Genomic DNA, 72,089 nt, shown 5'->3' with positions numbered 1-72,089 from the left:
AGATGTGTATAATTTTCTTTCTTCTGCAAAACACAAACAAAGATTTTTAGAAGAATATTTCAACTTTATAGGTCCACACAATGCAAGTGAATGGTAGCCAGAACTTTGAAACTCAAAAAGCATATAAAGGCAGCGTAAAAATAATATATAAGTCTCCGGTGGTTAAATCACCTTCAGAAGCAATATTATAGGTGTGGGTGAGAAACAGATCAATACTTAAGTCCTTTTTTATCATAAATCTCAACTTTCACTTTCAGTGTGAAATAATGTGAAAGTGAAAGCGGAGATTTAAGGTGGTTTTACGTGATACACAGTCACACACGCTCCCTATTCATTTTCAATGAGAATGAGGCAGCAAGTGGCAAAATAGATGTGATAGTTGAAGCCATGCCGCTTTCCAAGCTCGCTCATGAGAATCAGAGGGGATTTATTTCACAAACAATCAAATTGCATGTAGCTTTTACATAGTCAAAAACATCATGGAGGAGAGCGTAGTACTCACGGTGGCAGATTTTCTTGAACTTTATAACACAAACCTATATGTAGCACTTGATGTAATTATTGTTATTTAAGGTATTTGTAAAATGTATACGAATTTGCAAATAAAAATATTACATAACAAAGTCTATTTCTTTAACCACTTGTTAAAGTAAATGCAGAACTCACCTGAGTTCTGCATTCTTGTCAAGCAAAGCCTGCCGCCCACCGCGTCCCGTGTAAAACCGACTTTATAGTGACTTTTATATGCTTATATTATGCCTTTATGTGATTTTTGGAGCTTCAAAGGTTTGGTCGCCATTCACTTGTATTGCAAAGACCAACAGAGCTGAAATATTCTTCTAAAACTCTTTGTGTTCTGTAGAAGAAAAAAAGTCATACACATCTGGGTTGTTATGAGGGTGAGTAAATTATGAAAAAAGTGCAGGGGTGGGGTTAGGTGTTCAAAAATATCCATATTATAGTTTAATATTAATAAAATGATAGCAATTACATTTACCTGCCTGTTACATATTTTACATTGTTTATAAGTGGTTTATGGATGGGGTTGCATTAGGGGATCTAAAATATCGATATATTCTAATGTATCTTAACTGATATATCTATTCTAAACTCAGTACTTCTAGTCTTTGTGCCCACCAGAAGCTTGCGATCGGATGGTGAACAACGTCTTGTGGTGCCATCTCACAGAGGCACAAAATCGCTTTCTCTGACTTTCACTTCCACTGTTCCACTTTAGAAACTTCCACTTTAGAAACATCTAAAGAAGCTCATTCGTGCTCTCTAAACCCCAATCCTAAAACTGTTCAAAAATTCTCTTCAGTGAGGTCTTCACCATGAGACTGCCCCGCTTTATTCGATAAGGTGGACTGAAAAGTCCTTTAAATAGAAGCCATACAAAGTATTTTAATGTGAACTGCAGGCTTAGCAGATTATTGTTTCCTGTCGGTTTACGTTAATGCTGCCGTAAGAGATATTTTTAATTAAATGACATCCAGAAAATGTCTGCGGGCCACGGTCAGATCCTTTGATTCTGCTTGTCAATCATTGTGCATGTTAACAGGGCAGCCCATACATGCTGGTATAAGTGGCAGTAAGGTGTTCTGATCCCATGAGTCACTCATGGCTGGATGGCGAATCGCTCAGCGGTACCCCCGCCTTCCATCTGCTCTCAAACAATGGTCTCCAAGCATGCCTGTGTTTTGGAAAGAAGTTATGTAGCTAATCAACGGCTATCGGTGAAAGTTCCAGAATGGCTTAAATCGCTTATACAGTACCCTTAAGCAAAATAATGAGCCAAGCCTGTCGATTGTGATGTTTGTCATTTAGCCTGCCAATAGCTGGTGTTTGTGTAAGGATCTTTCCTCAGCCTTGGAGCTGCATGCCTGTTTTGTAGACTTTCACCTTGTACAAGAAGAAAAACAGAGTTTCATGGTCAACGTTCAAAGGTTTGATTTAGTCTAATAGCATATCGTGCCCTGAAGGATGGAAATTTACATGCAAAAGGAGAGCTTTTCTTCAGTGGCTTTTTTTTTTTTTTTTTGCCTCATTGGAAACACACACTTTGCTCATTCAAAAGCAAGAGTCTGAGTCACTTGTCAAATATGAAGCACACTCGTTGACAGCCATTCTCCCAAGCTCTATGTTGCTTGATTTTTCTTTTAGGGGCTGCTTTTGTAATCGCACATCAAGTTGTGAGAAGGATGCGGAGCAATTTTATAGACCTCATCAAGTCAGGGTGATTCATTCTGCCAATCTCCTGCCATCTAGCGAGGACTCCTATTACTCTCAGTACCCTTGAGAGAGTCTGAAATATCATGGCACTTCCTGTCAAAAGAAACAAATTAACTCTAGTGAAAAGTCAGATTTTTCAAGGAGCTCACATAAAAATGTTTCAAAGCACAGCTGCAGCTTCTTATAAAATTAATAGATTTTATTTGCTTCATACCTTTTCTAATGGCTATGCCACCCTTCAATAAAGGAATACTTCACATCCATCTAACAAGATATACAGTGTAGTCTTGGGGTCGTACGTCACAAAATATTAACGAGAAGTGAGGAAATTAAGAGATAGTGATTCCTCCTGTGAACACATACTCTCTGATATCCATGCTACCTCACATGCAAAGACCTTGGTGTGTCTCACAAAACATCTTTGGCAGCCTGTAGACTGGAGTATTGAGGACAGAACGTGACATGTTGGGGCACTCAGACAAGCTACATTGCATATTTCAAATGGTTACAGTCACAATGGACCGACTCTAGGTCTTCTCCTGTAGACTCGCTTCAAAGAGAATTGAGACATTCAGCATTTCAAATGGCTCATAATAAAAGTGGTAGATATAACTAAAAGGTCTGATAATCTCTATTAAAAAGGATCAAGAGGTCATTTTTAGCTTATCTTACGTCTTTGGCTTTTTTGATACACTTTAAAGTCAGAATGAAATCCAATTTGACCCTATTTCTTTTTTAATACACATTTCTTGTCTAATTGTGCATAATTTAGCAGTGGAAAATATTCCAAAGATAAAGGATGTTTGTCTTCGTAATCATCAAAATGTAATACCTTATTCTGCCTATGAAAGATCTTTTCTTTCTTTCTTTCTTTTTGGCTGACATCATCTAGGCCATGGATGCGTGGAAAATAATGATAAAGCCAGGTATTTAGGCACTGTTTATGGCAGCTATTGGTAGCAATGCAGACTTTCTAAAATCTTGCCAATAATCAATGCAGTAATTTCATGCTAGTTAATGTAATGAAGGTTACACCAATAATAGTAATTAACGATAGATTTGAAAACAAAGTGTTTCCATTGAGTAAATTGAGACGCTCTCAATAGTGAATATGACCTTGAGTCCATGACTCTATTAAAAAGTAGTCCTACACAACTGACTGTAAACTCTCATTCAGGTTGGGCTTCATTCTGGTATGGACCGCCAACTTTTCACGATCCAAGAAATGGTGGGAAAACAGTGCCAGCCCATTGTTTTTAGCCTTCTTGGTTCTGGAAGTATTTTTCCGATTGATTTCTTCTGTATGGATTTCATAAAATCCTTCATCCTTCGTTCTGAGCCATGAACCAAACACAAGAGCTCTGAGGTGAATCACAGCATTAGAATATATCACTTTGATTTGAAGCAAAAAAGTATTTTAAAAATCTGAAAATAAGACAAAAGTTGAAGTGTGTACTTCTGTCATATTTTCATTTAGGCATTTGGCAGGTGATTTTATCCAAAGTGACTTACAGTGCATTCAAAGTACACATTTCATGTCAGTTTGTGTGTTCCCTGGGAATCGAACCCATGATCTTGTCATTGCTAGCACCATGCACATATTTCTAATCTATGAAGGAAATAGTACGAGTAGTATGATAGTGTGCCATTTCGAATTCAGCCAGTGCGTCATGTGTGTGGCTGATCTCTTCAGAGCTTGTTTGAAATGCTTTGTTGTCTGCGGTTCTATGATTGGTGGATCTTTCTCTACTGAATCATGGGTAATGTAGTTGTTCACCAGGAATTCTGCTATTAAACATTTTTTAAACAGTGAAGCTGATATAACACAAACAGATGGCTTAAACAGAGGTATATCCTGTTGATTAACTTTTAAAGGTTTCTAAGTTATCATTAAAACTCAATTCAATGAAAGGGATTTTACTTCCGAAACCTGTCTGTTGCACTCTATCCCGAGGGATGAAATCAAGTCCCATCTGATTTTTTATCTTGTTGATTATTCTGTTTCACTATGCCACAGTACGGAAGTAAAAAGGGTTATGAATGCCGTTTCAAGTTGATTTGAATGACCTGCAATCCACTATCCACTAACCCTTCTTCTTCTCTGGCTGTCCCTCAGATATGTCCATGCTTTATATCTGGGCGTGCAAAGCCGCTGGCGTGGGGACCATGAACACAGACACTTTTACTGGCGTATGATGTTCGAGAATGCTGACATCAGCATGCTGAGGCTGCTGGAGACCTTCCTGAAGAGTGCCCCACAGCTTGTTCTGCAACTCAGCATAATGATCCAGACCAGTCAGGTCTTTCCTTTGCAGGGTCAGTCAATTTGCACATAAATTTATCTCAATCAGGGCATGATAGAAATTGGTTGTGCCTGTGCTGTTTGGCTATATCATATTACATCAGGCACCCAATTAGTCACATTGCTATACACCCAACCAGAGTATAAAGTATTCTGTGTTTTTTTTTGTATTACACCTAATTTGAATGTGGCACAATAGGATTTGTTTAGAAATTCACAGGTCTATCATTACTGTTTAGAGTGTAATTTCACAGCAGGAGACTACATAGCAGCTAATTTTCAACCCAACTGCAAATTAGCTGGTAAATTACCAAGGAAGAGATATGTGTGATCGAATTTGGAAGTAAATGGTTTGCATACATATTTTAGGTCAGACTAACCATTTTAATAAGATTAATATTTAAGTAGATTTATTAATGATTAACCACTACATCAGCAGTCTGTAGTTAAGGATTTGTTCCATTATCTCCAGGAAGAGGACACTCCAAATTTGCAATGAATAAATTAAAGCGATAAAACAATTAACATGAAAATTACAGTATTCAAATGATGATTTAGAAAATTACCATGTCAGTTTCATTTTATACTGTATAATGGTGAAGTTTTAAAATCATCTTTAATTGTAGTTTAATTTATGCATTCTGTCTTTGGATCTGTCAGGATTATATAGGATGTGTGATAGTTACAAACCCACCTGATAGGTGCCTTTGATTACACAGCAGCAAGAACTCACTGCTGTATTAGTACAGCTCCATTGGAACAATTGTAGCCACTGCCAGATGTTCCCTGAGGAATTTTATCCAAATGTCAAAGAGGAAACTGTGACTCTAAAGAACACCCATAGATAGTTAACTGCTGGATATGATCTTCGTTGAAGGGCTATCATTTGATCTAACATCCCTCTTTTGTCTATACCATTCTGACTTAAGCAGTATTTATACAATGGCAGCCTTACTCATATTACCTTCAGTCAGACTGCTGAGCACTTTTGTTCCACAGAGATAAAAATGAACCTGTGGAAAGCTACAAAAAAAATGATTAAACGGTGTGATTCCACAGCAAGGCATACCCAAGTCTCAGGAGATGCCCAAGGCACACATCCACCTTATAGTCACCATTGTACAACACACAGACATGAGTGCAAGAGTGTGTTCTTATGCTCTGTCCTTACCTGCACTTTTTCAGTGTAAGGTTTCTCCTTTGTTCACACTGCACACAAATCCATTAGTCGATTGACTATTCCCACTGTCATTTTGCAAGTGATGAAATATGATCTATTTGTTCAGACAATGCAGTGCAGTATTCATCTACATCGGATGCTATGGAAATGATGTAAGAATCAGCACGATACCAAGAGACGTTCTTGTCACTGTAAAAAAAATCCTGTTAAACTCGCCATAAAAATACATTGACCATGTTTGAGACATTATTGGATGTCATTTTGGTGCCTGCATATTTTACCATTACTGCATATACCATTAATCGATTTAATTTTAGTATAGAGACCCACTGGAACTACATAAATCTGCACTGTACTTTTAAATGTACTGTTAACCATCATAGTAACACTGGTGGAAATCAAAAGCCCACATGATGATTTCAATTCCATCAAGAGAAGCTCTTCCAGGAGCAATGGCCAATAAGTATGTAAAAACAGTGGACAGCGTCACTCAACCAAACACAAAATACCATCAGTATGACTCTAAAATAAAGCAAAAACATTAACTAAACAACATAAACTGATATAAAAAATAAGAAGGAACATAACTTTTTCAATAAAATATAATCAAATGTGATGGGTCGCAGAGGGAATTCTGGGAATGCCTCAATATCGTTTTTCACGTAATTTTAAAAAAAGGTTACCATAAAAGTATTTTTATTGACTTTCCAAGAATAATATATATTTTCACCTTTAACTATAAGGTAAATCATACTTTTAACTTCTAAAAACATATTTTTATTATAATAATTAATCAAACTTACAAGTGACAGCTGGAGAAATAATGATGCTTATATGATTAGGAGAGATTCTCTGTTTTTCCTGACTAAATGGGTTAGAGCTAATGAAGGGCCAGACAGGAACCTGATCTAATATTCATGAGGGCTTCTACACACTTTAGCTCCCAAAGACAATTTCATTTTCTGAGCAGGAAAGTGGAATGTACTGTCATTCTTTATATATTATTTACTCATCTGAATGAGAAATACATTGGTAGAACTTGATTTCAAATTGACCTGAAAAGTTCATAGAATCAGCCCAGAGAAACATTTTATTGTTCAGTGGTTGCTCTTTTTTAGCTCAAGAGACTTCTACTGCACTGGAGTATCAACTTTGTGTCAGATGATTCTCCTTTACTTCCTTACACAATAATTCAAGAGACGGTTGTTGATCTACATTAAGAGTATAGAATACAGTATAAAATAAATGTTAATAAATTATCTGCACTTATATAGTCCTTTTTTAACCTTAGCGATTTTGAGACCTATTCACACACACACGCACACGCACACACACCAATGACAGCAGAGCTTATATGCAAGGCGCTAGCCTGCCATTGGGAGCAACTTGGTGTTCAGTGTCTTGCCCAAGGAAACTTCAACATGTGGAGTCGTGTGGGCCGGGAATCAAACCCTGCGATTAGTGGTCGACCCGCTCTACCACCTGAGCCACAGCCGCCCTAATAATATCATACATTATATTCTTTAATTAATTCTGAAGTTTCTGATCGAAACTTTGATATCTTGACAAATCTAAGCACAGTTTGTAACATCTAGAAAGAATCTAATGAATCTCCAAAAATCTCCTGAATCGTGGGCAGCAGAACATTTTATTTACATGATTTAAATTAAATTAATTCATTGTTCTGCTTTATTTATTACATTTTAATAAAAAAAATCTAATTTAAATATATTCATATTAAAAATGTATAAAATGTACAGCACTAACAATTTCATTTTATTTAAATATATTGCATTTTATCTGAATTTAATTTAATAAAATGTTTAATTGCTGTCTAGGGGAAACGGTGAGAAAAATTTGAAAAAAAGTTATTTGATTTTTCTGAGAGACCGAAACTATTTCTAGTTCCCCTACATACTTAAAATCCTCCCTGATATCATCTAATCATCCTTAACTGAAGTTGTATATTTTTTCCAGCAATGTAATTAAATTACAGTGTAATTAAAGGCCTATGACAATAATTACGCACTGACTCATCTCTATATTTGTCTCCACTGTCTTTCCGTCACTCAAGGTCTGTCTGCATCTGCCTCTCTGGTGTCTCTGGGCTGGATGATGGCGTCTTATCAGAAGGCATTACGGGACTCTCGTGACGACAAGCTTCCCATGTCGTATAAAGCCATGGTGGTGCACATGCTGTGGCACCTGTTCACTGTAGGAGCACGTGCGATGGCCTTTGCCCTCTTTGCCTCCATCTTCCAGCTCTACTTTGGGATTTTTATCGTGGCACACTGGTGCGCCATGACTTTCTGGATCATCCAGGGTGAGACGGACTTCTGTATGTCTAAGTGGGAGGAGATAATCTACAACATGATGGTGGGTGTTGTGTACATATTTTGCTGGTTCAGTGTCCGTGAGGGCCCCACGCGCTACCGTCTGCTCCTTTACAGCCTCATAGTGCTGGTTGAAAATGTGGCCCTCACTGCCGTGTGGTATATTTACCGCAGTCCACGCACCTCAGACTTTTATGCTGTGGTGGTTGTTTGCGTGGTGGCCTGTAGCTACGCCCTGGGGACATTTTTTATGTTTGTCTACTACAGCCTATTGCACCCAGATGGCCCTGTGTCTGGGGCCTATATTGGATTTTGTGGGGTGCAGGTGGGTGCTGTTTCAGACACTTGTATCTCTTCACCCACCTCAGCACCTCCTCTGGATGCAGTGAGCAGCCCTCCTCGGACACTGCAGAGGACTAAAGGAGGAGAGTCAGTATTGGGAGGAGATGGTGGAGATGTGTTTAAAGTGCGGCCTGTTGCGGGACCACGAACCCAAGCAACTAACCTCACCCCAAGGACAGAGGGCCCGGTAATTCGCATCGACCTACCCAGGAAGCAGTACCCAGCCTGGGACGCCCACTTCATTGATCGCAGACTGCGAAAGACGATTTTGGTGCTGGAGAGTGCAGCTCCAGTCACACCAAAGATTCAGTATCGCTGTCTAGGCACACCCAAGGAAGTGATGGAGTATGAGACAACAGTCTGAACACTGGGGACTCTCAGTTCGATAAGCTGTTTACCCTCTTCAAGTATAGGATGTAAAGCACAAGCATGGAGAGTCTGTCCTCTCCAGCTTTATTTGGTGGAGTTGTAGTAGATGTATAGTAAATGAGGCGTTGGAGGGGAAAACGTTGAGCCTGTCAGATCTCCACATGACAATTTATTGAGCCTTTTCATGTGTGGAGGCATGTGGCGTGATGTGCTAGTGTCTAAAAAAGGGCCACCATACGGTGACATTAGCCATTACTACAGGTTATTGTGTCAGAAGGTTAGGAGGTTACGCAGGAGATCATTCAACAGGCAGTTTCGAGCAAATTTATGAAAGACCCCTAGACACAGAGACCATGTTAACAATGTATGATCATCAAAACAACATATCTCTGTGGTCCATTGACAGTGATGGTGCTCAAACACGTCCTAATAAGGTAAAAACCATTTCAAGCCACTTGTGGCAGCTGCCCTAAACAGCAATTACTGAATCCAGTCACTTGTAATTTATTGGGTTCTGCGGTTGTGATACTGTAAGTACAAATACAATGGTAAGATGTCTTGTTAAAGGCCTTAATCAAATTACTTACATTTGGAAATTCAGCATCTGAAAGGTGAATTCCACCAATCTTCAACAGCTATTAGCTTTACAACATTTAGTGAATAAAAAATTCATTTAAAAAATCTATCGTTAATATTCTGAAAATATTTATTGATGAGATAACACGAACAGGCATTTTTAAGCACAAATGACATTACCTTAAAGGACAAGGGCAGTCACAAGATGTTTATTCTAAAAACTCTTTGCTTTGTAAGAAAAAACGTGTTTTGAGTTTTCAAAAACAAAAATCAAGGTCACTTTTCAGTGGACATTTCTGCTCACTTTCAAGGAAACACATATCACTGTAAAATGCTTTTTCAGTTTTTCCAAATGTTCTTAAAGGACATTTGTATCAAGTACTGAGTCTGGTGCTGAAAAGTGACTGAATGCACCTTTAAAAAGGATTGAATGATGTTTTATCTCAAGGACAGAGAATCCTGATCAAACTGGTTTATTTTATGCCTGTAATATGGAAGTAAATATGGTAATACAACAGTATTTCAAACAAGCTAACAAACATGAGTTTAAATTATGAGCTGGCTTATTATGTGAAGTTTAAAGGGAAGAAAAAACATATAGCATATGTATACATATAATTCATAAAACGTTATCAGCGTTATGATTATGCTGTTTCATGTTATTTACACAATCTGGGGCAATAATAATTTCTGAATTGTGAATTAGAGATTTCATGCATATGAACAAATCCATGCAGTATCTTCTGTCTCTTTATCTATTCTGTTTTTCATTTACATTAATAACTTTTTTGTGTCTTTTTGTGGTTATTTCTCACATCAGTACAGCTTTAAGTCTACTGTTTCATGTGAGATGTGACAGTTTAATATACCAACTGATTACAGATGATGAAATTGTATAGGTATTTTAACTGGTCAAAACTATTATTATTATTATTTTATTTTTCTTTCTTTCTTTCTAGTCTTTCTTTCTTTCCTACTTTCTCTTTCTATTATTTATTTCTCTTTCTTTCTTTCAGAAAATCAGTAACACCGGTGTACAACTCAAATGACTAAGCACATTTTTTGCATTAACTGATTATTGGGCTGGTGGATGGAAAGAGAAGTTGATTACTGGTAATCGTTTGGTTTGTGCTATGCTGACTGTTATCATGTTATTGCTAAGTCCATTGTATCAGAAACCTTTTCACTTTTTGGCATAACCATTATGTATATGTCCATTTTGTAATGTGTTACCATGTTGGTGCTAGCTGGGACACTTCAGCACAGCTTGTGTATGTTCACTCTGAATAATGCTGGATTTGACTGTAGACACGCTAAAAGACGTCGCCTTACACTGTATAGTCGACTGATGCTGTCGACTATAAAAGGAAACAAGTCTAACTTTAGCCATGTTCTTTATTTGAAAAATAAAAAAAAGCTAAATTGTGTGTTTACTGACCTGACCAAGCATTAAATTAAAAAGTTTATTTTGTTGTGTTTACAATTTTAAAAAGAATTAAACCTAAATCATCCATAGATTAAAAATAAAATATATAGTATTAATATTGTGGAAATTATCTTAATAGCAGAGAAGAAGGGAAAAACATTCATGTCGCAATGATTTCAGTAAAACTAAATTTTTACTTTGTTAACTGAAGAAGGCTTAAAATAGCAATATTTCAAAAAGCAGTTTATGATACAAATAGATTTAATCAGGGGTGTAGTTTCCAAGGGGGATGGGGGATGATTCACCTTTTATTAGGCTATAGGACCACTGGCACTTGAACTTAGAGTCTAAGAGGACACATTTACATTTATTCATTTGGCAGATGATTTTCTCCAAAGCGAATTACAAAAGAGGAAAAATACATCATAAGCGAATCATCTCAAGGAGAAAGTAGTACAAAAAGTTCTGCATTACAAAGTTTAAATTGTATCAGAATAATAGTATCCAAGACAGATTAGAATGCAGCAAGAACATTTGACTGAAGCAGGAGAGAAGAAGAAACATTTGCCCAGTTGGGATGAAAGGATAAGCAGATAAGTAACCATTGTTGGAACAAGCTTATGAAATATTTAGTAAAAAGCTTCATTACATCAGATAATGCCAGAAAAGATATTTTCATACAATTGTCTCAATAGTCACATTCAAGGGCATAGCAGCCCATAGCTAAACCCATACCGAGTCCAAATGATGGATTTGTGTACAATATTCTTTGTGTTTTGTTTCTTTGGACTGATTGAGCGACCATCCAATCACAGATGAGTTTCATGAGCCGAAACAACCCTTAGGCTGTCAGTCAGACAGTCTAATCAACTCGGCTCCATTAATTTCTACAAAGTTGCTTTCAACAATTCTCTTTAGACAGAATTTTTATCTGCATTGATTTTTATCTAAATGAAAAATCTAGAGATGAGGAACACACAAACGAAAGTTATTTATCGGCATATCGTTCTTGATTGGCAGCATTACGTTAAATGCACTGCAGAAAAAAACTAAGTATAATCCTTCTTTTTTATCCCCTTTTACTCCTAATTTGGAATGCCCAATTCCTCAACTTAGTAGGTCCTTGTGATGGTGTGGTCACTCACCTCAATCCGGTGGTGGAGGACAAGTCTCAGTTGCCTCCACTTCTGAGACCGGCAATCCACGCATCTTATCACGTGGCTCACTGTGCATGACACCATGGAGACTCCGTATGTGGAGGCTCATGCTACCCTCCGCGATCAACGCACAACTCACCATGCACCCCATTGAGAGCGAGAATCAATAATCACGACGATGACAAGGTTACCCCATGTGACTCTACCCTCCCTTGCAACTGGGCCAACCTGGTTGCTTAGGAGACCTGGTTGGAGTCACTCAGGATTCTAACTCACGACTCCAGGGGTGATAGTCAGTGTCAATACTCGCTGAGCTACCCAGGCCTGATAATCCTTCTTTTAAGCACACTGTTACAGTATAAGGATGGGCAAGAAGGAGGTGGGAACCTGCTGAACAGTCAACATAAAGGTTTAATGATAAAATGAACTTAAAACAACATAAAACATAAACGAACACAGACACACATGCAGCCTGGCCTCGTGCGTCTCTCTCTCTTGAACTGGCACCTCCGGCTCCCATTAATCTTGCTCTGCCACTGACCAACTGATTCAGCACCAGCCGTGCACCATCACGGGACAGCCACGCCCTCCTCCTCATCACACACCTCCCCTGCCGGATTCGGGCCACCGATCTTACTAACTTCCACCCAATTATCTGGAGAGGAGACACTGCCCTTCTGGCTGTTCTGTCAGCCAGTGGTCCACCCCGCCTCCTGTGAACCTGGGGGAGAGATGAGGGGAGGCATGGGAGAGAGAGAGAGAGAGAGAGAGAGAGAGAGAGAGAGAGAGAAGAACATGCTCGCCGGCTTCCGGACGTGCTGTCGTCTGGTCCTCAACCGCTCCTCCACCCTCTGGAGAATGCCAGCTCGCTCCTCCCCCGGCGGATGGCTGTGAGCCCTCCAGCCCCTTTCGGACAGAACCTCTCCTCCCCTTCTTCGGCGGATGGCAGTGGTTCCTCCAGCCCTCAGTGGCCGGCAGCTACCCCTCTGTCCAAGCAGATGGCCGCGGCTGCTCCCCTGGTGGATGGCAGTGGCGAGGAATCCGCAACAGCGCATCCCTCCTCCCTCCAGAGTTTCGGCACCACTGTAACAGTGTAAGGATGGGCAAGGAGGAGGGGGAACTGTCTGAACAGCTATTTTTAATACCCAGTTTTTTACCTCTATGTTGGTGTGCAGTCATCAAACTGTAGGAAAAAAGAACACTGATGTGAAGTGAATAGATATGTAGACATGCTTTTCTTTATAGCCTACATGAAAACGTATGGACGTTATTGAAACTCAAAATTATTATAAGACTATTATTATTATTGTTTGTCTTTTCATAAAAGTCATGCTTAACATCTCACAAACTGTAGGCAAATGACAGATTTTCTTTGTGCTTATAATGCATATAACCTCTGCTAAAATTTCTTTGTGGGTCTGTAGAAATACAGATTTTAAAGGATTCAAATTTTCTTTTGATTGTTGATGCAGTGACTAACTAATTTCAAGACACTCATTTGTCACAACCTTCTGGCATCACCAGAAATGGGCACTGAACGAATCATTAAATGGATCTGAATGAATTTTGGTGAACATAGTCAAAACACTCAAGCCACTTGGATACATTTAAATCCCACATAGCACAAGTACAGAGTAAAAAATGTAATTGTGCACATGCACAATTGTCATAATAATATATTCAGGATCAGCTTGTTCTCAGTCTTTAATTATCAAGTGTCAAACAGAAGCAAGTGCTCCACCTGATGCCCTTTATTTTTGCAGCTAATTTCGCAATTATATTGCAATACTAGAATCTTTAAAATACTACAAATATTACAAGTAAATAATATGCATATATTATGATAATACTTATATCATACTTGTATATTAATATATACTATAATTTATATATACAGCACTGTAAGTGTTTGGTCTGTGCGAGCCACCTACTGACAGCTGTGTCCCCCCACTTTTAAAATGACTGCTACGCCCCTGGTCACATTACTCCAAACGCATGCATATAAATTTGGGGATGTACACCTATTCACACAACATGATAAAGCATAGGTTTACATGTAATTCTGTAATATTAATTAATATTAATTAATATATAAAATATTTTATTCTATTGTTTTCTAATTGTCTTGAAAATATTTGGAAACTTTGACAATATCTGGACATTTTTGAGATCCAATTGTGATAGATATAAGTGAATCCTCGTATAAATTACTCCAAATTATTGAACAAATTTATGAACCAAATGCCTTTCGTCCAATCCACTGCGGCAGAGATTAATTTATATGCATCTGTCAGGAATTTGAACCAATAATGTATCAGTAGGCGTGGCCAACTCCTCCGCCGGTTTGAAAGCTTCGTCTGCTTTAAGTCTGTTCACAGTAGAATGGCGGCCGCAGCCTGCGGTTATTGCGATTGTCCAAGTACTAATTCAGCGAAACCTCACAAAGAACACCTGCGAAAAAGTCGGGACACCCGTCGGAGACAAGCGGCCCTGTTATTTCTCACTAACATATCTTTGGACGGACGACCGGTTTTCAATCTAAGCAGTGGAATCGTTGGCCCCAGGGAAGCCGAGAACCGGTGTGTAGATGTCGGAGCGACAGCGACGACGGGTCCCCCTCTGTCGACAACCAGCAGCTACGGAACCTTCACCCAGGTGTCATCCTCCGTCAGCGGAGGAGCTGCTACCCCTTTACCGGGGACTAACACCTGCCCTGCTCCTCTTCAATTTAATTTAGGGAGTAGCGACGTTTTCACGGATGATGGAAGAGCAGATCCTTTGTCAGTACATGGACCCCCGCTTTCACCGACTTCTGGACCGTTGAATCCCCTTATAGGATCCAGCAAATCGCCCAGCCAGTTCCCGGGCTCTAATCCCTTGCCTGATCCCCGACAAAGGTGGGTTGTAATTACACGCCGTAATTTCGTAACGTCACGCAGGTTGCCAAACAATGAGACTACACATTTACTCCATGGCTGGGATAACATGCATGTATTAATCTGTAACAAGTGTATAGTACATCTCTGAATGCAGGCATGATGCAGTCTTCCTTTGTACAGCTGTTATCTGCCGCAATGAATACTTATTGGACTATTCTAGCTCAAATATGTACGTTTCTTCTCAAAGATTATACCGAATCTGGCATGTGACGATTGGCTAAGGGAAGTCCTAACTGTAGATAGTAGCTATCGTTGTTACAAATGTTGGCTTTCTATCTTTACTTTGAAGCATTGAGATATGTACGGTGTATAGTACAATTTGAGGGGAAAACGTACATTTATAAGTGAAACGACCAACTTCCGCCTTTTTAAATGCAACTTTCAATTTCATCTTTGAAGGTGTTGTTTTGCAAGCATAAGCATGACAGCAAATGTTTCTGCGACATGCAACCTATTATGATTGGTACGTTTAAAGGGATAGTTTACCCCAAAATGAAAATTCTCATATCATTTACTCACCCTCATGTCATCCCAGATGTGTATGTTCTTTCTTCTGCTGAACACAAAGATTTTTAGAAGAATATTTCAGCTATGCAAGTGAATGGGGGCCAGAAATTCAAAAAAAAGCATATAAAGGCAGCATAAAAGTTATCCAGTGGTTTAGTCCATATCTCCAGAAGCGATGTGATCAGTGTGGGTGATAAGCAGATCAATATTTAAGTCTTTTTTCTTTACTATAAATATCCACTTTCACGTTCTTCTTCAGTTTTTTTGCGGGTCACATTTTTCGTGCATATTGCCACTTACTAGGCAGGGAGGAAATATTATAGTGAAAAAGGACTTGAATATTGATCTGTTTCTCACCCACACTTATTATATTGCTTCAAAAGACATTGATTAAACCACTGGAGTCTTATAGATTACTTTAATGCTGCCCATATGTGTTTTTGTACCTTCAAAGTTCTGACAACCATTCACTTGCATTGTATGGACCTAAAGAGCTGAGATATTTGTTCAGCAGAAGAGATATTCATACACATCTGGAATTGCATGAGGGTGAGTAAATGAAGACAGCATTTCCATTTTTGGATGAACTGTCCCTTTAAGATCTAGATTTTCACTTTAATACACACATTTAAAGACCTAAGCAAAGCAGTCTTGTCTGTGTTACCTCGGTGAAAATATAAATGAAGTTAGTAAATCATAAAGAGTAATATAAATTAATGTCAGCTATCTGTTGTGTGAGTGACTTGCCCATCCCGGTTGCCTCATTCATTTGCCTATAAATTAACATTCATTGCAGTTTTAACTGTAGCAACATGTGATGTGATTAGGGATGACTCATATATGACTCATACCCTATAGGGTAGCCAGAAGGTTTGCAGATAACTGACAGCAGTTTTATTAAAGACTCTGCTGAGTCAGTCTAAATAAACTTATACCGCAAAGGCTGTCAACAGGTCACTGCAAGCTTTGTTTTTCCTGTAGGTGATGTTGCTCATGTGAAGCATGCCTCACAATTTCCTGTTTGTCTTCTTTCACTCACCTTGTCTCTCATTTCATCTCTCTACTCCTCTGTTCTCTCTCATCTCTTTATGTAAGATCTGTTGATTGACTGATGTTGAACTGGGGAGAATGGCCATCGCAGATTTATTTGACTGACCTTCTTCTCCAGAACACCAATATTTTTATAAGAATATCTCCGCTCTGTTGGCCATGCAATGCAAGTGAATGGTGACCAAAACTTTGACTATCCAAAAAGCACATAAATGCAGCATAAAAGACCAAAATGTAACTTTTTTTATATTAATCTTGACATCAGCAGTCTCTTTGGTTATCATGATTTTTAGCTATCTTACACTTCCTAGCGCCATCTAGCACTGTGCACACGTGTCAAGCACTAGGAAGTGTAATCAAGCTTAAAATCATGATCTGCCTAGAGACTGCAATGGCAAGATGTCTAGTGAAAAAGGAGTTATATTTTAGTCTGTTCTCACCCAAAATAGATTTGATTGCTTGAGAAGACATGGATTAAACAACTGGAGTCTTATGGATTGAATTTATGTGCTTTTTGGAGCTTCACATTTTTTGTCACCATTCACTTGCATTGTATGGACCTACAGAGCTGAGATATTCTTCTAAAAATCTTTGTTTGTGTTCAACAGAAGAAAGTCATAAACATCTGGGATGGCTTGAAGGTGAGTAAATGAAGAGAGAATTTTCATTTTTGGTGAACCATGCCTTTAAGTCTTAATTTATAGTCAAGGGCCAAAGGGATTTAGCCTTTAGCCCTGTAGTTTATCCCTAGATATTTCCCTGCAGTTTAATCCATCACTCAAAAAGCGAAAGTCCTTACATTCTAAAATAAAAGTGACCTACAATAACTGTTATGACAGCAACTTAAAACGAAGGTGGGTAGTTGACTCATAACATGTCCATGAGCTTTTTTATTTAATCAAATTCAATATTTTAGATTCATATTTATATGAATGTTTAAGTGAAAGGAAAATTTTATATTTTAGATTAAGGGTTTTCAAACTCTTTGATGCCAAGGACCCCCAAATATCATTATCCCTTTCCTAAAATATAATATTCATTGTACTAAAGTCAAAATAAATTATACAAATATTATATGGAAAATATGTATTTTGTGTTAAGTTGACCGTGTATCTTTTTAGAATAATTTATAAATATAAATATTTTAAATGTTCGTTTAAAATGTATTTGTAGTCCATAATAAAACATTAATGTACTGTTTTACATTTTCTTTTTTTTCTTTTTCTTCTTCTTTTTTTTCTTCTCTGAAATATTTAGTTTTTCAGTTTTTTTTTAATCAACTTTTTGCATTCACTAGTTCATTAAATGGTCCATTGGCATGATAAATGAACATAATATATTATGTTCAAAAACATAATAAATAAAATGACATAAAGGAAAAAATAAAGAGAGAGAAAAATTGTTTTAGATGAATTATAGCATGTCACACCGCTGAACATGTCCAGTATTTCATGACAACGACCTATTTACCTTTTTTTATGTTATTATGGTTTTGTCTCAGGACTCGTAACCTGTCTGGGTCCCCGGGGCCGAAGGTTTCCAAGAAGGTGCACTTCATCAAGAACATGAGACAGTATGATACGCGAGGTAGCAGGTGAGCCTCCGGGTGTGATATGGATCTGGAATCACTGATTTTCTATTGGATGAACGGTCTGTAAGTTCACGATTAATGTTAGGCTGCTTGGATGTTCATATCAGCAATTGTGATAATGGCATTCAGAAAGTTAAAGAAGATCCCTGCTAATTCGTAGAAGTATACTGGACACAAATCAAAAAGATAACATAAAAAACATATGCTTGGTTAGTGGATGCTGGAACATTTCCTCAAGCAGTACATTTCTTTGTTATATAACTGGAGTGAGCTTCTCACTAAGTGAAAATCTGCAGCTTCAGACAGACTCAGTGGTTCCCTCACTAATTTAATAACTGGCATAAGTACTTGCAGGGCTAACTCACTTAGCTTTTCAGACAGGCAAAAGGGGGATAGATGTGGCTGCCTAATCAGGGAGCAACTGGGTTGGATTAAATCAATCTTAAATGAAACTTTAAATAGCAATGACATCTTCTGAAAATAGAACTGCACCTTCACAAAGCCATTAAAATGTAATGCAACTCTCTTACATAAGATAAATGCTTCCATAAGTGCTCATCATCTTCCTTGATTTCTTTTCTTTCTCCCTCTAACTCATTTAGTTTCCTCCTCCAGTAAACTTCACATACTGTGCTCTCCTCTTTATTGTGTGCTACAAACACAAATGGCTCTCCTGGTCTTTCTGTGTTGTCTACATTTGTACCCTTTATCAGTGAAGTATTCAAGATATGAACTTCTCGGCAAGTAAAGACGATGACAACCACACTTGGAGTTGCAAGTTCGAATCCAGGGAATGCTGAGTGACTCCAGATAGGCTTTCAAAGCAACCAATTGGCCCGATTGCTAGGGTGGGTAGAGTTACGCTGGGTTAACCTCCTCGTGGTCATTATTATGTGGTTCTCGCTCTCTGTAAGGCACGTGGTGTGTTGTGCATGGATGCCGTGGAGAATAGCGTGAGCCACCACACGCGCTAGATTGACTAGATTGCTAGATTAAGATTGACTGTCTCAGATGCAGAGGCAACTGAGATTCGTCCTCCTCTTCCTGGATTGAGGTGAGTCACTGCACCACCACGAGGACTTGGAGCATATTGGGAATTGTGCATGGCAGTTTGGGGAAAAAATTTAATAAAAATATGATCTTCTCATTATAAGGCAAAACAGATTTGCCTCATGCCTTCAGATTACATAATCAATCGTTAAATCGTGCCTTGGCTCACATTTAAATTCGCTCCCAGTGAATGACATCAGCAGTGTGTAATGTGTGCACATGAACCCCATTGAGCACAAGCTGCTTACCTGTCATTGGTAATGTCGTTCAACCCCCTGGATATGTGACCGAGTTCATTGTAATCACAGTTTGGCCTTGCTGTCATGCCATTCACATTAGACCAATCTACTATGATATGTTTTAATAAAAAAAAGCTACTCACTGGTTTTAATTGACAATATTAGGAATTTGTTTTAATAGCCCATATAAGCAATATCACACAAGCAAGACTGCATGTACGAAATTGCTTTACGTTATACAGATAGTTGGCATTTACTCACCCTCATGTTATCCAAGACGTGTATGACTTACTTTCTTCTGCTCAACACAGAGCTTTAGAAAATATTTCTGCTTTTAGGTCCATACAATGCAAGTTAGTTTTGACCAGAACATTGAAGGTCCAAAAGCATATAAAGGCAGCATAAAAGTAATCCATATGACTGCAGTGGTTAAATCCATGTCTTCTGACATGATCAAAAAAAGATCAATATTTAAAGGTGTCATGAAATGGTTTTTTTTAATAATTTTATTATCTTCCCTGAGGTCCAGTGATGATGATATTATTTTGGTTTCTATGTAAAATCCCGGTCCAATTTCTCTTCCCAGTCTGCCCCTGCATCTGAATATATTAAACTGTTCATCTTAAGCACAACTGTTAACACTCCGCACCATAAACTATCAAACAGTCACAACAATTTACATTTTCATGAATGAAATGGTTTACTTTTTTGAAGTGTTTTTAACAGCCCCATCCTTCAATAACCATTCCTTTGTAAAGCTGGAATCGTATTATGACAGTTTACAAACAATCAACACTGACCTGAGCTGAAAAAAGCGAACACATCATTGTCTAAAGCACGGTGAAATGGCACACACGCCACATACTGAAGGCACACTGGGAAACACACCGAAACAGTCAAAGACGTGCATCGTCAAAGACGTTCTATGTTTATTTACACCAACAATTAAAAATTGCGCAGATGGGTGAAAGAACGTGTCCATGATGCATTTGTGCTCAAAGGAACACAGGCAGCAGCTGAATGAAAGGGAATTGCTTCTCCCTTTCAGAGCTGTAACTTGACACCACGTCTTTTACATAGCAGCAGTCAAAGAGTCTGTATAGTTCATGTTCATATTCAAAATAATTCTAAATAGTCAAGGTGGATCCCCTTAGTTGTTATGTTAGGAATAGTTCGCCATGGAAGGCCTGCTCTCTTGACTTGAACCGCGCACCAGTGGGCGGGGCCAAGTGTGCGATGGCGCACGTTGTGGGATGTGTAAATACAAATGAGCAATGTGACATGATGTCACAAACAGACAGATTTCAAAACCAGATGTTTTAGCAGGGTGGCCATTATAAATGCTCTTTTTAGACTAGGGAGGAAGTTTTGAGTTCTGAAATGTGCAGTTTGTTTTTATAGTACAGTTACCTCTTATATGTCTAAATATCAAGGAAAATTTGATACTCCATTTCATGACCCCTTTAAGTCCTTTTTTACTATAAATTCTCCTCCCTGCTCAGTAGGTGGTGATATGCACATATGATGTGAATTGCCAAAAACAACAAACAAAGAAGAATTTAAGTTAAGATTTATGATCTTATTGAATTATTCCGAAGGATCTAAATGGGTTGATCTTGTCACCAAATTCAGTCCAATACATAAGATCTCTCATTTGTGTTTTTGCTTTGTTTTGCATGCTGTTGTGACCCATGTATGTACTTGTGTTATGCAAACATGCGTGGCTGGTGCACACTGTAGTTATGTGCTGGTTTGATGTCAATGTGTGTGGTTCAGCACCTGACTGATGTTGTCTTTTCTGTGTACACTTGCCATCTGTGTCCTGCAGGGTTGTGCTGATCTGTGCCAAGAGATCCCTGTGTGCTGCTTTCTCTGTATTACCCTATGGAGAGAGCTATCACATCAGGTACAGAGCCACCACAGTCAGCCAAACATTCATTACATATCATGCAAATCCATACACAAGATGGACAAATCAACTGTTCAGTATTGAGCTTGGACTATTAGAAATAAAAAGATTAGAGGATTTGTAATGGTAAATACATAGATGTCTTTTCCACAAAGCTGGATTTCCAGTGATCAAACTTGCACTGATTTTCTTGGGCTTTAGTTCACCTCACAATGTGGTTAATGGTAGCTTTAGGTCTACTTTATTTGTGTACATAAATTAAATGCATAATCCATTGTTAAGCTTTGTGCCAGCTTATTAGGTGAGTAATAAAAACTTGACACTGTAATGAGATTTTGGTTTACTAGTCGAAAGATCACAGTGATTTGTCCACCTGTCATACACAGGGCAATCTCATCATTTATAGAAATAAGGATAAATAACAATCTTTATTTCTAGTCAATGTGACTTGCATCGTTTTTAAAACAATGTTCCTGTATGACAAACACTAAGAGGCTGTTCACACAGAGCACATTCTTGTGTCCGTCTCTGCTGTTTAAAATAGTTTTTTTTATGTAAACGTGCTAAATAGGCACCTTTGACCGTTGCGATGCATCTCTGTTTTTCCAGTGAGCGTCGTGTTTTTATGATAGTGTGTTAAGTTAAAAACTTTTCCAAACGTGCCACAAGACACCTGGGTTTTGATTCATTCAGTTGTGCTGTGTCTAGCTGTTTTTGATCGCAAGAAGGCGTCCTGTGACCAGATATGTCGTTGCACTAAAAGTACTGAAACGAGCAATCCAGATGGAGAACAACAAACATTTTAGGTGTTAGTTGGAGGAAAAATGAGTTCAGGCTCAACTTATGTAGTTGTTGGCTGTCATAACAATTTGTAGTTAATGATATCAACCTTACTCAACTTGGGTCATCACTTCATGTTATCAACCCACTCAGGTGAGGCACTGTCAAAAGACTGATCGCGACTCTATGGAGCACTATGGAGCCACATGTTTTATTTGGCAATTTGTACATATTTAGTATGTTAAGCATCCCATTATCTGCTAAAAACATACATCAATATGAGCGAAAGCACTGGAGACCTGAAAACATAAACAGGTTTCTGTAAAGAAAAGGGCACAACAGGCTGGTTCCAGAAGTAAAAATCACATAAATGTTTTCCATAGATTAATTGATTTTCAAACCTGTAAATACAGACCTACCTTGAGCTCTGAGGATGTTCATCAATGGTATATGCTGTTGTTGAAGCCTGAGCAACCACTGAGCACTTTGATGATTGTAATTGCCTATTTTTTTGTTTCTGGTCTTGAGACGCAATGTAAACTAACTGAAATGAGTGATCCAGATGGATAACAACAACCATTTAAGTGTTATTTCAAAAACGTATTCAAATGTAATACTTTACTCGCTAAGAATAAAGGCTGATGCGGGTGAAAACACTGGAGACTGGAAATTTAACACATTCCAAATTCAGGAAAATGGCATGTTTTTTATTCAACGGCATCATTCACAATGCTTCACGTGGTAAAGTCCATGCCCTCATAAAAGACAGTAAGTACACAGTCTTGTAACTTTTTCCTTTCGTCCAATTTTCAAATACTTATTTCCTCAAAACAAAGTTTTTGATGCTGTGATTCGCCTCTGAGTTGGTTGGTTTGGTTCATGGCTTACAACTGTTTTATGGAAAAATGATTGCCGGAACATAGATGGCTGAATAAGTGGGAGGGCACTGTTGTGGAACACTTCATTCAGGAAAAATGTGGATGGAACAAAACGCAGATGTCTCGAGAGCTTTTAAAATTTTACGTTCATTGTAACCTGAAATGGTAGCGCTTCTGTACGTGACACTGAAAAGCAACATTCAGTGACATCCATATAGCACAGGTTTACATAGAAAAACAGGGGTCATTCACACCGAACACATACAGTATTTATGCTGTCTGCGCTAAGACTGGTTCTATCATTCTAAACTTCAACATAACGGCTTATTTACAAACACGCCATTCCAAAGACAGTCAACTGCAGCCTGATATTGGTGTACAGTATTAATAGACTTCTTAGGGGTGACATTTAAATCAGGCAAACAGCAACAAGACAGAGGAGTCTTTGTCTCAATATCTGAATGGAAGAGACTGTGTAAGAGAAGCAAAATGTTGTTAGATTTTGATGATTAATGATTTATATACCTACTGCAGTGACTCAAAACTAGAAGCCCAGAGACAGAGGCACTCTTCTGGTGGGGGAGGAGATATGGTCCCTGGGCTGGAGGGAGTGGAGGTGGACTTTGGAAAGGTAAGATGAGATCTTCCTCAGAGAAGAGGGAGTAAAAGTTGTACTTACAGCTGTGGCCAAAAGTATTGGCAGTGACATTTTGTGTTTTGCAAAGTTTGATGCTTCAGTATTTGTAGATTAATTTTTTTCACATGTTTCTATGGTATACTGGAAAACAATGATAAGCATTTCATGAGTTTTAAAGGGTTTTATTGGCGAAAACATTCAATATATGCAGAGAGTCAATATTTACAGTGTTGGCCCTTGTTCTTCATAACTTTTGCAATTAGCTCTGGCATGCTGGATATCAGCTTCTGGGTCAAATCCTGACTGATGGCGATCCATTCTTGCCTTATTAGTGCTCGTAGTTGATCACAATTTGTGGGCTTCTGCTTGTCCACTCGCCTTTTGAGGATTGACCACAGGTTCTCTATGGGATTAAGATCCGGGGAGTTGCCTGGCCACGGATCCAAAATTTAAATATAATGATCTCTGAGCCACTTCCTTATCACTCTTGCCTTGTGAAATGGTGCTCCATCAGGCTGGAAAATGCACGGATCATCACCAAATTTCTCCTGGATCATTGGGAGAAGTTGTTCTTGTAGGAAGTTTTGATACCATTCTTTATTCATGGCAGGGTTTTTTGGCAGAATTGTGAGAGAGCCCACTCCCTTGATGAAAAGCAACCCCACACATGGATGGTCTCAGCATGCTTCACTGTTGGCACGACACAGGACTCATTGTAGTGTTCACCTTTTCTTCTCCGGACTATCGATTTTCCAGATCTCTCAAACAGTGGGAATAGGGCTTCATCAGAGAAAATAACTTGGCACCAGTCTTCTGCTGTCCAATCCTTGTACTTCCTGCAGAATTTCAGTCTGTCCTTGATGTTTTTCTTGGAGAGAAGTGGCTTCTTTGCTGCCCTTCTTGACACCAGGCCATTGTCCAAAAGTCTTCGCCTCACTGTGTATGCAGATACACTAACGCCAACCTGCTGCCAATATTGAGCAAGCTCTGCACTGGTGGTGACACGATTCCATTGCTGATTCCTCAGGAGGAGACGGTCCTGGTGCTTGCTGGACACTATGGGATGTCCTAAAGCCTTCTTCACTGCAGTTGAACCTCTCTCCTTGAAGTTCTTGATGATCCGGTAAATGGTTCTTTCAGGAGCAATATTCTTTGCAGCAATTTCCTTGCATGTGAGGCCATTTTGATGCAAAGCAATGATCTTTCTTTTAGAGGTTACCATTGCGAATGAACACAATGATTGGAAGCACTTCTTCCCTCCTTTTATAGCAATCAGTCTGCTCTTATAGTCCAATCAGAATGATCGAGTGATTTCACCTGACTAGTACTCGTTCACACTTTCCCAGGTGCTGCTGATATGATTAGTGAAATGATGATAGCTGCTCATTTTGTGCCAGGGCCAAAAAAAAACTGAAATTGAGTAAGTTTGTTTTGAATTTGAAATGTTGGTTTTTTTGTGATAAAGTAAAAAAAATTGGCCAATGAAGCTTTTTGCAATTATTTAAAATGCATCTGATCACTCTGCACAGTAATCTAGAAAAAATGTGAATCAACACCACAACAACTGAAGCAGAAGACTTTGCGAAACACAACATTTATGTCACTGCCAATACTTTTGGTTACGGCTGTATGTACCTTTAGAAACCTTCCTAGTTGTTTGCTTTTTATGGAGGTATAGGTTATCATGATTATCTGTTTTTAAAGCATGATTGTGAAATATGCAGTACCAGGTCACTGCGTGTGTGTTTTCGCAATGTATTTGTTTGTGTTTACACTTATAGCGCTCTCTCTCTCTCTCTCTCTCTCTCTCTCTCTCTCTCTCTCTCTCTCTCTCTCTCTCTCTCTGATTGGTGTTGTGGATGTTTATGTGTTGCAGACAGTATCATACGCCCGCTTCCTTCTCCCAACTAATGCCTTGGTCAGGCAAAGGAGCAGTGGCCCACCTGATGTCAGTACAGCCCAGACCCCCATGTCTCGAAACCGCATAAACATTCAGAAAAACTTCACCCCCTCCCGTATCAACAGCACCATTGGGCAAGACACTGGTGTGTTAACTAGTCTCATAATTCCATACACACCTTACCTACTTACAGTATTACTTTATTTTTCATATACTGTATGTTCATTTGATGCTTTTATCCAAAGCAATTAATTATATCATTATGTGTGTTCCCTGGGAATCAAGCCCATGACCTTGTTGTTCCTAGTGCCATGCTTTATCAATTCAACTACAGGAACTACTTCTGTGCATTTGACGTGTCAGTGTATTTGTGTGCATCGACATACCTTGCAAGCTACCCTTGGTACACCTGTATGTTTAATGTTGTGTGTAACTCTTTGTAGGTGTGGATGAGCTTTCAGACTATGACCCCAACTTACTGAGTGACCCCCAGTGGCCTTGTGGGAAGCACAAACGGGTCTTGATATTTGCGTCCTATGTGGTAAGTTCCCTGCTTGAGCAGTTTTAACCAAATCTCGAACCTCATTCATGCCCATGAAAATGCTTCGGAAAGACATCTGCTTTGTAGTACAGCATTTTAGTGTTTCTGAACTACTTGGTAATCTTTGAACCCAGCTTATGACCTACATCAGATACCATCAGTATGTCATATGATAAGCCTATTTGACTCAGTGGTCTAAATGCTAAAGGCAAGAGGCATGATACCTTATATCATAAAGCACAACTGATTAGACTTTAGGGGTTAAAGTAAGCAAAGCAATGTTGAATGCTATGTGCCCTCATGAATTTCAGTTACCACAAAAAAATGTCATATGTTATTTTATGGCATCTGCAATAAGAGTTTCCTTGTCTCCTCCAGACAACGGTTATTGAATATGTGAAACCATCTGACTTGAAGAAAGACATGAATGAGACATTCAAGGAGAAGTTTCCACACATAAAACTGACCCTTAGCAAGATTAGAAGGTAAAGTCATTTTAATGGAAGAGAATGGAGTTAGTATTATGAAACATGTATTTGGGGTGAATTAAATAAAGTAACTTAGAATGTGCTTTTAAATGGATAGTTCACTCAAAAATAAAAATTCTCATTATTTACTCACCCTCATACCATACCAGATGGATACATTTCTTCTGCTGAACAGTAATTTTTTTAATAATATTTCAGTTCTGTAGGTCCTCACAATGCAAATGAATGGATACCAAATTTTAAATTTTCAAAAAGCATATAAAAGCAGCATTAAAGTAATCCATACAACTCCAGTGCTTAAATCCATGTCTTCAGAAGCGAATTGATTGGAGTTGGTGAGGAAACAATTAATACTTAAAAGGGTCATGAAAATCTTCTGAATACGCATGCGTTATTCAGTCCACAGTGATGTTGGGTGCTTCAACAGGCTAAAGCAGAGATGCTGGCCTTCACATCTTACATTTTCCCGGTGTGTTTACATACAGAATGGCATGTGTTTTCAGTCAGTGGCAGCAGCAGAATGAGACTAATTTTTAAAAGTATACGGTTATGTGCCGCATATCACCAGAAATGCATCGAAATGATTATAGACGTCCAGTGAGTGCAAATTTACAAAATACTTACAATTAAATAAAGCACAGATGGGTGCAAAAATGGTCCATCAAACACAATGGGGTATCCTTTTAGAGTTATAACTTGACATTGCATCTTTTAAAAGCGGTTGAAGCCATGCACATTTATGTAGAAAAACGTTTAAATCCACAAAGGCACATGAAGGTGTCCTGTATAAGTCCCCTTTGGATGAATCTCTCTCCTCTTCACCTGTGTGACTGACTGTGCACCAGTAGGCGGGGCCAAAAAATAGCCGTACAATGCAGATGTATTTGGTCTTTGTGATGTCACATATTCCACAGCTTGGTTAAAATTAAATTCTCCTTTTATATTAAGGAGGAAGTTTTCAGTTCTGAAACATTTTATTCCTCCATGTCATGACCATAAAGTCCTTTTTTTACTATAAATTCTCCTCCCTGCTCAGTAGGTGACAATATGCACAAAAAAATGTGAATTCTTAAAAATAAAAGAAGAATGTGAAAGTGGAGATTTATAGAAAAATATGACTTAAAAATGTATCTGTTTTTCACCCACACTTATCATATTGTTTCTGAAGACATGGATTTAATGACTGAAGTTTTATTGATTGCTTTTATGTGATAATTTTTTTTTTAGCCTCAAAGTTTTGGTCACCATTAGGGCTGAAACAATTAGACAACGTTATTAACAAAGTTGACAATAAAAAAAGAATTGACGACAAACATTTTAGTTTTTGAATAGTCGTTTGATCTCATCTAACATAACATGAGATCACATTAAACTCTATTGATGATGCGTGAGAGCAGCACTGCAGCTCGCACCTGACTGAGGAGAGGACGAATTACACAGCTCATAGTCCAGATGCACTCTAAACATTCCAAACAGCTTCAGGTGATGTAGATCGCAAAGTATGATGGAATTATAATGCAAAAATACAAAATAAGTAAATAGAGAAGCACTCTCATTGTGGAATAAGCGAAGCCAGAGCTGCCACTTTGCTGAAGCAAAACTTGCGTGTTGAGCATCTTTAAAGGAAACACCCCGGCATTACATCTGTGCAGTCAGCGCCTCTTCTATGAGTTGCGCAAATATCCCGATCTAAGGAGGAGAGATTGAAACTGCACCCGGCTGATGCACACAGTTATGTCACGGGGACGCTCCTCACTCGAGCACTCATGCTTGATGCAGTGTGATGGCTCATGACTTATTGAATCATAATATATGTGACACTGAGCATTTGTTATCATGAAGAAAATTGGCAATACGCAGCTGTATTAATAAGAGAGAGTTGTTTTTTTTTTGGTGAGTTATAGATGGATTGAAGTGAACAGAAAGGTTAGTGAGGGTAGTCTTTGCCCCATTATACTGCAACAATACGTTTTTGATTATTAATTTTTTTTGGCTTGTTTTCCAATATAAATATACATTTACTTCAGCAGATTTAATCCAGAAGAAAAAGTTGTTATCTGAGAATGTTGAATATAATATTACAAGTACAAATATTTACCCCTGGAGTCGTGAGTTCAAATCCAGGGTGTGCTGAGTGACTCCAACCAGGTCTCCTAAGCAACCAAATTGGCCCGGTTGCTATGGAGGGTAGAGTCACATGGGGTAACCTCCTCGTGGTTTCGATTAGTAGTTCTTGCTCTCAATGTGGTGTGTGGTAAGTTGTGCGTGGATTGCGGAGAGTAACATGAGCCTCCACATGCAGAGTCTCAGCGGTGTCATGCACAATGAGCCACGTGATAAGATGTGCAGCAGACTGACTGTCTCAGAAGCGGAGGCAACTGAGACTTCTCTTCCGCTATCCGGATTGAGATGAGTTACCGTGCCACCATGAGGACATAATTAGTAGTGGGAATTGGGCATTCCAAATTGGGAGAAAAGGGGATAAAAAAAAGAATATATATTTTAAATGTATCAAAATAATCATTAGTTGCAGCCCTAGTCACCATTCACTTGTATTGTATTGACCTACAGAGCTGAAATATTCTTCTAATTTTAGTTTGTGTTCAGCTGAATATACACATCTGGGATGGCAATGAGAGTGGGTAAATGTTGAGAGAATTTTCATTTTTGGGTGAACTATCCCTGTATTTTGTTTGCATGTTGGAAATTGTTCCCAATGATCTCTTTCTTCCCTTTAATGTGCGTGTTACAGTTTGAAAAGGGAGATGCGATCTGTGAGTGAGGAGTGTGGCCTACAGCCAGTTACCATAGCAATGGCCTATGTTTACTTTGAAAAGCTGGTTCTGCAGGGACGATTGAACAAGCACAACAGAAAGCTGGTGTCTGCTGCCTGTGTTTTACTGGCTGCCAAGATTAGCAGTGATCTCAAGAAACAAGAAGTCAAGCAATTGATTGATGTAAGTAGTGGGCATGTTTCAGTTTACGTATAGCAGATACTTCGAACTACCATGTTTTTTGGACAAATTCTTTTCTTTGAAGAATTAGTTGGAGTACTAATTATATACCATGGTGTATAAATATGGTAAATTAATTTGAACCATGATATATTATATCAAAGTGCTGAATGACGTAATCCTCATTGTCTTAATATGTTGTACCATACTTATCAATGTAAAATCTAAGCATGCAAACTGATTGCCTTTAAAAATCTAAGTAAAAACACTCAAGTAAAATTAACTTAATTATTTAAGTATAGTTAACTAGTTACAAATAAACAACTCATTTGTGAATAAAGTAGATCTTTTTTTATTGAATTATTTAAATTGAGTTATTGTACATCTTTATAAGGGAAATCTCTTTAGTACTTCTTAGTGCCCATAAATCTGCACTTCTGTAAATTACAATTGAGTAGAGAAGAATTACCTAAAAATCACAGAGGTAACACTAATCACCCTAATGGTGACTTCACACAAATCACAATTATCAACCTGCTACAACAATACAATAAGAATAGTCATAAGAATTAAAACGAAATAAATGTAATAACAATTATTAATTCAAATGCAAGGCTTATGGGTATTCCACACAGCTGCAATTTTGTACTTGATAATGTTGAGTTGATAATACTTGAAGCCAACATTTAAAGCAGTGTTTCCCAACCACTGTGCACTCTAGTGTGCCGTGATTTATACACGTTAAGGGTTTTTCACATGACGCATGTCAGCGCTGCAGAATATATTGAAGTCTATGAAGTGACTTTACACCAAAGTGTTTTTCACACACACATTTTTGCTTCACCAATAATGTCTTTGGGAGTACTAAGCAACAAGAAATATTAAAAAAAATTATCTTATCGTTTATGAATATCAGAGATCCCAGTAATTGAACTAATTTAAATTCACCAAGAAAACGCATCGACCTAAACATAAACAAGTCCTTTTATTACTTTCTGCTATCAAAGCAACTGCAAGCTTTTTTCTCTCTTCCAAATTCATGTTTTCAATGTTTATTGTGCACACCTGCCACTTATTTATGTGGAAAACTTAAAAATCGTCCCTCTGTGACACTTTCTGCAACTCTTGTCATGTGGAAAGCAATGCAGTTATTGACGGCTCGACTCAACTCCTGTGAAATACACTTTACATTGACGAAAGAAAATTTTTGAAACTCAAAATGATTATTATTTGTCTATTATTGTGGACTTTTCTGATAAAAGCCATGCTCAGCAGTTTAAATCTGTAGGAAAATGATACCGTAGATCTGCTTTGTGTTTATAATTCTTATACTGAAGTCAGTAGATTTGTAGCCATGCATGTTTTAATAAAGAAGAAGGTAAGGACGATATTGAAACTCACTATTGTTGTCTTTTGGATGAAAAATAATGCTCAGACTGAAGGAAGACTATAGATCTGCTATAAAGTGACACTATAAAGTCTCTTGATAGATTTCGATCATGAACGACTCAAAATGATTCATTGACTCACTCATAGCACATAAGACCCTCATTTGTCGCCACCTAATGACATTTCCAGAAGAGGTCACTGGACTAATCGGTTAATAAAATTGAACAAATTTGTGAAATAGAAGCAAGCCTCACCAAAATACTCTTTATTTTGCTGCTAATTCTGTTGTAGTAATTGCAGTTGTAAACTTGAATAAACTTGAATCACTAAAATAGCTGGAATTGGGGCTTTTAGTTCATTCTTTAAAAAAATATCCCAGAATTTTTTTTTCATGGACCAGTGATTGTCACTCATCATGAGTTTGCATCCCTACAATTTGTTGTGGTATTGCAAGAACAAATCTACAAATTAGAAAATAAAGCAAATTTGTTGTTTTTTCATCACCCATTTAGCGATCTTGCCACCTGTGACCTCACACAGTGTAGCCGACCTATGTGACTTGTAATATTTGAAATTTGGCTATGTAAAAAAAACAAGTAAACACGCTACTAAGACAGACAGAAAACATGGAAAAGTTCTTGAAAAGGATCAATATTGATGATGGTTAGCCTATGTGGGATAGTGGTGTGCCGTAGAATTTGTTAGTCATAAAAAGTGTGACATGGCTGGGAAACACTGTTTAAAGAGCATATATATATATTATTAGTTATGATTCCAAAATATAATATTCCAAGTAATGTTTAATCAGGACCACTTAAATGTTTTTCTTAATGAAAGATTTAGGGTTTAGAGAGTAATGGTAACTTAATTAAAACTAGTGTAAAAAGTAAGCTTAAATTGATTAAACTTTTTCTTTTTTCTTTTTTTTTGAGATAACAGTATTTTAAGAGTAATTTTGCTGCTTCATGAATTAACTTACCTGGACTGATTTCAAAACATATCTATCATGTCTTGGGCATATATATTTTAATATGATTTATGTACTGAATTTCTCCCTTTCATTCTCTACCCATTTTTTCTGAATTTCATTCTACCTGACACTAAGCAGAGGTTGGAGGAGCGCTTCCGAATAAATGGCAAAGAGTTGATTTCCCTAGAGTTCACTGTCCTGGTTGCCATGGAGATGGCACTGTACCTCCCCGACAGCAAGGTCATGCCTCACTATCGCAGACTGGTACAACAGGTCTAAACTAGAGAGGACCCTCATGAGGTGCCCTTAGAGCACAGCGATATGATTCTGAGCTAAGGCGATTCTGGAAGTTTTTTTTTATTATTATTATTTATCAATTCAACAAATCCCAGATCAGTAGTTTTCTCACTGCTATGTCTAGTGGTCTCAGAACTCCAGTCTTCACTTGTTTACTTCTTCACGTGTTTACTTCTCCCTGTTCTTCATGAAACTGACTGTATAAATGAGAGAGAGACTGAGAGAGAGACTGAGAGAGACTGAGAGAGAGACTGAGAGAGACTGAGACTGAGAGACTTAAAGCAGAGTTTTTTTTTTTTAAGAAAAATTAAGATTGTGTCATCACTTAATAATCCTCATGTTGTCCCAAATCGGACTTTCTTTCTAATGTGGAACATTAAAAGGAGATGTTAGGGAGAATGTTAGCCTCAGTCATTATTCACATTCATTGTATAAAGAAAAACAAAATGCAATGAAAGGGAATGGTGACTGAGGATATTATTCTGCCTAACATTTCCTTTTGTGTTCCATAGAAGAAAGTCATATGATTTATGAACAACATGATGGTGAGTAAATGATGACAGAATTTTTTAAACTTTAAGTTTTTATCCCATGTAATTTTTTTTTACACAGCAAATATTTGTCAAACTTAAATTTTTCAAATATTTTTTAAGCGTTGTATTGATGCATTACTTTATTTATGTAATATGCTATTTATGGATGACATTAGTTTTATTACATATTATAACTTATGGAAATGGAATGTTATATTTTTTATGGCTTGAGTGTCGATTTGGGGTATGTGTGGCATTCCGATGTGTATCCAGCCAGGCACTCTATGTTAGAGATGACATTTAACAAGCACATTAATCGTGCTCCTCTGGTTGTCCTTATTGTTTTTTCCAGTCATTTAACATTTGCCAACTATAGACTGATTTTACAGTGGAATGATACGCAGGTTAAGGAGGTTTTTTAGGTACTATTGTGAGAGCCATTTTCAGCTGTTTGTCAAATGTTTATAGAAACTGAACTGTTTACCAGTTGTCTTCATTATAGATGCAAGTGTTTTCAGTGTCTTGAATCTTGAAAGTTTATGATTTTAAGACTTTTATGCACAACTGTCACATTTACAGTACTGAAATGTATTTAATTTGATAATTAATTAATCTAATGTGTGCTAAATATCATTTTATGTGAAAAGTGGATTAAGCACATGTTGCAAACTGTAGATTTTACTAATGACTCCACATGTATATTCTGCTGTTTGTTCATAGAGGATCACCTCCATGACAATGAACAGATAGTCTGTTTTTGTGTTGTGCAGTGTTGAATATGAGCTAATATATATGAATCTTTCTAGTTGGTGTTCATACAATGTTGTCTTATCTTATTCTCTAAAATCCTTCAATCCTTAGGAGTGTTCTGTGTTTACTTTGAACCCGGACAGTATCACATTATGGAGCATTACTATTTAATCACTATGCAACATTTATTTTTTATTTTATCTGATTTCAGCAGCATAATTTGATTTATGACTATCAGACATTTCACTCCTGGAGAAGCTGTTGACTAATTTGCCTGTTTATTTTTTTGGTAGCTGAAGCACACATCTACCATCTAGTGGTGGACTTTCAAATGTGATTGATCTGATTCTGTAAGTTGCATTTGCTCCTTTGAGTAGATTGGGGATTTAGATTTCAGAGGCAAATTATCAGCTGTGAGAGGATAATTGAATCGGAGAGAATTATGGGTAATCACACTGAACATTGAGAAACGAAGAAGTGCCTTTTCTATTACATTTGTCTATTGTTATGCTGCTATACAATTTTCCACATCACCTGTTTAATCACTTTGAACATTTTGCTTAATTTGAATTTTGGTGTAGATGAGGATGGAAAACTGCGTGATGGACTTTCATGGAAGCGTTTGAGGATCTTGAATGGTAGAAGCACTGTGAGAGATTGCTGTGAAATTCTGCATGATTACTGTTTTTGGTGGGTGTATTTGTGTCTCTAAATCTCTTCCAAATGACTATTTTTAAATGCGTCCTGTTGTAACAATATGTCAAAGACTGATGTGTTAGTTTGCACAGAGTCCTATCTTTTGTGCTGTGCAGATGATGTGATTTTGTTATATTGTCTTCGGAATTTACATTTTATAAAAATGTTTTTAATCGTTCAGCTTTTCTGCCAAGTTTGTGTCATGAAGGACTTCCACACTTTATACACCAAAAAGTGATTTACATGTCAATTCAAGTCTCTTTATTTGGAGAACGTTTTCACAGCATACAAAGAAAACTGGTTATAGGTGTGCCACTTGTGGCACCAAACAGAACTGCAATAATAATAACTGTTTTTAAACCAGTTTCCTGAACCTAGGTAGTCCTGCCCAAAACTCAGCACATTGGCTGAGCCAGACGTTGACATGTCGGGCCTCTCAACAGTATTTACCCTTCTTTGGGGAAATAAATCTATAACTGGCCTACTTATAGTTGTCTCTACACATTAAACTGGGCAGGGGAAGTATTTTAACCAAAAAATTACACACCACCTTAAACATGAAAGTTAGTTTGACAATGTGACATTATGGAAAATCTAGAGAAACAAAGAATTTGATGGAGGAAGCTCAAATGGAGAGTTTCCTAATCCAAACTCATGTCCTCCTCATCATCTTTCTTGTCTTCCTCTGGGTCAGACTTGCCTTCGCCTTCCATGGCCTTTGCAAATGCTTCCACATCTATAAAAAAAGATATGCATAGAAAAACCTTTTTAGCCTATCTATCAAGTATAGTCTTATTTTCTTGGAACCTCAAGAGAAGCATTTTATTAAACAAAAATGGCAATGGTGTAAAATTTGTTTTGTTTTTTTTTTTAATTTTTGTAACATTTATGAACATGTTACAAAAATTACATATTTTTTTCTTTCTCTGTAATTTTCCACAGGCCCCCTTGCCGCCCCCTGGGGGTCCCCAGACCCCAGTTTGAAAACCACTGTATAGACAACAATACATAAATCTCCACAGTCAAGGTTTATAAGGAGTACATCACCCAAAGTTTTGTCCATTTAAGGTCATTCTGTATGAACTACTGACTTAACAGAAGGATGCTGGAAAAACAGAAATGTAATCACGGCATGTGAGAGAATATAAAGTGTGTTTAGGAAACGTTTTGGCTGGAATGATCCAGAGCGTTGTGTGTGTACAGATAAAGTACACTGACCTCCTTTATTGGCTGCATCTACAGCTTCTTCAGGCAATCCAAATTGATTCATCAGAGGCCCCAACTGCCCTGATGCAAGTGCACTGCTGAACAAACTCATGGCCTACACAAAAGCAAGAGTGATGATTTATTTATTTTTTATGTAAAACTATACATTTCATTTAAACACATTTTACATTGACATACAGCTTATGTAACATATATTTAACATTGTGCAACACTGCAGCCACATGCATGGACATTGTATTTTGGCTTTGCTATATACAACACATAATTAAAATGAATTTAAAATGACTGATCTCAGTTCAAGAGACTCTGCTCAGCATAGTGGGCTGTCAGTAAAGGGTTACACTCGTCATCAAACAAAACAACATGGTGTTAATCACAGCGGAGTTTGTCTTTGGGTGAAATGGTAACAAAACTAAAGTACATCTGTTAAGAAACATAATTAAGCTTTATATTGAAACCGGAGTCAAAATATTAGTTTAAATTGTCATCCGATATACCATTTTTAAAACGAGCGATTTATCGCGAAATGGCACATGTGAAACACAATGACTACGTATGTGGATTGTATGCTCATTTTCATTTAAAATATCTTATATTTACTGTGCATTATCACATTGAGAATCTCAAAAACTGAAAAATTTTGCTTTCAGAGGCTTTATCTGGAATTAGGATTCAAATAAGGTGCATTTTGAACTGTTCCTAGACCAGTGCATACTGGAAGTTAAATCATTCACTAAATAGGGAGCAAGGGAGCATCCTATAACTCTCTATTCAGCTAAGTGCATTCAATAAAACTTCCTTTTTTAAGTCCAGTATCTGGCTGCAGATGATGTTTGGACCGCTCAACTTGTTTGGCAGACATGGGGCAATGGTGATCAGTACTTTGATTCAGAATATATCATGTAAAATGTTATTTTAACATGGTTGGCAGTGATTGGATGACACTGGCTATTACTTAAAATCAGACTTATTTATGCTAATTTCTGATGTAATGTATGTAATGTCTAAAAAAAACACTAATAACCAACACTCCTGGAAACATAATTAACAATTTGGAAAAAGAAAACAAATCTGACTTTCTATAGCTTGGTATTATTTAAAATTTCACAACTTAGTCCTATATTCCACATATGTGGGCATACATATTTAGGAAAACTTTGTAATATATATATATTATATATATATATTTATAAATTGTGCTAGTTTCTTAGGGGCTACTAATTACTAATCAAAAGAATGGAATGGAAAATGCACAAAGCAGTCACACTTGGGTCTCAAGAGGTTAAAAAGAAAACAAGTGCAGATTTCCTAAAACTTTCACTTGTGCTTGGAATAGAGCACTAAACATGCAATAGTCTAACCTGCTGAAACTGTGGTGAGGTAAGAGTGTTGTGGAGTTCTTCTGTGCTTTGAGGGAGGGATTCTCCGCATGGGAGGTACGGCAGCAGCCTCTGCTGGACTTCTGAGTTAGCAAGAATTGGTGCCATGATCTCTGGGGTTAAAACACTTGCGAGGTCCACTGCACAAAAAAAGATGGCATTTCAGCCATTTTAATTCAAGCCCAATTTGTATACAAAAACAGCTTAAAGAGATAGTTTACACAAAAATGATCAACCCTATGTTGTTTGAAACCTGTAGGACCTTTTTCCGTGGAACACAAAAGGAGAGCCTCAGTCGCTATTCACTTTTATTGTATGAAAAAAAGATGCAATGAAAGTGAATGGTGACTGAGGATGTAATTTTGTGTAACTTCTTTTTGTGCTATATGGAATAAAGTAAGTCAGGAGTTTGGAAAACATCCCTTTAAAGACTAATTAAACATACAAGGAACAACTTACCTCCTTGCCCTGTTGCAGGCACATTCATTGTAGCCAGGATACCCTGCAGGTCACTTAGCTGGATGGGCTGGTTTGGGCTGGTGGCCCCAGCAGAGCCAGCAGGGCCTGCAGGTGTGGTGGCTGTGGGTGAGGCTGCAACTGTTGCAGATGGGGTTGTGGGTGTGGTTGGAACTTGGGAGGAGCCCAACCGTATGGTGGCTGAGTTGGATGACGGAGTGACAGCAGTGGACTGACTACGAGAGCTAATGAGATATAAAAAAGAAAATCCTTAATTTCTCATTCAATACGATGTCCCATATCCAAATACTAGTATGGTATTACTGGGTAGTACCTTGAAGACGAGCTGCTGGTAGCTGGAACTCCACTTCCCAACAGGCTGGCCAGGCCTGGTCCTGCCAGAGCTCCCAGACCCCCTACAGATAGAATAAATGCAAACAATTTTACTCTGATACAAAGGCTTTATTTTTTTTTATTTTTTTTTTTTTTACTTTTATGGACTTCAGGTTTACCCAAGAACATATTTAGAGAGTAGATGATTTATTTGCATTCATATACCATAAGTATAAATAAAACAGGATCTCACCTAGTCCACCAAGTCCAGTTGGTCCAATGAGCTGCAACAGTTGGTTGTGACTCATATTACCAAGAAGACTCTGAAGGCCACCTTCTCCTGTAGGACAATGTTAAAGTGGCAGTAGTGATACAGATAAATTAAAATGTGCCAATAAATAAAAGACTAGCCCTAATTCTGAATACATGAAACTGTCCTCCTTTCGTGCATTAGTGCAAATATATGTGATGGCTAAAGGAATGAAAGCTAAATTACATGTGTTATTTATTCAGTCTGCTAGAGTACCAGTCTAGTGGACAATGAAACTTTGTAAACACCTCCAAGAGCAGACAGCTCATGACTACTACCGCTTCCACTCCCTAGGGCACCAGGCACTGGTGGGTTGTTGAGGTATTCATTCACTTTTCTGCAGAATTCCTCATCTTTATCCATCTTAGGCTCCTGAAAGTTACATGATGGGACATCAGACTTATTTTTAGATGATGTGATTTAATTTACAATATACACATTTTGCATCAGCAAATTCAGAAGCAGAAGGTTCTAGGTTAACAAATTAACAGATTAAACATGTCATACCTGCAACCAAAAGAAGAGTCTTTTGGAGCCAGCTTTAAATTTAAGCACAAACACACGGCCAGTGGTGCATTGATTAACCCTTTTGAATTCACAGTCATCAGGGAAAATTATCAAGTCCTTTAAAGAAAATGACAATATCAACATTTAAAAACACATTTTTAAACATCAACATTACAATAAAAGGGAGAACTGTTTGCTTTGGACCCCAATGATATGTGGTCTAAAAAAGATGCACGAAATTTATTTGGTCCTTAAAAGCCAAAAAGTTTAATTGTCTCATCATTTACTCAGCCTCACGCTATCCCAGATGTTTGTATTTTTTCTTCTACAGAACACAAACAAAGATGTTTAGATGAATATCTCAGCTCTGTAGATCCATACAATGCAAGCTCCAAAAAACACATTGGCAGTATAAAAGTAATCCATACACCTCCAGTGGTTAAATGCATATCTTTAGAAGCTATATGGTAGGTGTGGGTGAGAAAAATATCAATATTTAAGTCATTTTTTACTATCAATCTTCACTTTCACATACTTCTTTTGTTTTTGGCGATTCTTATTCTTTGTGCATATCACCACCTACTGCTGGGGAGGAGAACTTATAGTACAAAAGGACTTAATATTGATCTGATTCTCACCCACACCTATCATATCACTTCTGAAGACACTATTTTAACCTCTAGAGTTGTATGAATTACTTTTATGCTGCCTTTATGTGCTTTTAGTTCCTTCTGCCCACTATTCACTTGCATTGTATGGCTCTACAGAGCGGAGATATTCTTCTAGTGTTCTGCAAATGAAAAAAGTAATATGGTATTGCATGAGGGTAAGTGAATTATGAGAAAATGTTAATTTTGGGGTGAACTATCTCTTCAAGATTGGGAAGCAATACAATACAGACCTAACAATATACCCAGATAATAAGTGAACATGGCTTACATGCAAACCTGTATAGATCATCACTCAAAACAGAGACAGGTATGTTTATTTGAGCCAATACTAACATCCTCCACATTGCCAGTGGATCTGTCCTTCCAGCAGAAGTGAATGAGGGAGTCATCTGTCTGCTGGATGTACACAAGTCCTTTGCGCTTATCTGGGGTCACAGTGCTGCCCTTCAGGGTCATTTTCCCTGCTCTGAACTCAACCAGGTACTTGCTCGATGAGCCCCGGGATCCAGACACCAAGCTTGGGAATAGTGCGCCAGACGACATCTGCAGGGACAAATAAAACATAGAGTAAAATATATTTATTCTAGGTCGGAAGATTGCAGTAATAAAAAATCCAACATACAGAAGATATCCTCACAAAAATGTAGTAAATGGATAATAATTAACCATAGACTTTACAAATAGTCACCACAATGGCAAAGACAAAAGATCAGCATCCTTATTACAGAGCATCACTTTCGGCCAAGCCTGGATAAGCCGCCCAGCCAGTGATGCGTCAGTCTGCTGCCTACTTCAATGTCTTAAATGAAAGGCATAAGATCACACCGATGTATCATCATTACTAAGGCATTATAAAAAAGTTAGTTATTGATCTATCTTTGTTAAATATGGCTCTATTAAATCAGCAGCTAAACCCGAAGCTAACAGTGCTAGCATTTAATAAACACCATTTAAAACATAAAAGACTCAAGCCAAAAAAGGCTGGCCTCTTAATTACAGGACTAAACATGCAGTACTGACAACTTGGTCTGATGGTTGTGAAATATGACAAGTATAAAACTTACATTTCTCTCTATTTCTAGTCAGATTCAGTGAATTCACTTTTTGGTGTCGACCACCCACTATGACCAGAAAGAGGCGGGACTTGCATTCGATTGGTGGAGGGTCCTTCCTCTTACGCTCTGATTGGTGGTTACACATGTCAATTGGCTATTTAAAGCCCACACAATGAACGTGAGTCATCATCACAGAACGGAGGAACAGCAACCTTATTACTAGAGCTGTGTGATGAAATGTTGATTTCACTAAACATTGCTTTTGGATCAAACCACTCGCTGCTGCTGGGAAAATAACTATTATCAGTCTTCATATTGAGTGTATTTAGCTAGAAAACTTAGGTAGATGAATGTCCTTTACTTGCACAATGTTTGTCTGACCTTGGATTTACACGACTGTCTTAAAGGGATAGTTACAAAAAAATATATATATATAATAATATATATATATATATATATATATATATATATATATATATATATAATTTACTCACTCTCGTGCCATCCAGATGTGCATTACTTTCTTTCTTCTGCAGAACACAAACGATGATTTTTAGAAAAGTATCTCAGCTCTGTAGTTCCATACAATACAAGTGAATGGTGACCAGACCTTTCAAGGTCTAAAAATCCCATAAAAGTAATCCATAAAACTCCAGTGGTGAAATCTATATCTTCAGAAGCAATATAAAAGGTGTGGGTGAAATACAGATCAGTATTTCAGTCCTTTTTAATATAAATCTCCACTATAACATTCTTAAAGTGGAGCTTTATATTAAAACACAGATTTAAATATTGATTGTGTTTCTCACACAAAGTGATTGCATTGCTTCATAAGACATAATTAAACCTAATTAAGGAGTCAAACAGATTATTTTTACACTGTCATTGTGATTTTTGGAGCTTCAAAGTTTCAGTCACCATTCACTACAGAGTTGAGATATTCTTCTAAAAATCTTAATTTGTGTTCTGCAGAATTAAGTCAAACACATCAGGGATGGCATGAGGCATGTCTAGTATAGCAACAGAATGTGTGTTTTATAGGCAAGGACCCTGAAACCTTATTTCTCATCTCCATTTGGGACATCTGATGAACTCCCTCATTGAGCTGGTTACAAAAGGTTCATATTCATAGTAAAGAAAAGCAACACTGGATCAACTTGCTCATAAAGACATAGAAAGGGTGTGTTTTATGTGTTTAATCAGATCCTCTATCAATGGCATTGACTTTGATAAAGACCAGTTCACATTTTAGGTCAAAATAATGCAGGAAAAAAGATAATACACAAACTTACATATCAAGGAAGCCTAGCTTCTTCCAAATGGTGTGTCAATACCATTCATTTAACTTTAAATATAAAAAAAGCAAACTGAAGTTTATTCAATCTGTGAGATCTCATATATAATATTGCTAGATTACACATGAGCAGATTCATAAGAAAGCTTAAGTGTATTTCTGTCACAAACTGTGATGATTCAAATGATCTTAACAAATGCAGTAGAAAGTCACAATATATCATGTACAATTATGTAAAGCCAGCATAGCACCACAGTGGCATAATTTGGGCATCTACAGTATATGTGAAGTAGTGAGTTTCACAATAGAAACAATCCCTAGTGTCACGACCAATAACAACAGCTCATAAGAACACAGACAGAATCACTTGAAATTGACATACATATCTGAGTGTACGTTTGCTTTACATAGTTGCATTTACTGTGACCAGATTTACATGAACATAATATGATTGAAACAGCAATGATGGACAGAGAGGCAATTGGGGATGCGTGTAAAGATTTTTTTTCCTTTAATGTCTCATAATTTTAAGGGCATTAAAAGTCAAGTTAGCAGCTGGTAGAATATTATGGAAAGCTATTTCTAGAGAATTGCTAGTAAACATTGATGTGAGACTAATTTATGTTTAGACATGCCAGAATATACTGTATGAAATATACAGAGGGATAATTCATAGCTATCTCTTTCCTCTAAAATATTACATGGTCTGACACTTGTCTTTTGCAATTGTATGCACTACATGGAAAATATTACGTTACAAATTGAAACACTCTTGTGCTACACAATAGATGATGAGCTCCCATTAAGTTTAGATGGTCGACAATAAGCTAACAATTTGATAACAGCGTTGTCTTTGCAGTTACACATAATTTTGTCTCTCCATCAAACTTCAGGCTAAAAAATACAAAAGCTGTGCAAAACAGCCAACAAAACCATGTAAAACTGCCAGTACAATTCCTAACAAAGTATTTTACATAAAACACAAACAATTCATGGACAAACAGACATTCCAATCAATGTTTGCATAGCTTCTGAGATTTAAAATCACAGTATTGTTTAAAGTTTTGAAACAAAAGACAGTAGTGTTTTTTACAATCCACTGACGTCATCTCTTGTCTTTGATTAGTATGTTTGAAGAATATGAAGTTTGAAGTCCTTGCATGTTGCTGTTGTCTTGCCAAATGAAACGTGCTGGATAACACAAAGCTTGTGAGCAATTAAGCACATTCCATTATCAACAGAGTATTTTTTGGTACATGTGTATATATGTGGGCTAAGGTGACGTATCTTGACATTCGTGAGCCATAAGTGCTGAAACAAAAAGATTAGCACCGATCTCCATTTCATTAAACTTTTTTGTACACCAGGATGTATTGTACAAAAATTGTTTTTGTACAATGTTTTACACAACAATGCAGTCCTGACAAGTTATATGGCTTTAGTTTCTACAAGAGGAGAGTCGCTTTGGCAACCATAAACTCTAAATGTCGATGGCAGGTTCTAATGTTATTTATTATTTTATTTATAAGTGCTGTTTTTCTATGATAAAAACACCTACTTTTTACCAAGTAAACATTTGTCATAAGCAGCTTTCATTTTTGTCTGTAAAACAAAAACTGATCTAAACCATTTTGAAATGTGAGGAATGAGAATATTTGTTTTAGTAAACTCCCCTGTACCACGGAGACATGAGAATTTGGCCTGAGAGCCTTATCAATGAGATGTATGTCTGCGCAAATAGGGGATTACATGGAAAAATCTACTTTGTTTCCTTCTCGGGTACTCAAAACTGCCAAGAATATGTCCAGGTCATATTTTACCCTAACAAAAAAACAAAAATAAAAAACATTTATCATAAAAGAAAAGGGCCATTAGGACCATTAAGAAATGCGTTTGCATTGAGACATTATTTTCATTACAATTAATTATATTTCAACCTCCTCTAAATTCTTAGTATTGTTATGAAAAAAGACCTTTACTGAAATGCAGCAAAAATGATTTATAAATACTTTAAAGAGAATGAGATTTCTTCACATTACAGTAATGAAATTTTAGGGGTAAAATTAATTTAATTGTCACGAAATGTAAAATCTCTCCATTCTTAATTAGATTCCTCAGGTAGGAGGAAATCTATTGTTATTGACGGTTTAATTATTATTCTCCTTGAGCCCCAAGATCTCAAAAAGTCACTGGTCAAAATTTTTCTAAATTGACACATTGATACTACATGCCAACGGGTACCCCCACACCAAGAATGGCCCACATTCACTAATAGGTGGCGCTACAGGCCACACCCAAAAAAAATATTTTCAAAGTAATGTCATTTCCACCCCATTTGTCCAATTCTTCTGAAACTTGGTGTACATGCCTAATTTCTCATGGGGAACAAAAAAGCCTCAAGGAACCATAACTTCTGCCATTATGGATTTTCCTGTAGAGTGAAAATTTGGGAAAACGTACAAAACTCTTCTCCTGAACAGTAGCTCCAATTGACTTGAAATTTGGTACACGAGTAGAATTGATGTCTTTCAAAACGTTACTTAGCAAAAATTTATTTGATCCATATATGTGTCAATAAATCAAATGTAATTTTGACTGATGGTTTTTCAAACCTAACATGCTTCAGGATAACATCACTCTGAAGTACTGCGCAAAGAATGGCCCACATTCGCCCTTAGAGGGCGCTACAGGCCACGCCCAAAATTCCCATTTTCTGGTCCAAAATGTTCTAATTTGGTACATTGATACTACAGGCCAACAGGAACCCACAAACCAAGAATGGCCCACATTCGCCCTTGGCTACAAGCCATGCCAAATTGTCCTATTTTCAAAGTTATGTCATTTCCACCCCATTTGTTCAATTCTTTTGAAACAATGTACAAACCTCATTCTCATTGGGAACAAAAAAGCCTCAAGGATCCATAAGGTCCGGCATGATGGATTTTCTTGTACACTGAAAATTCTTCATTTAGGTTTCAGACAGAAAGACATGTTTTTTGAGGTTCCTCCATTGAGAGGGATTAACCACAATCCTCTACTGATCAATTTTACATAATTTGCCATTTTGAGGAGGAATCGCATTGCTGCTTGCAGCTATATTTTTTCTTTTGATTTTGGAGTGAGATATGACCTGGAAATATCTTTGTGAGATTTTCCCACCTGCACACCCTGCCTACCATAAGAGGTCACATTCCTGGACAAAACAATTATAATAAATTCAAATAATTGAGATATAATATGAATATAGTAATAATATAGATACAAATATTAGGAAAAAATTATGCTCTCCTAATATGTTCTGAGCAGCCTCAGTTCAAAATTCACATAAAATTGGCCATCTTCACAGACGGCACTGGAGTGCTGCCATCTCTAACCACTTGTACCCATAAAATGAACACCTGAGTGTAGCTAGCAAGACACATGGAAAGGTAGCCAAGAACGTACATTTAACCTAATAATTTCTGTACACATATTTAGGTTTGCACAGAATGTTTAACTTTTAATCTAACATTCTGTACATACATAAATCAAAAATGGAAAGAAAAAATAAGCCATTGAAAATAAGTGTGAATAATTTTGTGAGACTTTCCCTACCTCTCAAAATAAATAAATAAATTCTCATGAACACTGAATTTCCAGATTTTAGTGGGGGAGTACAAGGTGTGGAAAGGCTTTGTCCGATAACCGTTCAATTGCTTCTCACATTCCAAAGAAGAAAAATAAATATGAAAGGAGTTTAGCAAAGAGAGATGATATGGATTGAGTTAAGGACAGAAAAGGATGAATCTTAAGCCTCTCTTTGTCATCCAAACCAAATCAGTAGATGTCTGGAAGTTCAGAGTACTTCCTGTCAAAGTAACCACCCTTGTAGATCCAGTCTGCAGCTCCAGTGTATGGATTACTGCCTTGCTGGAACCATCTGAAAAGTGGAAGGCCAATTTTGGATCAGCATAATTGACACGTCAGTCTGAAAATCATTAAGTATCAAGCAAAACAGTACTTATAGATGAAAATATACAATTCACAATTTTCATAGATAAACGCCTTTCAAAGCAGACCTAGCATTCAAAGGCTCTTAAATGAAAAAAAAATATTTAAGCAGACTTCTGAGTACCTTTGCAGTCAAATCGGTGAACAATCCACATAGAAAAGGTATGTTTTCATTCCAGCTGAAACATTTGCTATATCGGCCACCATATCGGTAATCTGTAAATTTTCCACCGCTAAACGGTCTCAAAAATCCCATATCGATAAGCAGTTCGCACATAACATACAACTCTGCAGATTTGCATATATATATATATATATATATATATATATATATATATATATATATATATATATATATATATATATATATATATATACACACAGGTCCTTCTCAAAAAATTAGCATATTGTGATAAAGTTCATTATTTTCCATAATGTAATGATAAAAATTAAACTTTCATATATTTTAGATTCATTGCACACCAACTGAAATATTTCAGGTCTTTTATTGTTTTAATACTGATGATTTTGGCATACAGCTCATGAAAACCCAAAATTCCTATCTCAAAAAATTAGCATATTTCATCCGACCAATAAAAGAAGTGTTTTTAATACAAAAAAATAATTATGTTCAGTTATGCACTCAATACTTGGTCGGGAATCCTTTTGCAGAAATGACTGCTTCAATGCGGCGTGGCATGGAGGCAATCAGCCTGTGGCACTGCTGAGGTGTTATGGAGGCCCAGGATGCTTCGATAGCGGCCTTAAGCTCATCCAGAGTGTTGGGTCTTGCGTCTCTCAACTTTCTCTTCACAATATCCCACAGATTCTCTATGGGGTTCAGGTCAGGAGAGTTGGCAGGCCAATTGAGCACAGTAATACCATGGTCAGTAAACCATTTACCAGTGGTTTTGGCACTGTGAGCAGGTGCCAGGTCGTGCTGAAAAATGAAATCTTCATCTCCATAAAGCTTTTCAGCAGATGGAAGCATGAAGTGCTCCAAAATCTCCTGATAGCTAGCTGCATTGTCCCTGCCCTTGATAAAACACAGTGGACCAACACCAGCAGCTGACATGGCACCCCAGACCATCACTGACTGTGGGTACTTGACACTGGACTTCAGGCATTTTGGCATTTCCTTCTCCCCAGTCTTCCTCCAGACTCTGGCACCTTGATTTCGAATGACATGCAAAATTTGCTTTCATCCGAAAAAAGTACTTTGGACCACTGAGCAACAGTCCAGTGCTGCTTCTCTGTAGCCCAGGTCAGGCGCTTCTGCCGCTGTTTCTGGTGCCTGTGCACGGTGGCTCTGGATGTTTCTACTCCAGACTCAGTCCACTGCTTCCGCGAGGTCCCCAAGGTCTGGAATCGGTCCTTCTCCACAATCTTCCTCAGGGTCCGGTCACCTCTTCTCGTTGTGCAGCGTTTTTGCCACACTTTTTCCTTCCCACAGACTTCCCACTGAGGTGCCTTGATACAGCACTCTGGGAACAGCCTATTTGTTCAGAAATTTCTTTCTGTGTCTTACCCTCTTGCTTGAGGGTGTCAATGATGGCCTTCTGGACAGCAGTCAGGTCAGCAGTCTTACCCATGATTGCGGTTTTGAGTAATGAAACAGGCTGGGAGTTTTTAAAAGCCTCAGGAATCTTTTGCAGGTGTTTAGAGTTAATTAGTTGATTCAGATGATTAGGTTAATAGCTCGTTTAGAGACCCTTTTCATGATATGCTAATTTTTTGAGATAGGAATTTTGGGTTTTCATGAGCTGTATGCCAAAAATCATCAGTATTAAAACAATGAAAGACCTGAAATATTTCAGTTGGTGTGCAATGAATCTAAAATATATGAAAGTTTAATTTTTATCATTACATTATGGAAAATAATGAACTTTATCACAATATGCTAATTTTTTGAGAAGGACCTGTATATACACACACACACACTGATATATTGGCAATCCTCTCACTTAGCACTATATTAGCAACACCTAATTATTCACTTGATTTTTTTAATCAACCAATCTTGTAACAGCAGTGGCATGATTGTTGGAGCCAGATGGGCTGGTTTGATTATTTCTGTTACTGGTGATCTACTGAGATTTTCATGCCCAACAGTCTCTAGAATTTACTCAGAATAGTGCTGAAAACAAAAAATACATACTCTTTGTTGATGAGAGAGGTCAATGGAGAATGGCCAGACTAGTTCGAGCTGACAGAAAGGCTACGGTAACTCAAAAAACCACTCTGTAAAATTGTAGTGAGCAGAATAGTATTTCAGAATGCATAACACATCGAACCTTGAGGCGGATGGGCAACAACAGCAGATGATCACGTTGCGTACTTTATTAGGACCATAGTGTTCCTAATAAAGTGCCCAGTGAGTGTCTGTGTGTGTAGAATAAATAATATAATAATAGTTATTCCAGTGTCGACTAGGATCATCAGAACTGTTTAATCGACAGTCTTGCCCATCCCTAGTTTTAACATTGTGATTTGCGATGTCTGAACTCGTTAGTTCGAAATGGCTATGGAGAAAATGAACAGGAAATACACTTCCAGAACCAAGTCCACTGTAAACGTGTGTGGCCAAGGTTGTGCTCTAGATAAAAAAACAAAATGCACCTGGTGGACCACTCTTCCTCATCTTTAGCACGCTCTCTTCTAGCAGCTCTCTGCTTCTCTTCCAATCTCTCCTTTTCTTGACTTGCAGTGTCTGGAATTTAAGAGCATGTTCTAAATTTAGGGGTATAAATAAGTGGAGCACCGTCCAGGAACTAAATTGTTGGACAGATGGTAAAAGAACGGGCCAGAAGGTTTGTGTGTCAGAGATAGTTTTCCATACCCATATCACCATTCTCCATAGCTCTGATGTCAGGTCTAAGACGACAATCTGTTGGTGCCAAGACTCCAACCATGTCAGGCTCCAGCTCATTGAGTGTCATGGCAAAGCTGGTAAAGTTATACATCTAAACAGAAACAAAGAACATCAAGCTGAAGTGTCTATATGTGAACAGCTCTGCTTACACATGGTATTAACATCATTCTCAGGTGATCCAATCACAAGTGGACCAAAAATATATCTTTTTTTTAATGTAATAAGATATATTGACTGGTCACAAGCGATGCATTTATGACAACTAATAAGACCAATATATCTTGGCTGACAACTTGTGATTGGATCACTCAAAACAGATGTTAATTCCAGGTCTAAACATGGCCGAGAATTGTTTTGGGTTACCTGTGTGGAGTGTGGCGGTCGAGGGGCTCCTCTCCACAGCAGAGTGCTGCCTGGAATCATAGTGACTGTTTCCTGGATGTTTGGCATCTCGTCTGCATCATCGCTTGCTGGGTTTTGCTCCTAATCACACACGCATACAACTAATGTCTCGTCAAGTATTCAAACATGACTATTATAGGATACATTCGCCCAAAAATGACAATTCACTCATCATTTACTCACCCTCATGCCATCCCAGAGGTGTATGACATTCTTCTGCTAAACAAAGATATTTAGAAGAATATCTCAGCTCTGCAGGTTCATACAATGCAAGTGAATGGGTACCGAAATGGTTCAAAAAGCACATAAATGCAGCATAAAAGTAATCCATAAGACTCCAGTGGTTAAATCCATGTCTTCTGAAGTGATATGATCGTGATTCAGAAGTGTTTCTTCTGTGAGAAACAGATCAATATTGAAGTCATGTTTTATTATAAATTATTCTCTCTGCCCAGTATGTAGTGACATGCACAAAGAATGTTAATTGTCAAAAAGGTAAAAAGCAGAAGAATGTGAACATGAAAGTGTAGATTGATAGTAAAAAAGGAATTGAATATTGATCTATTTCTCACCCACACTTATAATGTCACTTCAGAAGACATGGATTTAACCATTGGAGCTTATGGATTACTTTTATGCTGTCTTTGAGCTTATGGAGCTTCAAAATGTTAATACACATTCACATGAAGTGTATGGACCTACAGAGCGAAATATTCTTCGTAAAATCTTTGTTTGTATTCTGCAGAAAAAAGAAAGTCATACACATCTGGGATGGCATAAGGATGAATAAATAATTAGATAATTTTCATTTTTGGGTGAACTATCCCTTTAAACAATACAGATCCAGCAAGATCAGGAAGCCAATCGACTAGGAACATAGACTGATGTGATCTAAACTATAAAATCTACTATGACGAAATCTGTGACTTACTGTAGATGCTAGGTTGTAAGCTACATTGCTAAACCCCTTGTCTTTACCTTGACCTCTCACTGAAATTGCATGTTAATACAAAACACAGAAACAAAAAGTGATTTCCAGGTAAACATTCTATGTGATAAATTCCTAGAAATGTTTTTATTTTTGAAAACTGTATTACGTTAATAACATTCCCAGTAGGTCAAATCAAGTTTACACACACTTTGTTAGTATTTGGTAGCATTGCCTTTAAATTGTTTAACTTGGGTCAAATATTTTGGGTAGCCTTCCACAAGCTTCTCACAAAAGTAAAAGTATAAAAGTAATCTGATTACGTAATGCACATTACTTGTAATGTTGTTACCCCCAACACTGCCGGTGAGTGTGTTTGTATGAATGTATAATTATATATATATATATATATATATATATATATATATATATATATATATATATATAACAATTAGGGATCTGAAAGTGTAGTATGTTTGAATATTGATATAAAAACTAACAAAAAAATAAATAACAAATGAGTGATTTAAAGAACTCACTTCAGCTGTGCTATCCAACAGCAAAAATTCAGAAACATTTTCTGTTGGTATAGCACTGGAATAGAACCATTGTTTCAGAATATTTACAAGCTGTCTACTGTCGTGGGAAGAAGTTGGACTCCATTTGAGGATGTGTGAGAGCCCTTTTGAAATTCCATGTGGAAACAGAACAGAAATGCAGTAAGTCTTTCACCTGCTTGTGTTTCTTGGAATCTCCTCCACTTTTCTTCTCTGCTTTCTTGTTGGCTTCGTAGACTTTTGGCTCAATGCTGTACACACACTCGGTCCACTTCCCAAAGATAACCAGATGTTTCTTTTTACTGAAATACATCCAAACAAAATGAGCCACAAACACAAGCATCAAATCCAGAAAAAAATCAGAACACTCTATTGACAAATAAATCAACAAACACAAACATATAATGTGTATGTCTATAGTAAATTACATTTCATATGCATTTAGAGTTATAGAGACTAGACTGAATACTGTGAACTTTATAGGCTGTGAGCCAGATGGCATTTGAAACGAATGACTCACCTCTTGTCCTGGATGTATCCCTCTACTCTATGCAGCTCTTTGCCAAACATGCCACATGGCTTAAAATTCAGCACACACTTGTCCCCAGTGCTAAAATGAACACAAAGAATGTGTCTCAGGAAAAAGGCACAAAACATTGAATAAAATTGGATCTGTAAAGTAAGGTATAAGGTAACTAGCAGGCAAAATCCAGCCCGCAAATCATATTGGTCAGGCCTCCGACGGATTTTTTATCAAATTGTCTCGCCATCTGAAATACAAGAACGCTCTCTGGGCAAAACTCAGCATTCATAGGCGCGAGCACAAGTAATCAGCAGTGAGTTTAACAGCGCTCATTGGCACGTGCAACAGCACGCTATGATCAGTTGTGCGCACAGGAGCATGCGTTTAAGCTTTTCTGGCGATAGTTTAGTTACGCTGTTTGCTAAACATGGATCACACCGTTTAGGTGAACATTTGAACATCTTTTTCAATCAAATGTATTTATATAAATTGCTTAGTTGTGTAGAGTGTGTAAAAAAGATCACCGCAGTTGTTACAGAAATGTTGCCAGCACATTGGCACATCTTAGGCAACAAAAGAGAAATCGAAAATGTGCTAAAAAGTTTGCTTTTATTCAGCATTCCTAAAGTGTGAAACAGGCATGTCTCATCTGTTCAGGGTCAGTGGTACTCATAAAAACAGTGATATGTGAAACTAAACCTGCAAATATTCAGATTTGGTTCAATACATCTGTGAGTCAGCCCTCTCAATCACGAACAGCATCAACAGTTTTTTTTTCTTCTTTTGCCAATGATTATTTGCACACATTTCTGGCTCCTGCACTGGCTATTGTGTGCAAATTCACAATATTTGCAGGACTCATTTTCTTCACTGAATAGGATGATACTTTATAGAGAAAAAGGAAGAATATACACATATATATATATATATATATATATATATATATATATATTTATTTATTTATTTTCCCCAAAAAGAAAATTGAATTGAAATGTATGCTTAAGTAAACATGACATTTTTATATGACCATTGTTTTCATGTGTTGATATTGTGAGAGAGCTTTAGCAGATCTAAAGGTTTCTCCTCAGTTTTAATAATTTGTAAACAATAGGACTAAAATTATTGTATTTTTTATTTTATTTTTAAAGTAAAGTTGATTAAAAATTATTTGTTAGTTAATAGTATGCCATGTTTATTTTTCAGCCAGATCTTATGAAGGAATTTATGGCCAGACCTTAAAATATTTGAATTCAATGTAGAGTATACACTGTGACAATTTTAATATGAATAAATGCACAGTATTAAAGGTGTTTTTAAGTAACATGTTACTTGCAATGAAAGTGCTAGCTAAGATAAATACGGAAAAGGTTTGACCCCCTCCAAGTTTTCATCTGGAAATCTGGCCTCTGCAAGAAATTAGTTGAAGAGCCCTGCTCTAAGTGTGAATCTCATAAAAACTGTCAAGAAACACCACGTCATATTTCACTTCAAAAGAAAAAAATAAGAAATTATATTTTACATTTGCAAAATTGTGACTATGACAATTAAGTACATCCATCCTTCCTACCTGTCAGCAGCCTGCTGCAAGGTTCATACAGATGCTTCAAAGTTAAATTCAAGAACCTTTAAGCACATTATTCGTTGTTTTCAAGGACTATGCTCGAGATGTCATTAAAACTAATTCTTTATTTGTTCATTTTAAATGAAAAATATTTTATTCATTCAGTTAATTTATTTTTATAAAACAACACTTATTACAAGTACAAAATATCTATGTGCATCTTGAACTACATATTCTCACAGTAAGAATTCATGGTTCATTCATGTCTAAATTGATGTGCAATTGTAGTGTGCTCCCTTAAAACGAACTTCGCTTTCTAACAAAAGTGAATAACTGGGTCCATAAACAGTAGTCCATATGACTCATGTGCTAAGTTCCATGTTTTCTAAAGTCATATAACAGATTTATGTGAGGAACTGACTGAAATTGCAAATGGGTCATTCTCAAAAAATGATCCAACTTATGTCAACAAAATATTGACATTTTCCATTCAGTTCAGTTTTTGACCATAAACACAGAGGGTAAACATTTTGCAACATGTTGACATTATTTTTATTCATAAATACACATAACTGTTGTTGTTCTTTCTTTTATTATTTAATTTTGTTTCATGAACAAAAGCAAGTTAACACTAATGAGGGATAAATGGGTTACAACACCAACTTTTGAGGGTTCAATGGGGTAACACCACCAATTTCTTTTGTGAAAATATTACATGCGAGTTCAAATGTGAATTAATAACTTTTTAACATGCTGGGAAAAATCACCATATGCAAAAAATATATATAATATAGGCATATTTAAGCAGCCTCTGAACTTGACCTTAAAACTTTGCCACAACTATTTGTACATAAAAAAAAATTTTAAACATAAAAAAAGTTTTTAACATTGATAACACCACTGCCATGAAATCATGGGACAAACATTATTTTTAAATTATGAATAATAATTTTGTTTTGCTTTTTTGCCTGGAACAATGCTTGTATTAAATATAATATAATATATATAAATAAATGTAAATGTCATGGAAGTGGTGTACCAGACGAAGGGGACAAAGATTTTTTTAGGCAATTGACAATTTCATGGGCGTGTCATGGTTTCCCGAAATAATTATTATTATTTTATATATTATATGATTTAAGCAACGTATTTAACAATTTTCTATAATTCAAGCACTTTTTAAGCACCTCTTGGTAAAAATGGCTATTTTTAAGAGTTTTCCAGGACTTAAATTTGAAAAAGCCAAATTCAAGTACGTCAAGCACGTCAAGCACCTTGTACGAACCCTGCTTCTGAAATGCAAAATAATGTTACACTCATGACTGTAATGTGAAATTTTATGTCATTTTAATTATAAATATATGTCTGAAGTACACTTGGAAGTATACATTATGGAAGTATTTCTTGCACTTGAATTTAACTGAATTTGCTTATTTAAAAAAAAACAAATTCATCAGGACAGGATTATTTTCATTATTAGTATTGCAACGTACACTGTCAGGCCCAAAATTGAAAAAAAGTGGCCGTTTAGATTTAAATAAGCAGGTACTTACAAGTGTCTATGATTGGATTATTATTGCATTGATAAATATGTTAAATATGTTGATGCATATTGAAGCTTCACATTTCTTAAACAACCATGTCAGAAAATGTATCCTGTGGTCGTGAAAAAGATGTTACTGTGTTTCAGAAGGGGCAAATTACTGGCCTGCATCAAGCAAAGAAAACAATAAGCAGATTGCTGAAATCACTGGACAAATGTGGAAGGATAGTGGTTACCCGTCAGCTACGCAGAAGAGATGTAGTCGGAAAAAATCTCGAATGATCGTGATCAGAGATCACTAAAATGCTTGAAGTCACATTGTGAAAAATTGACAGTAGAACTCACATCTTTGTTTAATAGTGAAAGTAAGAGAATTTTCACATGCACAATGCAACAAGAATTTACAGGATTGGGACTAAACATCTGTGTGGCCACAAGAAAGCCACTTGTAGCTGAGACTAATTGGAAAAAATGACTTCAATTTGCTAGGGATCATAAATATTGGACTGTGGAGCAATGGAAAATGGTCATGTGATCTGATGAGTCCAGATTTACCAGATTCCAAGGTGATGGTGCATCAGGGTAAGAAGGAAAGTGCATGAAGAGATGCACCAGTCATGCATAGTGCCCACTGTACAAGCCTCTGTAGGCAGTGTTATGATCTGGGGTTGCTTCAATTGGTCAGGTCTAGGCTCAGCAACGTTATGAGCAATAAAATTAAGTAAGCTGATTACCTGAATGTACTGAATTACCAGGTTATCCCATCAGGGAGCATAAGGAATCATTTTCATACATGAATTGGCCACCAGAGTGTCCTGACCTTAACCCCAGTCTTTAGGATGTGCTGGGGAAGACCTTACAGAGTGGTTCAACTCTCCAGTCAATACAAGAGCTCAGCCAAAGATTAATGCAACTCTACATGGAAATAAAGGTTGTGACATTGCATAAGGTTGTCGAAACAATACCACAAAGAATGTGCAGCGTAATCAAAGCGAAATGTGGTCCAACTAAATATTAGAGTATACAACTTTTTTGGGGCCAGACAGTGCATATTTTGGTATTACAGCAATGAGAATTTAGGGGGAACATTTAAGCACGTCACATGCGAAAATCGTAATGATCTTCAAAACAGTCTTTTACTTTATCCAAATGTTTATTTTGTTTTCCTTTTGTTTTTGTGGTAAAATATGACCCTGAAATCTCCATGATATTCACGAAGGAAAACAAGAGTTAACTATGAATGCTGGAAAACATTATAGAGTGAAAATACAGGTCAACAGATAGGAAAGAAAGAAAGAGATGCAATACCTGTGGTTGACGATTTCCACTGTTCCATACTGCTCAATCCACAGTTTACCCAGGATAACATTATGCACACAACACATTGGATTTGTCCATGTGTAAGCCTCTCTGTGCCTGCAAGAAAAGATTAGTGACTTCATACATAATTCATGCCTAAAATCTTTTCCATACTCACATAAATCAAGTTGTAATACCACGTGCAATAATGAGTGGATATTCCACGATGCTACAGATTTAGCAGCTGCTGTTTTTCCAAAGCAACTTGGGGCACATAAAGTCCCCCAAGAACAACCTACAGCTTTGAAAATTGCTCAAGGGTCCAATTGTGTAAGGGTATCAGTGTCTCTTAAACTTAATCAAAAATGAGCACACTGTGCTAAGTAATGTCACATAAATTAAACTCACTTGGACAGCTCAAGTGTCATGGTGCCTTTAGGTTCTGCCTCCACACTCTTTCCCCAGAATTTCAGTTTAGGGTAGATGGAGCCTTGAAATGTGAAGTCCTGATTGAGTGACTCTGCGTAGAAGGTGCTGATTGGCGGATGGTGACTTACCTGTTCTGAGATAATTCGATAACCCTCATCCTTCCTAAACACAGAGATATCCGCTCAGTGGCTAAACAAATGACTTGGTGCAAATTCATATTTACATAAAATGTGGTTTAGTAGTGTTTTTAACCAAATTGTAAACAAATGCACAGTCAGCCATTGTCTCTGAATGCATTACCTTGTGAGTTCATAGGTCTCTCCTAATAAAGGGTTAAAAGGTTTTCCAGTTCTGTCCCATTGTGATGCAACAGCAGAAACAGCGAATGCAGCAACAAGCTGACAAATGAGAAGCAATGGGCAAATTAGCATTTGATATTTGAATCTCATATACTCTCACTGAGCACTTTATTAGGAACACTATACTAATACAAGGTAGGGCCTCCCTTTGCTCTCAAAACAGCCTCAATTCTACGTGGCATGGATTCCACAAGATGTTGGAGACATTCCTCTGAGATTTTGGTCCATGTTTACATCATGCAATTTCTGCAGATTTGTCAGCCGCACATTCCTGCTGTGAATCTACCATTCTACCACATCCCAAAGGTGTTCTATTGGATTTAGATCCAGTGACTGGGGAGGCCACAGAAGAAAACTGTAAATTGTAGCTATATGAAGGGATGCACATGGTCCATCAATCCTCAAACAGGCTGTAGCATTCAATGATTGATTGTAATGGGCCCAAAACATTCCCTAAACCATTACAACACCACCACTAGCCTGGACTGTTGAGTTGACACAAGGCAGGTTGGTTCAATGAATTCATGCTGTTGGCACCAAATTCTGATCCAACCATCTGTGTGCCTCGCAGAAATTGAGTTTCATCAGACCAGGCTACATTTTTCCAGTCTTTAACTGTCCAGTTTTGGTGAACCTGTGCCCACAGAAGACTCAGCTTTCTGTTCTTGGCTGAAACCACGTGGTCTTCTGCTGTAGTAGCCCATCCTCCTCAAAGTTTGACATGTCGTGCATTCGGAGACGCTATTCTGCCCACTACAATTGTACAGAGTGGTTATCTGAGTTAACGTAGCCTTTCTGTCAGCTCGAACCAGTCTGACCATTCTCAGTTGACCTCTCTCATCAACGAGGTGTTTCTGTCTGCAGAACTGCTGCTCACTGGATTGTTTTTGTTTCTGGCACTATTCTGAGTAAACTCTAGAGACTGTAGTGTGTAAAAATCCCTGGTGATCAGCAATTACAGAAATACTCAAAACAGCCTGTCTGGCACAAACTATCATGCCACTGTCAAAATCATTGAGACAGCATTTTTCCCCATTCCGATGGTTGATGAGAACATTAACTGAAAATCCTGACCCATCCCTGCATGATTCTATGCATTACACTGCTGCCACTTGATTGGCTGATTAGATAATCGCATGAATAAGTAGGTGTACAGGTGTTCCTATTAAAGTGCTAATTGAGTGTATACTGCATGTAGACATGTGAGAGACATATTTAAATGAGGCACGAACCTGCATACGCTCTATAGAGTCTGAAAGTGTACAAGCTTTATGGATGAGGTACGTATGTTCCATATACTCCGTAATTCTCTGCAAGAAGCTCAGCGGTTCGTTGAAAACAATTGGCATTGTTATCTTGGACAGCTCCTATAAAGATAAAGGATTCCCAGAGAGAAGATAAACTAAATTTCTTGGCAGGTGGACAATCTAAATTATATGTCTCTTTTGTCACTGTGCACTCTCAATAAGATGCCATTTACAAAAAGCTTATTTCGTGCACTAACCATTCCAATGCATTTCTTCAGGAAGCCCCACACACTGAAGTCATTCCTGGAGAACATGGGTGCTGGCAGAGTAGTTCTGAACACAAAGAAAAAAACATATTACAAATATATTAATGATATTTTTATTTTATGATATTATTAATAATTATTCGGTCACCTTACCGTCTCTGCCATACTCCATTCTCAGACAGCACTTTGCCATTTGCCGTCTGCTTGTTCGTGTAGACGCAGGCATCTTTAAAGCTGACTTCACATGAGTCGTCCGATTCAAAACCTTGAGACAGAAGGATAGATTTGACCATTAAAGAGAATGATTGTATTTGGAATCTCCTCCTGAACACTGCACGTTATACACTGCATACTGCCTACTCTCTTAAAAAAAATTAAATAAACAGTAGGCATTATTCCACGATAAACATTAAAAAAATGTGTATGCTACAAAGATTTCAAATGACCTTATCAGCCAAAAGTTTGGAATAATGTACAGATTTTGCCCTTATGGAAAGAAATTTGTACTTTTATTCACCGAAGTGGCATTCATCTGATCACAATGTATAGTCAGGACATTAATAATGTGAAATATTTCTATTACAATTTGAAAAAACGTTTTTTTTTTTTTTTTTTACTACTTCAAAGAGTTGTCATCAAAAAATCCTCCAATTACGGCAATGACAGCTTTGCAGATCCTTGGCATTCTAGCTGTCAGTTTGTCCAGATACTCAGGTGACATTTTACCCCACACTTCCTGTAGTACTTGCCATGAATGTGGCTGTCTTGTCGGGCACTTCTCACACACCTTACAGTCTAGCTGATCCTACAAAAGCTCAATGGGGTTCAGATCCATAACACTCTTTTCCAATTATCTGCTGTCCAATGTCTGTGTTTCTTTGCCAACTCTAAACTTTTCTTTTTGTTTTTCTGTTTCAAAAGTGGCTTTTTCTTTGCAATTCTTCCCATAAGGCCTGCTGCACCCCTTAATCGTATCTGTACTGTTGTACGAGAAACTGGTGTTGAGCTGGTAGAATTCATTGAAGCTGTCAGCTGAGGACAAGTGAGGCGTCTATTCTATTAATAATCTCCATTAATTAATTAGCTCTATCACTCCACTCTCCTCTCCACCAATACATCATTTGTGTGAATAAATTCATTTTGTTCTCCTCTACACAATATATATTTATTTATTAGGGCTGTCAATCGATTACAATTTTTTATCAAATTAATTACATGGAGTCCCGATTAATTAATCGACAAATATTTGCTGAGAAAGCCCCTCATAAAACAATAATTCAATATACAGTGAGGAAAATAAGTATTTGAACACCCTGCTATTTTGCAAGTTCTCCCACTTGGAAATCATGGAGAGGTCTGAAATTGTCATCGTAGGTGCATGTCCACTGTGAGAGACATAATCTAAAAAAAAAATCCAGAAATCACAATGTATGATTTTTTAACTATTTATTTGTATGATACAGCTGCAAATACGTATTTGAACACCTGTCTATCAGCTAGAATTCTGACCCTCAAAGACCTTTTAGTCTGCCTTTAAAATGTCCACCTCCACTCCATTTATTATCCTAAATTAGATGCACCTGTTTGAGGTCGTTAGCTGCATAAAGACACCTGTCCACCCCATACAATCAGTAAGAATCCAACTACTAACATGGCCAAGACCAAAGAGCTGTCCAAAGACACTAGAGACAAAATTGTACACCTCCACAAGGCTGGAAAGGGCTACGGGAAATTGCCAAGCAGCTTGGTGAAAAAAGGTCCACTGTTGGAGCAATCATTAGAAAATGGAAGAAGCTAAACATGACTGTCAATCTCCCTCGGACTGGGGCTCCATGCAAGATCTCACCTCGTGGGGTCTCAATGATCCTAAGAAAGGTGAGAAATCAGCCCAGAACTACACGGGAGGAGCTGGTCAATGACCTGAAAAGAGCTGGGACCACCGTTTCCAAGGTTACTGTTGGTAATACACTAAGACGTCATGGTTTGAAATCATGCATGGCACGGAAGGTTCCCCTGCTTAAACCAGCACATGTCAAGGCCCGTCTTAAGTTTGCCAATGACCATTTGGATGATCCAGAGGAGTCATGGGAGAAAGTCATGTGGTCAGATGAGACCAAAATAGAACTTTTTGGTCATAATTCCACTAACCGTGTTTGGAGGAAGAAGAATGATGAGTACCATCCCAAGAACACCATCCCTACTGTGAAGCATGGGGGTGGTAGCATCATGCTTTGGGGGTGTTTTTCTGCACATGGGACAGGGCTGACTGCACTGTATTAAGGAGAGGATGACTGGGGCCATGTATTGCGAGATTTGGGGAACAACCTCCTTCCCTCAGTTAGAGCATTGAAGATGGGTCGAGGCTGGGTCTTCCAACATGACAAATACCCGAAGCACACAGCCAGGATAACCAAGGAGTGGCTCTGTAAGAAGCATATCAAGGTTCTGGCGTGGCCTAGCCAGTCTCTAGACCTAAACCCAATAGAGAATCTTTAGAGGGAGCTCAAACTCCGTGTTTCTCAGCGACAGCCCAGAAACCTGACTGATCTAGAGAAGATCTGTGTGGAGGAGTGGGCCAAAATCCCTCCTGCAGTGTGTGCAAACCTGGTGGAAAAACTACAGGAAACGTTTGACCTCTGTAATTGCAAACAAAGGCTACTGTACCAAATATTAACATTGATTTTCTCAGGTGTTCAAATACTTATTTGCAGCTGTATCATACAAATAAATAGTTAAAAAATCATACATTGTGATTTCTGGATTTTTTTTTTAGATTATGTCTCTTACAGTGGACATGCACCTACAATGACAATTTCAGACCCCTCCATGATTTCTAAGTGGGAGAACTTGCAAAATAGCAGGGTGTTCAAATACTTATTTTCCTCACTGTATAATGATTATACATATTTATATCAATATATAATTATACATAGTTAACTTTAAATATTTACAAATTATATATATATGCTTGTGTAGTGTCTTGGATGCATTGCATCATAAATATAACATTTTTAGGTCACTGTGTCAAGTTAAATATAGTTTAATACTTAGAACACATCTTGAGATCCATTAGTTCGGATTTGCACTCCAAGTGTTTTGAACGCAAGAACGTAACGCATGTTTGTGTTGTTCTGCTGCTCAAGGGTGTTTTTCTTCACTTTCTTTCACTTACTGCCATCTGAAGTAAACAGGTGGTACTAAAAGCTTGCGTTTCTCAGAAATCTTCCATATTACGTGTCATAGGGGCATTGTGATTAATGGCATTAATTTTTTTTTACACGTTATTTTTAGTCAAATTAAATCGCACTGAATTAACGCGTTAAATCAACAGCCCTTATATATATATCATTATAATTAGTATTTTTACATTTATATATATATATATATATATATATAAAAAATGTAAAAATACTAATTATAATGATGATAATAATCCCTGAGTATATATAAACCATGGTTCGAGGTGAATGTGTTTTTGTACTATTTGATATATTTTGTATCATTTTACAAGCTGAAGAGCTGCTCTGTGGAAATAAAGCAAATTACACTCAAAGCACTTCCTGAGCTGAGATGTCTGAGGTCATTTACAGCACTCATAGATGATACTATTCTTGCAACAAAAATCAGAAGACCGGAACAAAGAAAAAGTGAGAACCTTTTACATGCATGTGTACAATAAGACTGCATGCCTCCAAACATACAAATACGTGCATAGACGCATTTTTGTCATCCGTTCTTAGTATTTTAAGCATGTGTCTGTGTGTCTATGGGCAAATTTTTTGTCATATTAATTTGATATTAATAATAGCCTAATAATAATAATAATTTAATACATGGGAAAATGAGCCAAATATCATCTTGATATGGTCAAAGGGATCAGCTATTGGCGATCACTCAGACCATCGTCAATCCCTGAGATAATCATCTGTCGGCACAACCCTAATGTGCAGTTCTCTCTATTAATTAACAAAATGTTCAAACAGTCTCCCTGCAGGTTATTCTGACTCATTACCACTTTTGCCGGTGTCACGGTGGCTCGCTTCGTGCTACGCTAGTCAAATTTATATTTTAAAGTCTCATATTTACGGTTTAATATTTCTCTGTAATGTAGAACCGTGTTAGCAATGTTACTTATAACTAGGGCTGCAACTAACAATTATTTTGATAATGGATTAATCTAATGATTATTAGAACGACTATTCGGCATTTATTGCAACGATTAATCATTAGCTCTTAACCGATTATTCAGCTTGTGTCCCCAACTTAAAAGGTTGTATTAAACGTGACTACTAACAATAAAGAGGACAAAATCATCTTTTTAAAATACATCTAATTGACAATCACTGGATTAAAGCGGGGAAAATACATTTTTACAAGTTTGATTCAGTAAAAAAAAATAAAAAATTCTTGTTTTCCATTTCAAAATTTCAAAAAATCCTTAAAACATTTAATTGAGAAGCTACATATTTACCCTTGCTTTAAGAGAATGTATCTTAAATATAAGTGTATTTTGTATAAGTGTACTTCTGCGAGTGTGAGACAAAATGTATATTCAAGAACCATTCTCTTAAAGCAAGTATAAATATCTTATATGCTGCTTGTCAGGTGAATGCATCTTATTTTTTATATTATATTCAACATTCTCAGATAACAATTTTTTCTTCTGCAGTATAGCTTCTAAAGTAAATGTACATTGTTTTAAATGAGTTTTAGATATTTACATTGGAAAAAAAGCCAAAACAAAAACATATTTTGTTGCAGTGTATAATAATGGAGCAAAGACTACTCTCTCCCACCTTTGTGTTCACGTCAATTCATCTTTAACCCACCAAAAAACTCTCTCATATTAATAAAGCTGTGTATTGACAATTTTCTTCACAATAAGAAATGCTCAGTGACATATATTATGATTAAATTAGTCACGTTATAATCTAGTTGCAGCGAGCGCGTGTGAGGGGGCGAGCGTCCCCTCGACAGAGTGTGCATCAGCCGGATGCAGTTTCAGTCCCTCCTCTTTAAATAAGGACATTCGTGCAACTCATAGAAGAGGCACTGACCACACAGAAAAATGGCAGTTTTGCAGTTATTTACATGATCTGCTTCCATATTATTTGAACTTGAATAGTTCCTAGAATATCAAAAACCACAAAAAGAGGTAGATCCTCACCTTACTGATCTCTGCCTGCATCACCTCGGTCTAATGATGGATTTCACTCTTGAAATGGAATAAATTGACTATCAATTAATTGCCAGCAAAACCCTTCAACAGCCAACTAACAAGGACAATTGTATCTATGTGAACTTGTGCAGTTAATCCAGGATGGACTTCAAAGAGATTAGTCATTAATCTTACAGTTCATCCAAAATCTTTGTTTAAACACTGACCCTTAACGCTTACTTAATTTAATCATTTTAAACTATGACTTGAGCTATACTTAAGTAATACTGGCATTATATTCATGATGTTAGCCAGAGGGGAACTGACCCCCACAGTGAGTCTGGTTTCTCCCAAGGTTATTTTTCTCCCATTAACCAACATTTGAGTTTTGTGTTCTTCGGCTTGCTCACTGGGATTATAAATACAATTATTATTTAATTACTTATTTTTAAACAAGATTAACAATTTTATTTCATATAATTACACAATGATGATTCATTGACATTATAGACATTACAGATTTATCTTCTGTTAAATGCCTGATCTTCTGTAAAGCTGCTTTGAAACGATGTGTGTTGTGAAAGGCGCTATACAAATCAAATTGACTTGACTTTAATAAAGCTATTAAATATAACTGCATTTAAGATGTAACACCGGGGAGATTCCTTTAAAAGAGCTCGACACGCAAGTTTTGCTTCAGTAGAGCGGCAGCTCCAGCTCCACTTATTCCACAACATGAGTGCTTCTGTATTTACTTACTTTAAGTACTATTTTTACATTATAATTCCCTCATACTTTGTGATCTACATCACCTGAAGCTGTTTGGAAAGTTTAGAGTGCATCTGGACTGTGAGCTGTGTAATTCTTCCTGTCCTAAGTCAGGTGCGAGCTGCAGTGCTGCTTTCATCATTAAAGTTTAATGTGATCTCATGTTACGTTAAATGAGATCAAACAACTATTCGCCAACGAAAATTTTTGTCGACAATTTTATATGTCGACGTTGTCGATAACGTTGACTAATCAATTCAGCCCTATTTATAACATTCTTTCTCAGTCCTGGACCTTAAACTATTTTATGCCCCTCAAAAATTTATATTTAAGTAATTAAATGAATATCATAAACATGCTACTAGTCGACTAATGGCTTAAACTAAAGACTGTTCAACTAGGAAAATCTTTGGTCGGGGGCAGCCCTATTTGATATAATGTCAAGTGATTTTCTAGTACCAAATTAGCAATTTAGCATGGTTACTCAAGGAAAAGGTGTTGGAGTGATGGCTGCTGGAAATGGGGCCTGTCTAGGATCAAAATGGACTTTTTTCAAATAGCGCTGGTGCTGTTTTTTATATCAGTAATGTCCTGACTACACTTTGTGATCAGTTGAATGCCACTTTGGTCTATTAAAGTACCAGTTTCGTACCGAAACTTTCAAAACATGTACATTATTCCAAAATTCTGGCCACCAGTGTGTGTTTAACTCAATGAGCCATTCAGTTATCATCTTGTTATCTAGTTATCTATCATCAAAAATAATTATTTATCATTTGCATAGTATGCATAGTATACATGCTAAATACTGCAGCAATGGAAAAAAAATTGAAATATTTTTCCCATTACTAAAAAAAGAAAAAGCACCATGAACCGAACCAAACCAAAGCAACGCAGCTTTGAAGTGAATCACAATATTACAAGCTTTGATTTGAGGCAAAAATGCTTTAAGACAATATTTTCTTTTTAATTAACTTGAAATAATGTGGACTGATGGCTTCAACAAAAATATAGTTAATCGATTAACAACCTCAGAGCTCATATTAGGTCTGCCTTTAAAGGTTTATAAATTATAGTTTAAAAATAGTCTATGGAGAAAATGAATGCCATTTTAACTTACGAACCATGACTGTTGTGCTCTATTGTAAGAGAGTAACTTACACTCGTCTTTATTTACATCATATTAACTTAATCTTCATTACGTACCTGTCTCAGCATCATAGAACTCTTCTTCGCTGTTCATTATGGACAGTTAGTGCTGTTGATGTCAATCAGAAGGCATCGTTTCTCAAAGACGGGAGCCTGAATGCGTTCTGTAAATCAAACCAGAGAACCAACAGCTGAGATATTTTTTGTTTAGGTTGAATGTTTGATAATTAAAGATCAAGACCTACAGCTGGGTGCCATAATCGTTAAAGTAAAGGAGACTAATATGCCTATGCTGGTCCACACTCCCTCTACCCCCTTATGCAACATACAGAACGAATCCAATCACACAATCACCTCACTGCAGTCCTTAAACAGCTGTGCTTGGCAAAACCATCTAATGAGTGTCCGACCAAGCTAATCCTAAAATGGCAAATGGAAGCCCATAGCAAATCAGAGAGAGAGAGAGAGAGAGAGAAAGAGAGAGAGAGAGAGAGAGAGAGCATCAAAGGGTCATTATAGAAACTTACTGTATCGCTTTAATATGTGGGCTTAATGCCTTAATGCTTTGCCGGCCATATATACAGTGAGATGCATGTTAAATCCTGAACACACAAACTAAAACTGGCAGTTATAACAGAATGCACTGGGTGGCGCTGTTGAGTGTGGACACAATTTTATCACATTTGTTGACTGGTTCTGTCAGTACGTTCAGATGGGCTTACTGCGAGAAAGCTGGGGTCCTGTTTAAATGTACAAGATAAGCGGTGTACACTTTACACTCATATATGTGTAGCTCGTTTGAAAGCAGCGTCCCCCGAAGCAACGTAATTCCAGCGACACTTCTAAACAACAAACATGACATCAGAGAAAGTCTATGCTATCTGAGGTAAGGGACATTCCATCATTTAAACTGGTGTGTATAAATGAGTATAGTTTACTGAGCATGTGAATATGCCTGTTTTTCGCAACAAAAACTTGATACAATATAAACATGATAAATATTATATGTCGAGTGTTTATATTTGTCCTGTACGTTAACTGTGCCAGTCTAATTCATTAGCAGTTTCTTTTTCTTCATTTTGCATGAGCTTAAATGCTTTCATTGTATACTTTTTTGTTTTCAAGCATTGCTTGTTTAAATATTGTCAACAAAACAACACAGGACATAATGCATGTTTGTTTTGAATATAATTAGAAGTTTGTATTTTTTTTTATGGTGACGCAACTTTTATGACTAAAAAAATTATTATTATAATAAATTCTCCAGAAGAAACTCAAGATCTTCCCAAAGCAATTCAACAAAGAAAATAATGCACAAGTTTATATATGAATACAATTCTTGCTGAAAATGAATATTCAATCAATGTAAACAATTCTTGCAAAAAAATAAGGGTCGACCGATATATTGCCGATATTCAGAATTTTTCAATTATCGTCATCGGCCCATACATTTTCCCGTTTAACTGATTTGTTTCTTGAGGTTGCTGAGAATCACCTGCTTGGATGTGAAGCGACAGAGACATGTAAACGACCAGTCATGGATCGTTTTGTTATGTGTCATCTACAATAATAGACCGGTGTTCAACACAGTGTCATTTAAACGGTCTCTAAATGCATATTATAAGCGAACCGAACTATTGAGCATCTATATCTGAGATGTTGTTCGTGAGTAGTGCTCAAATATTGCTCACCGCGTGAAGGCTAAAAATAGCAGCGCGTGTGGGTGTGTAAACAGAGCGGTGCCATTCACAGACGCGTTGGAGCTGCACGTGCATTTAATATAAGCACAGATGTTAGTGATTCAGAGAGCACATCTTCAAGTGTCTTTGAATAAAATGCACGAGTAATATGAACTACTTTAATTGTGTTTTGGGCAGTGGTGGCTCAGTGGTTGAGGCTTAGGGTTACTGACCAAAAGGTCAGAGGTTCAAGCCCCAGCACCAACAAGATGCCACTGTTGGGCCCTTGAGCAAGGCACTTAACTACAGGTTGCTACGGGGGGATTGTCCCTGTAATAAGTGCACTGTAAGTTGCTTTGGATAAAAGCGTCTGCCAAATGCATAAATGTAAATGTGTTTTTATGGTTCTTTTATATCATTTTTTTGAGCTTGACAGTAATGAACATGACTAACAAAGTATCGGATTTGGATTGGACTCATTGGAACGATACCCTTTCAATATCAATAATATCCACAAGCTCAGTAAACTATACTCATTTATACACACCAGTTTAAATGATGGAATGTCCCTTACCTCAGCTAGCATAGATGCCATGTTTGTTGTTTAGAAGTGTCGCTGGGATTACGTTGCTTTCAAATGAGCTACACATATATGAGAGTAAAGTGTACACCGCTTATCCAGTACATTTAAACAAGAACCCAGCTTTCTCACAGTAAGCCACATCCCAATAACCCGCTTTCTGGTGTCCATCTGAACATACTGACAGAACCGTTTGCTCAACAAATGTGATCAAATTGTGTCCACACTCAACAGCATCACCTAGTGCATTCTGTTATAACTGTGAGTTTTAGTTTGTGTGTTCAGGATTTAACATGCATCTCACTGTATATATGGCCAGCAAAGCAAATCTTTGCGAAATTCTAATAGTATTTTTACTATTCGAATAATTATTGCAGAACAAATATTCGACTACTCGTGCACATCCTTAGTTAGCAAATGTTACTTATAAAATTATTTCTCAGCCCTGGAACTTAAACCATTTTCTGATGCCCCCCCCCAAATATATTTAAGTAATTAAAGAAATATCATAAACATGCGAAAACTAGTAGACTAATGGCTTAAACTAACTAAACTAACTACTAGTCGACTAGGAAAATCTTTGGTAGGGGGCAGCCCTACTAGTATCTTTACATAAATGACGCGAATGTCCTAGTAGCACACACAAACAGAAAAAATTATAAGTCTTTAAAATGCAGTATCAAATTTCAAGCTCCTCTTAAGACTGCAACTTATACCACTGTTGAACAACAAAATACAAGGCAGTTTCAAAAAGTATTGGCAATTTAACAGAGGGGAACATTTATGCAAATAATTTGGAACTAGGAAAGGCAAAGCAGACACTTGAAATGTTGACAGCTATCAAATTCAAATTTGTGGTAAACTGCCCTCAGAGAACATCTCGTCTGGGCTGGCTGAGCAGCACGTAGCCCTAGCTGTTTTGTATCTAAACATATTCAAGGTAGCTCAGCCTAAATAAGTGAAGAGACAGTTGTGACAGACTGCTGGCTTTGGATCGGAACAAAGAGACATTGAATCTTGAATGCTAAAGTTAAGGAAATTATCAGTAAACTGATAATAAAACAAAATATGCTTATATTTAAGATAGATTCTCTTAAGCAAGTCTAAATATCTTTAAATAATTTTACAAATTGCCTAAAAATGGTAAATGGTCTGCACTTATAGTGCTTTTTTAACCGTAGCAGTTTTCAAAGCGCTTCACACCGTGAACTCATTCACCCATTCACACACTAACACACTCACACACCAATGAGAGCAGAGCTGCCATGGAAGGCACTAGCCTGCCATTAGGAGCAACTTGTGGTCTTGCCCATGGACAATTCTGCATGTGGAGTCATATGGGCCACCAACCCTGCAATTAGTGGCCGACCCGCTCTACCACCTGAACCACAGCTGCCCGTAGCACAAGGCAAAACACATGGTATTTTTTGCAGTGAATTTCAGAATAGTAAAATAATCTGACTAATAATAGATAGATTAATCAATTATCAAAATAATTGTTAGTTGCAGCCCTAGTACACATGCAAAATTAAAATGCACAGTTTTAGCATTCAAATGTGCATTTTTTCCTTAAATTCAACGATATTCAAATTTTGAATTTTAATTTGACACCCCTAATGGGCAGTTATAGGAACAGTGAAGTGAGAAAACTAGTCTTACAGCTCACTGGGAAATGAAACTATATGTCTTTAGAACGCCACAGTCTGGTTCCGGAAGTAAAAATCCCATTTATTTTTTCCATAGATTAATTGATTTCCAAAAATAACTTATAAACCTTTAAAGACAGGCCTACCTTGAGCTCTGAGGTTGTTCATCAATGGTTTATGCCTTTGTTGAAACCATCAGCCCACATTATTTCAACTTCATTGTTTAAAAATCGTGTTTAGTAGTGGAATTCCAGGTGGACAACTACACTACCCATGGTCCAGCTGAGAAAGATCCACAAGTCAGAGAACCACAGCCAATAAAGCCCACCAGCAGCGACCACCCACTTCAAGGACGCACTGTGACTGACACAATGGACCCTTTTCACATATCCGGATTGGAGAGTGGAAGTGGACACATAGCAGGGTAAACTTAAATGGCAGTGAATGGAGGACCACAGCCATTTTAATTTTTGCTTACCCATTTGCAAAAGGAAAAATCTGTAATTACGCTAAAGATAAAAATCAATAAAATGGAACAACAAAATACAATGCAGCAGCCAAAGACGCTTGTCCTCGAGTAGACAAAATTACCAAAACGCCAATCCCTAATAGATATCTGAATATTTTGCAGTAAACCTAAGATATATTGTTTCTATACTTATATTCAGCAACCTAAAATAAATAGTTTTATATATTTCTATTGTCTTTTTATTAAATTGTGTAATTCGCAATGCTTCATGGTATTGTAGTTTATGCCCTTGTTAAAGACGGTGAGTACACAATCTTGTTCCTTTACCTGTTGTCAGATTTTTTTTATGCTTAAAATCTATGTTTATAATGTAACTCACCTTGGGGCTGGTTGGTTTGTTCAAGGCTTAGGGCTCTTTTATGTCTGTCTATCTATGGAAAATTGAATGAGGAAAAATACTGGAACCCCAGACTGCTCAAAAAGTGGGTGGGAACTGTTGTGCTCTACAGTGACTTTATGACAACCATATGAATATCTGCTTTTCAGAATTGGTGAAGTTTTCTGGATACCCAAAAGTGGTGCTTAGAAGAAGTAATAGGGATCTCAAACATTGCTATTGTTGCTATTAAATCGAAGTTGAAACTGAGACATTAATTTGCATGTTGCAGTCTGAAAAGTTAAACACTTTCACTAAACAGTAGTATTACGACAGTAACATGTGTTGCAATTATGGGAGACAAAACAGCAAATTAAGAAACACATTTGAAGTGAATTCAATTAATCCACATATTTCTCAAGATTAACATATCAGTCACTTTAAAGATCTCATTGCTCACTTCGTGACCAAATGAACACGGTAACCACGCACCTATGAATATAACAAAACACTAGCCAGTGTACTGGCCAGGTACACTGGCATGTCATAGCCTAGCCAACTAGCCTAGCCAGACATCTGTGCATGAGGGCAAGCTGACATTCAGGTTGTGCCCTGTTAGATATACAAACCAAACTGACACTATGAATAACTTGACTCGCTTGGCATCTCCAAAACTAGATCCACTGTGGATGCAGGCACGCAGTATGTGGCTCGAGCTGTTTTGACCCGCGGTTAGCCGCTAGCCTTGGCCAATAACACGCATATTGCTTAACAACCCGTTGAACCGCATTAAAACATACCACACGGCGCAGAGTAACGCACCTTGTAGTCTCAATCTCGCGCGACAGGCTGTATAACATACATGTGTTGCTTTACCTTTTATTAACGTAAAGCTCGATCACTTCTTTCTCCGGTGGGACAAACAACAAGCACCCAGTTTTGGTAGACTGACACAGGGGCGGAAACATTTCGGCTGGACGGGAGGACAGACGGGGTTGGAGGGCTGTGGAAGGTTCCAAAGCGCAGGGGGCGGGATAACGGTTGATTGACAGGAGAAGTAGCCTGTTGTCAAAGGACAACCCCTCTGCGAACGCACAATATTAACCTCTGGAATGGGCATGGTTACGGTGGAGATATATCTATTTTTTATTATTATTTGTCTTGTCATTATCTGTTTGGTGTATTAATGCTTTGGCAATATTGTATGTAAACACAATAATGCCAATAAAGTACTTGAAAATTGAAATTGAATATATAAAGTGCTCCGTGCTGTGGCCGGGATGTGGGTTATTTATAATCCTAACAATAAATATCACCTTCGGCTATGGCAGTTGCGCCCCATGAATATGACTGGCGTCCATGAATAGGGAAATTATAATTCCTTTGTTATTAGATAGCATTTAAACCTCTGGATTAAAAAGGCCTGAAGAAGAAAGCCCGACAGATGAACTCTGTTGCGGAATTATTATGAACTACCAGTCTGATTTTCGCTAACCTTACAAAGTATAATTTGAATTTTGCTTTCTAAAAGAAAACATGACGTAACACAGTGACGGTTCTAGGCTCATTTCGAGTCAGACTTAAATAGAGTGCGGTTCAGTGAGCGAGTCTTCTGAGCCGATTCAGTGGGGAAGTGAGTTGTCTGATCAAATCAGTCCTGTTCAGTGATTCAGATCAAGGAGTTCACGATTCAGACCGATGACTCCTGTTGGATCTGCTTAATTCGCCAGTTGGTTTGATGCCTTAAGTAATAATAATAATAAACAAAAACTCTCCCTGATAGAGTAGGCCTAAATGCGTAAGTTTATAAAATTATAAATACCATTTTCTCTTTCATTATGATACAAAATTGAAAATGAATCCTATTGGGCATGTTGTAAAAACCAACATTTAATAGATAAGCATTCACTTTTTGCCCTCCATCAATTTCTTAACATTGTACATACTTTAGTAATGTACATTGGCTAGTAATATATTGCCTTATTTTATCAGATGTAATCTTTCTGGAGCCAAAATAACTCTGAGCCAAGTCAAAATGAAACATTCTCCAAAAAGGTAATATTTCCTAAAATTCTTAAACTAATGTAACCTAAGTACTAATTGGCCATCTTTTTATATTAAGTTTGTAAGTTTATGTAGCCAATAGGAAGAAGGCTGAGGCCCGTATAACGCTCTCACCTCTTATTGAGGCAATGTTGTGAAGAACCATGCCAGTGTGTTTTCACATGCTCTTTCTGGACTGACCCTGAGCCCAAGCAAGCACTGAAACAGCCCACACATGTGCTGACAGCCTCTGAAACTTACTGACATCTACCTGAAATAAACTAACTCTGGAACATAACCTACTCCGGAGCAGGTTATGTTCAGAGAGTAAGTTGGTATGGCTAACATACCCTGAAAGTTACCTCTATTTTTTTAACTGAAAGCTGAGGTTATTCATTCATTTATCCATACTCAGGTACAGTGAGGAAAATAAGTATTTGAACACCCTGCTATTTTGCAAGTTCTCCCACTTGGAAATCATGGAGGGGTCTGAAATTGTCATCGTAGGTGCATGTCCACTGTGAGAGACATAATCTAAAAAGAAAAATCCAGAAATCACAATGTATGATTTTTTTAACTATTTATTTGTATGATACAGCTGCAAATAAGTATTTGAACACCTGTCTATCAGCTAGACTTCTGACCCTCAAAGACCTGTTAGTCTGCCTTTAAAATGTCCACCTCCACTCCATTTATTATCCTAAATTAGATGCACCTGTTTGAGGTCATAAAGACACCTGTCCACCCCATACAATCAGTAAGAATCCAACTACTAACATGTCCAAGACCAAAGAGCTGTCCAGAGACACTAGAGACAAAATTGTACACCTCCACAAGTCTGGAAAGTGCTACGGGGAAATTGCCAAGCAGCTTGGTGAAAAAAGGTCCACTGTTGGAGCAATCATTAGAAAATGGAAGAAGCTAAACATGACTGTCAATCTCCCTCGGACTGGGGCTCCATGCAAGATCTCACCTCGTGGGGTCTCAATGATCCTAAG

General features: G+C 37.3%; 4 protein-coding genes across 11 annotated transcripts in view; 2 read left to right on the top strand and 2 right to left on the bottom strand.

Moving 5' to 3' along the window:
* LOC127619135 (XK-related protein 7-like) overlaps positions 1 to 10,703 on the top strand; it is a 20,902-nt gene extending 10,199 nt beyond the window's left edge. Inside the window, exons 2-3 of the mRNA XM_052091908.1 lie at positions 4,349 to 4,548; positions 7,789 to 10,703. Of these exons, the coding sequence (XP_051947868.1) occupies positions 4,349 to 4,548; positions 7,789 to 8,753 (1,165 nt within the window). The 3' untranslated portion in view covers positions 8,754 to 10,703. The remainder of the gene's footprint in view (positions 1 to 4,348; positions 4,549 to 7,788) is intronic.
* Positions 10,704 to 14,299: 3,596 nt separating this feature from the next.
* On the top strand, positions 14,300 to 35,219 carry LOC127619145 (CDK5 and ABL1 enzyme substrate 2-like). 4 transcript variants are annotated; one of them, XR_007967533.1, is made up of 10 exons: positions 14,300 to 14,814; positions 17,915 to 18,007; positions 21,122 to 21,199; positions 23,395 to 23,491; positions 25,374 to 25,542; positions 25,841 to 25,938; positions 26,317 to 26,423; positions 29,179 to 29,383; positions 31,875 to 34,009; positions 34,958 to 35,219. XR_007967533.1 is itself a non-coding variant. In XM_052091924.1 (9 exons), exons 1-9 carry the CDS (start codon positions 14,300 to 14,302, stop codon positions 32,016 to 32,018), a joined length of 1,503 nt encoding a protein of 500 aa, XP_051947884.1. In that variant the 3' UTR covers positions 32,019 to 34,156. The 4 variants fall into 4 exon arrangements, 2 of the variants coding, with proteins under 2 accessions (XP_051947884.1, XP_051947883.1); XR_007967534.1 differs by lacking the exon at positions 34,958 to 35,219 and having other exon boundaries at positions 31,875 to 33,765; positions 33,901 to 34,156; XM_052091924.1 differs by lacking the exon at positions 34,958 to 35,219 and having other exon boundaries at positions 31,878 to 34,156.
* LOC127619147 (proteasomal ubiquitin receptor ADRM1-like) lies at positions 34,264 to 40,029 on the bottom strand. Of its 5 annotated transcripts, XM_052091928.1 has the most exons (11): positions 39,963 to 40,017; positions 39,587 to 39,697; positions 39,232 to 39,441; positions 38,228 to 38,344; positions 37,969 to 38,092; positions 37,664 to 37,750; positions 37,412 to 37,493; positions 37,081 to 37,322; positions 36,604 to 36,761; positions 35,234 to 35,336; positions 34,264 to 34,751 (listed from the first exon to the last, which is right to left on the bottom strand). In XM_052091928.1, the coding sequence occupies exons 3-11, from the start codon at positions 39,439 to 39,441 to the stop codon at positions 34,657 to 34,659; spliced, it is 1,218 nt and encodes a 405-aa protein (XP_051947888.1). In that variant the 5' UTR covers positions 39,587 to 39,697; positions 39,963 to 40,017; the 3' UTR covers positions 34,264 to 34,656. The 5 variants fall into 5 exon arrangements, with proteins under 5 accessions (XP_051947888.1, XP_051947887.1, XP_051947886.1 ...); XM_052091927.1 differs by lacking the exon at positions 39,587 to 39,697 and having other exon boundaries at positions 39,963 to 40,029; XM_052091926.1 differs by having other exon boundaries at positions 39,565 to 40,019.
* Positions 40,030 to 41,137: 1,108 nt separating this feature from the next.
* On the bottom strand, positions 41,138 to 70,065 carry LOC127618968 (oxysterol-binding protein-related protein 2-like). Its single transcript, XM_052091674.1, has 14 exons — positions 69,925 to 70,065; positions 64,356 to 64,462; positions 57,377 to 57,488; positions 57,215 to 57,290; positions 56,943 to 57,077; positions 55,652 to 55,749; positions 55,331 to 55,513; positions 54,932 to 55,039; positions 50,517 to 50,606; positions 50,172 to 50,298; positions 48,473 to 48,592; positions 48,077 to 48,200; positions 47,857 to 47,947; positions 41,138 to 45,166 (listed from the first exon to the last, which is right to left on the bottom strand). The coding sequence occupies exons 2-14, from the start codon at positions 64,390 to 64,392 to the stop codon at positions 45,064 to 45,066; spliced, it is 1,404 nt and encodes a 467-aa protein (XP_051947634.1). The 5' UTR covers positions 64,393 to 64,462; positions 69,925 to 70,065; the 3' UTR covers positions 41,138 to 45,063.
* Positions 70,066 to 72,089: the final 2,024 nt, after the last annotated feature.

This window comes from Xyrauchen texanus, chromosome 25 (assembly GCF_025860055.1).
Source record: "Xyrauchen texanus isolate HMW12.3.18 chromosome 25, RBS_HiC_50CHRs, whole genome shotgun sequence".
NCBI classification, from domain to species: domain Eukaryota; kingdom Metazoa; phylum Chordata; class Actinopteri; order Cypriniformes; family Catostomidae; genus Xyrauchen; species Xyrauchen texanus.
This window is presented reverse-complemented; position numbering and strand designations above follow the sequence as displayed.

Excerpts from the sequence above, each read along its gene's own strand:
- LOC127619145 (XM_052091923.1), top strand. The coding sequence starts at position 14,300 with ATGGCGGCCGCAGCCTGCGGTTATTGCGATTGTCCAAGTACTAATTCA. Across the intron at positions 23,492-25,373 it reads TGGAGGTGGACTTTGGAAAG|ACAGTATCATACGCCCGCTT; the intron begins GTAAGATGAGAT and ends TATGTGTTGCAG. Across the intron at positions 25,939-26,316 it reads TGATATTTGCGTCCTATGTG|ACAACGGTTATTGAATATGT; the intron begins GTAAGTTCCCTG and ends TGTCTCCTCCAG.
- LOC127618968 (XM_052091674.1), bottom strand. The coding sequence starts at position 64,392 with ATGAACAGCGAAGAAGAGTTCTATGATGCTGAGACAG. Across the intron at positions 57,489-64,355 it reads GTTCTATGATGCTGAGACAG|GTTTTGAATCGGACGACTCA; the intron begins GTACGTAATGAA and ends TTCTGTCTCAAG. Across the intron at positions 55,750-56,942 it reads ACTCTATAGAGCGTATGCAG|CTTGTTGCTGCATTCGCTGT; the intron begins GTTCGTGCCTCA and ends CTCATTTGTCAG.
- LOC127619147 (XM_052091925.1), bottom strand. The coding sequence starts at position 39,462 with ATGTTTTATTTGTCCCTGCAGATGTCGTCTGGCGCACTATTCCCAAGC. Across the intron at positions 37,751-37,968 it reads TGAGCTGTCTGCTCTTGGAG|GAGAAGGTGGCCTTCAGAGT; the intron begins GTGTTTACAAAG and ends ATTGTCCTACAG. Across the intron at positions 37,494-37,663 it reads AACTGGACTTGGTGGACTAG|GGGGTCTGGGAGCTCTGGCA; the intron begins GTGAGATCCTGT and ends TTCTATCTGTAG.